The following is a 56964-nucleotide window of genomic DNA, read 5'->3' as shown; positions in this document are numbered from 1 at the left end:
AAGTTACTTTAAATAGTTCACATTGCAATCACGGTCCATGCATATATCAAAATAGGGTGTTAGAAATTTATTTGTTAGTCAGAGAAGGAGTGAAATTAAAAAACATCATTCATACTTTATCAACGTAACGTAGTCGGGACCGAATCCGGTGGTTCAATGACGTACGCGCAAGGTGAGGACGTACACGTAACGATAATAATCTAACCAATCACAACTGTCCAGTTACTTTCAATATTTCACACACATTGAAATCACGGTCCATGCATATATCAAAATAGATTGCATGTTAACAATTAATGAAATTTATGTCGTTAGTCAGAGAAAGAAAAAACAAACAAAAAATAAACATCATTAATACTTTAATAACGTAAGATAGATGGGACTGACGTACGCATAAATGCCAATGATCTAACCAATTAGTAGCAGTTACGGTTCATGCACATATCAAAAAAGATTGTTAGAAATTAATGAATTTCATTTTCTAATCCATAAATAATTTAATCAGATGTGAATACATACTTTTAATATTTCAATTATTAGTAACATTGTGTTTGAATTTTTCTTAAATTATATATAGATTGCTAATTAGCTGCAAAGAAATATTTACTCAGACATGGTTGTAACGTTCTATTTGTTCAATATGTTGGTTAATAATCTTGAAGACCTAGAGAAAAATTTCAATTTATATCGTACGTCCCTCCACCACCCACCCCTTCTGTAATAAACGACTGCAAAAAAAACCCCCAAAAAACAAAACCAACTTTGTCTTAGTGTTTAAAAACCTCATCATATTTGTTTTTATTATTTTTAGACATCATAGACATCAGTACTGCAACGTTAATAAACTTTAAAAGCACTCCAACCCCATGGGGGCGGTCTAGATTTGGGTTAAGACCGAGTATCGCAAATCGTCCCTGACCATAATCTGATTTTTAGTCAAATAAGAAGTCATACTGACAACAACACGGCGCACAAACATCCAATGAAAACGTAGTGACGTCACATATATTATCCTCAAGGGGCTGATAAATAATATTAATCGTATCGTAAGTTACACATTGTGCAAATCCAGCAGTTAGGGGTTGGATGGGAATGGCACATACGTGCAATGAAAATTACTTGGATATTAAACAATTATCGATCGACTGTTCTTCTTCTCCGCTAATTACACCACACACTGTCGTTAGTAGGGTAATGCGAGCTGACTTACAGATTTATTCTATATCACTTCAATGCGCACACTAACTGCGCATTCAGATAAATATGTATAATGATGCACAATAACAAGCTTTCCTAATCTAGGCTTAACATAGACAAAATGAATGTTTTTGCTTTTTCAAAAAATGGAGTAATATATATATATATATATATATATATATATATATATATATATATATATATATATATATATATATATATATATAAATCCAAAGGCAAATAACTGAAAAAATGACAATGATGTGGGTATCAGTGGCTGGATCACAATGGAGATACAAAAAAAAAAATAAGCGAAAAGCTAAAGCAAAACGATAAAGTAAACAGCCAGAAAAGTTAGCAGAGCTTTCGGGCAACACTAGCCCTTCATATTGACAAAAAGCCCCTATTATTGAAAATAGCACCCTCAACGGCCATATAAACACAAAAATCTCCTATTATGGACAAATGAAACACAAAAAGAAAAGATTTATTTTCATTTATTTATTTTCCAATTTATATTATTATGTAGATTTATATTGCTTCTATACTTTAGAACAACATTCCTTGGATTAGTAGCCAAGAAGATACATCATTTCGAGATTATTAAACGAAATTGAGATGATTGGCGATATACATATTCACTTCTTCTAATAGGAACCCACACTAATAGTAACCCCCCTTTTTAACAGTAACCCACCTTATAAGTCAATCTATAATAATGACCCACTACTCTAATAGTAACACATGGGGGTTACTATTAGAGTTACAAAAACTATTGACAAAATGACATTATGAAGACTGATCGTTTATGATGCAGCCATTTTGAAAATAAGGAGATAATGCAGAGATAATGCATGTTGATCTCAGGGGAGTGGGGGAGGATTGAGTGTTTTTGAGTTTATAAAATTAAATAAAGTTAGAGTTCAACCAAATTTATTTATTCGTACTGTTTTATTATTTTGCTATAGTTGTTTACAGGAAAAGTTGGAGTGGGTTACTATTTCTAGGTGCCTAATTTAAGATTAGTAATAGTAACCCACTACTCTAATAGTAACCCCTCTTCTAATAGTAACCCACCTTAAAAAAACAATCCAAGAATAATAACCCAGGGTTAGGCCTACAATTAGAAGACGTGTAGTAGAACGCCAACAATACCCTACTTTACCATTTACAAAATGTGTGCTAAGTTAATCTGTTATCGTCCTCATCTTCTGGGAAAACATTACGCTAATAGTAATAACATGCTGCATGCTATATCTAATTTCTCTACTTGAATTGAATGCCGGCCACGTGTTGCTGTTATCGTTTTAATTGTTATGAAATAACATTGGATAACGACGAGTAAAGGCCAAACGCAACAATTCTATTATAAAGTACAATATCTGGGTAGAGTTACGTCTTTTTGATGTGAACATAAATTAATAACTAGATCGAATAATTCGAATTTACCATGGAAATGGATTTATGTCTTATGATTTAACAAATTGTGTGTTTTGGCAGTGAATAAAACGGCTTTAAATGCTTTTTTAAAAGAAAAACACAAAAATGTACACACTGGTTTACTTTCCATAATTGGAAATAACCCAGATAAGATTGTTGAGAAAAGAAAAATTCCATGATATTGATAGTATGATTAAAATGACGCTCCACGCGCTGGGGGTTTTAGATATACTATAATATTTCATAGATGTTAATTTTATGTTTCCTTAACCTATATTAACAATGTATGTATATCACAAGTCTTTAAGATAAGATAAGATAAGATAAGATAACTTTTATTGATCCTCAAAAAGGAAATTCATTGCTCGTCATAATAACAAAGAAAACACTATAAAAACAAATATAGCATAAAACCATTCATATAAAAACATCTAAAAAATTACAATATAAAATTATCTTCTTGACTTCCTGTTGTACTGGATGATACCGGAGGGAATAAAGGATTTAGCAAATCGATTTGTTTTCACACTGAGGAGCCTCAATCTACCACTTGGATTAAGTTGGTCTATGATCACTTTGTGGAGAGGATGAGAGGCATCCGACTCAATGCGTTCGAAATCTTTCTGGAGGTGTTCTAGGTGCACATCGGTAAAGGAAGGCAGTTCCAGACCAATCATTTTACCAGCCCGACGGATGAAAGTTTCAAGGCGTCCTTTATTCCCTCCGGTAACATTACCAGCCCAACAGGAGAGGCAATACGTCCAAACACTACATATAACGGATCTATAGAACGAAAGTAACATCAAATCACAGGAGTTAAATTTATATAAAGTTCTCATACAATACATTCTGGGACTTAATTTTTTGCTGATGAAGTCTATATGGTCTCCCCAACTCAGTTTATCATTGAAAACAATTCCTAGATACTTGTACTGGTCAACAATTTCAATTTCTTTACCTTTGATAGTGATTGGTTGAAAATTAAATTTATGTTTAGTCCTAAAATCAATGATCATCTCCTTTGTTTTTGATGCATTTATTTGGAGATAATTATCGTCACAAAATTTTACAAATCTTTGTATTTCGCTACGATAATTTTCATCATTGTTTGAAACTATGAGACCAATAGTACTAGTGTCATCAGCGAATTTGATTAAAAAAAAAATTATGTTGTCGTCGATCTTGTACCGTAACGTATTACTTATTTATTTTGTAAAAGCGGGTTACTGCTACATAAAATGCCCGTTAATTGGGTGTAAAGGTCCTTGCTGATTTAGGCTAATAAATTGTGAATTGAATTGAATTCATTCATCATTCATTTATTTTGTTCAAAATCAATTTCAATATTAAAATACACGGACAAGACATAGGCCTACAAGATTTGAAGTAATAGTCCACAATAACAATTGGAATTAAAATAACATTTTAAAACACAGCAACAATAGTAAATATTCATGTATTACAAATACTAAGCTTTTTCTAATAAGTGCCTAGATGAAATATATAGTACACTCCGGGTTGCTACATATCACCAACGTCTGCTTTATTATGGCCTTTTGTGATTTCCTAATGAAGGTGAATAATGTGCTTGGTGCCAATTTGAAAATTACATCTTCAGTGACGCAGTGAGATGTTATAGATTTGGTGAATGAATGAAAAGGAAGGCAAATCAAATACGGTTCCGTGCTTCTAAACAGAATACTACTTTAAGTATATCCATAGATAATGAAAAATTAAATTATTTATCCACAATATCTGGCACTTAATATAAAGTTCAATTGTAGTTTCATTAATCAAAAAGTGCACACAACCCGAGCGAAATACTATAAAGGTTCCATTCCTTGTTGGATGTCATAGAAGATATCATAATATAACCAAAAGTGATGCTCAATAAAATGGATAAGGGAGACAATTAAAAATAATTAAGATAGTTCAGTATGTTTGATTACTACGTAGGCGCCACCGCAAGTGAGTTAACCAATCACGGATGACTCATCGCGCAACCTAACAACGTAGGCGCCAACGCAAGTGAGTTGACCAATCACGGATGACTCATCGCGCAACCTAACAACGTAGGCGCCACCGCAAGTGAGTTGACAAATCACGGATGACTCATCGCGCAACCTAACAACGTAGGCGCCACCGCAAGTGAGTTGACCAATCACGGATGACTCATCGCGCAACCTAACAACGTAGGCGCCACCGCAAGTGAGTTGACCAATCACGGATGACTCATCGCGCAACCTAACAACGTAGGCGCCAAAGCAAGTGAGTTGACAAATCACGGATGACTCATCGCGCAACCTAACAACGTAGGCGCCACCGCAAGTGAGTTGACCAATCACGGATGACTCATCGCGCAACCTAACAACGTAGGCGCCAAAGCAAGTGAGTTGACCAATCGGATGACTCATCGCGCAACCTAACAACGTGGGCTCCAACGCAAGTGAGTTGACCAATCACAAGCGACAGTTCGGATGACCTATCTCGTCGAGATTGGTGGATTTACGTCCCTACGTTGCATCCAAGTGATAACCAAGCATAGGAAGAGTAACGTTAATTAAGTCTACAAATATCTGATAAACTCTTACTTGCTTTAAATACAACAATATTCGTTGCCAATGTTTATTTTTTGGTATATAATTGCAAATATTGAAACAACATGAAGTGTTGCATAACAATGTGAGTTAGAAGTAGCCAAACGAATTAAATTTGGCAAGTGGAGCAACGCGGAATATTAAGAGAGTACCTATTTATTTTTACTTTAACTAAAATTTCAAATTTATTTCAATATTTCGTTATCTATTTTTTTGTTGGACAATCTTGTAGATAAACTTCAATAAGAAAAATATTAGATCGTATATCAACAATATTGTATTGTTAATCCTTCAAATACTGTTTTCATGAAATACAATTCCCTATTAATTGAATGGACGAATCTTAGGTTTTCTTGCAAGACATTGGTAGACGTGTAAGTACGTAATAACGAAGTAACTAATGTTGTTAAGCTGCCTGTTATTCACCCCATTTTTCCCGCGTAAACTTGTGTGGTTGTTGGTCATTTTATTAATATAAGCTCTTTCTATTGCAGAAACACTAATTTGTTACATTTACTGTGGTTCTACAATATGGAACTAAAATCCTGGTACAAATGGATCGCATCGCTTCTTACTATAATCTACTCAGAAGGTAGGTATTTGCATCTTTTTGTTTTCTTCTTGAAAACATGTTGATTCCTTATATGGACCGGCATTAGAGACACATAATAAATGGTTTGTTTCATTTTAAATGACTGTGACTTGACTAATATAAAAATGTAATGTTTAGACGTCTTCGGAAAAGCAAGTCAACAAACGCAAAATGATTTACTTGTACTTAGGCCTATACATTGTTTATATTGCATTCAATGTTTAGTAGGGCATATTGAAGATTTGTTCAACCAAGTTGGTTCCTCATATGGACCGACATTAAAGACACATACTAAATGGTTTGTTTCATTTAAACTAAAAAGAATTATGTCACTTCTATTTTTGAGGTATTTTGAACTTTAAAGAAACATCATTTTTGGCTTAGCACAAACAAAATTAAAAAAAACACTTTGATTGTACTTTATAAATACTGAAAATATGTATATTTTGTAAAGATTATTAAAATTGAATTTAAAACAAAGCCTCATACATCCAAATTGACAGCACCTGAAAAGATAATAATAGTATTTTAAGAAACACTTTCAAACATTTACCCTTGAGGAAAAATATAGATTTTAAATAATGTTCAGCGTGTGTGTATATATAGAAAGAAAATATAAAAAAATAAAATGTTAGCACCGTATCACATTAAAGTAGGAGTACGGTAAATTATCGTTAATTCATTTTGACAAGCTACAACCACCTGGACATAAAAAAGATCAATGATTCAAGAGTGAGAAATCGTGGTGTTACTTTTGTCAATGAATGACGATTTCATAGGTCAAGTCGTTGAATTTAATAGCATCACGTCCGTAAGACATATTGAAGGTATTTTAATAAATGCAGCGAAGGCGTTAAACGCGGTTCTTCAACCATTACACACTCAGGCATTCACACATTTCTAATGATTTATAATAATATCTAATAATTTGACCAGGCCATAATAGCATAAAAAATACAACCTCTTTTTCAACAACATCTTAAATCCATAGCACGCAATTGAGAGTGGACTTCACGATGCACATCATTTAAATTGGCGATAAATGAGTACGCGCGCGTGAAGCGTGTTATCCTTTTATCATACCGTTACTGTTTAGCATAGTTAATATAGAAAACATTAATAACATACCTCATCATAAACAGTTGTTGGTAATAATTAGTACACTGAGAGTGTTTAAAATCATTTAGAACAACACAAAAGTGACGCGCGAGTACAAAAGCCGTTGTCTACCATTTTTAACGTAATTTGAACGCATCTGTTTATTGTATTTTTGATGACGAAACGCAGCACATCCATACGATATCGTTTCAAATTAGCATCTTGTGCACAATAATGATGCCTTCAACAAAAATATCGTTGAAAATACAGTTCCCATTAGGGAGGGGCAATGCAAGGACGTAGACGCAACGCAATCGAGTTGACCAATGACAAGCATCAGTTCGAATAATTCATCGCTTGTTACTTACGTTACGATTACGTTCTTGCGTTGTGTTCTGTAGGAACCAAATATGAGTAAAAAGTATACGTACGCGCCCAATGTTGTTAGCCAAATACAGCGAATAAACGCCTTATAATAATTATTACATACAGGTTACTCTTTGGCATTTTCTTATGCCAAATGATTTATGAACGAATTTCTATAATTTCTAAGATATAATCATGCTTGCTCATAAAAGAGATATACAATGTCTTTTTCTCATGACAATACCTCGTTATACAATAATCAAAGTGTCAAAAGGTAATCATTTCTATGAAACTTTATATCACGTTTGACCAAATGAATTAAAATTAAAGCGATAATAGTAGTTAATAGAAGACGTGCTTAAATATAAAATAACATCGGAGATAAACACTATGCATTGGTGATTGATAGTTTTATAATAAAGTTCGATGTTTTTTAACTGTAGATGTTCGTGTTTATCCTACTGAGAATATATACAAGTGTAAGCATGACAGAATGTAATCTACGCATGAATGAATGCACACGCGTGAACTTGAAATAACAACTAGATCAGGTTGTCGTAACTTTTACTCACAAGTTTTATTTTCTCAAAAATTAGGATTTAGTGAATTTAATAGTTTATAGGAATAAACGATTTAAAAAATAAGAAGAGAATCGTTGAAAATGTGCAAAAAAATGGCCTGAGCAAAATATGTAGAATGTTTACAAAATATGCAGAAATTGATTAAAATCATTATAAAAAAATCAGCAAAATGAATAGGAAAATAGGCAAAATAATTAGAAAGTTTTCAACGTATGTAGAAAATGATTAAAATTAATTATAAAATGATAAAAATATTTAGAAAAAGAGCCAAAATATGTAGAAAATAAGTCAAAATATGTAGAAAATGAGCCAAAATATGTAGAAAATGAGCAAAATAAATTCAATTCAATTCAATTCAATTCAACTTTATTTCAGACAAACTGTCCATATGAAACATATAAATACAATAAAAAATAATACAAAGCATTATGTAACAACCGTCATGGAGAGTTTGTTGACAGATAGTGCCTCTTAAAATACATGTGGATTATGTTTTGGGATTTATTAGAAAGTTTACAAAATATTTAGAAAAAATATATAGAAAGTAAGCAAAATAAATACTAGTTGCAAAAAATGTATGTATAAATTGATCAAAATAAATTATAAAATGATCAAAATGTTTAGAAAATAGCACAAATATGTAGAAAATGTGCAAAATAAATAGAAAATGAGCAAAATAAATAGAAAGTTTACGATTGCAAAATATTTAGAAAATAATCAAAATAAGTGGAAAGTTTGCAAAATGTGTAGACACAGGTTTGCGTAACTACAAGTTTGTTTTCGAGTAGAAACTGTGCACAGATGTATTTTCCCCCAACAACATGACAAATGGAGATTAATAAATAATTATTTCACTTATAAAAAGAAAAACAAAACAGTTAATTTTAACAACAAAAAAAAACAACAAAAAAGACAATTAAGTGTGTTTTACAATAAAATTATATTTATTTTTAGGTAAATGTTTTTTATTCGATCCAGTTTTTGGTCAAAGTGAATAACTATTATGTGACATTAAAATAGCATATTAAAAAAAAACTTGAAAAAAAAACAATGTTTACGGGGCTGGGGACAATATATCTTTAAGTTTGAGTTGTACAATTAACGAAATTTAACTTGTGTGCACCAGACAGACTAAATATACTTATAACAAGCTGAATTGATTTTATTTACATACATATAAGATTGGCATAGATAAGATTATCGGTGGCTAGCGATAACGTATTCAGCTCTAGCTGCATGAAATCATCAAAATGTGACGATACTTTTAATAACGCATGTATTTAAAAAAAAACATTTTAGTGTTTATCTTAGTACACCAGCCCATATTGAACATTTATTATTTGGCCCATTTGATTACTGTAACAAGTGATGCACAGGAAATGGGAGTTAACATTTTATATAAATTCAATAAATTGAAAATCATGAAATGAAAGATTATAAAATCTTGTTATGCAAAAATAATATAGTAGGCCTATAGTTTTAAAAACAGATTGGTAATGTATTAAAATATATTGAAAGTGGAATAAAAAAAATACACAAAATAGGAGAAATTCAAAAAATTCTGAGGTGATAGAAAAAGTCAATATAGGTTTAATAGCTTAGAGTTTGACCAAAAATCCCCACAAAACTTCCACTTTCTTTCCATTGGGGTGTATCGGGTTTGCTGACAACCGAAAACTGACATTGTCTTTGTTTTTTACGAAGACAAATACAGTTTCTTGTATCTTGTAGGCCTATATCATATATGCGTGTTAACTTAGTATTCTAAACAAACCACAGTGGCTTTCAGCTGACTTAGGCCGTCGCCTTAGTGTAGAATAAAATTAATTATTTCTTGACAATCAATAAACACTGTATAATTACAGTCAATCACCTTTGCAGTAGAAACGTGTATCTATTCAAGGAGTTCGAAGTCATCGACGTATGTGTTTGTATAGTTAGATTAACGCACCACATTGTTGCTGTAAATTGAATTCTATTCTAGTCGCTGAGATAGCTTTCAGAAATCTTCAAGTTCATTTAACAGAACATAATTTAACACTCAAAGTCGAATAAACCTGTCATTATGTAGGTCTAAGTTACGGACAAAATATGACTAGAATTGCAGTGCAATTTTCGCCATGATTGTTCTACTTTTCGAGGGGAATTCAAGTGACAAATTCTCAAACAAACATTCACTGAGTGATATTTTATATATAAAAGTGCTCGTTCTCGCGTGGCACACGCAAGTTAATGTATAAGTATAGAATTTTAAAATACAAATTTCTTTTATTATTATAGATTTATTTAATTAGTCAAGTCAAGTCAAGTATCATTTATTGTCATTTGTTTTAGGGAAAAAAACATTGAAATTCTCTTTGCTCTGTGGGGGGAGCACAATATCCAACGGACACAACACGAACTAAAAAACAAAAACATTACAAAAAGTGTCTACATGATGTTTAAGGCTCTAATAGCTCCTGGAAAGAAACTACTTTCTGCTGCGCATTAAGTGGAACATACTAGAGGCCAGATAAAATTGATCATCTTTGATAGCCACTGCCTTTTTTAGAAGACAATCTGAAAAAATGTTCTCCAAAGGAAATTGTGCAGATCCAATTATACGCGATGCGGTCTTAACTAACTATTTAGGTCACGCTTTTCATTTTCGGTAGCGCTACCGAACCATATCGTTAAAAAATACGTTATGACACTCTCTATAACTGACCTATAGAAGGACATTATTTCAGAGTTTATACCAAATGCCCTAAGTCTACGCAGGAAGTAGATTCTTCTTTGGGTCTTTCTAATAATGTTACGTGTGTTAATATGCCACTTCAGATCATTTGAAATATAAATACCTAAGAATTTAAATTCTTCTCCAAACTCAACTGATATACCATTAATAAACAATGGATATTTGACATTAAGTGATTTACGGAAGTCTACAACCATTTTTTTGGTCTTAGATACATTCAAGAATTAGTCTGTATAGTTATTGTAATTGTCTTTCTTATGTTATTCCAACAGCCGGACGTTTTGATTTTTGTCTAAAAACTACGAAAATGTGAGCTCATGTATTATACGTATGAAACGCCATGTGTCAAAATATTTATCTTTTCACTAATTTCGATCTAGAATTCGATCTACTGTATTTGATTTACAGCGATTCGTGAATATGTCGTAAACAATACATAACAAAGAAACACTTTATGTTGCCCTAATGAATATGTAATATATAAACTAATAAAAATCATTAAATCATATAATTTGAATTATATCTACTGACAATGCAAAAAGAAACATAATATACCCTCAATCTTGAAAATAATTTGGTAATAGACATGTTATTTTAAAACTACCGTACATCAAATATCATTAGATCATGCTCAACGTTTGTTGTAAGCGAATGTACATTCAGCATAATACGATAGGTGTATGGAAACGTTGGGCCTAAAAAGCTGGTATGATGGGCCAAATGTGTCATAAAAAATGTTAAATTGTTTGATGTATGATAAAAACCAGATAACGGCTTTTGCGTGTGAACTTTGTATTTGTTTCGTGTCACTGACAGTATAGGCTTATCATTATATAGTATTATTATTCTTATATTATAATAATAATTAATAAGATGATATTCATAGCAAGCCAAATAAAAACATTGTTAGTTTAATCTCCATGATTTCACAACCACTCCGGGTTATTTTTTACAATATTTGGAATTGAAATAATTTTGTTTGCCGTTATCCAATGACTCAAAATCACATCGTTAAATAGCATAACGTTATCCTATTGTTTGTCATGTACGTGTTATCTGCAGCATGGAGACGTAAAATCGTATCATATATTTTTAATTTAATTCATCACAATATAATAATAATAATAACTAACGTAAACATAGAGAGACGAATGTTATGAACAAATAACCATAATCAACTGTCAATCTTAGTTGTACAGTGGGACTTATTAAGAAATTATAATCTATTAATACGGAGCGAGTCTGTGGGAGAAGGTTTTAGAAAACTTCAATCGATATATGTTTGTAATGTTCGATTTTTTTGTCACATTTCTAAATTTGTAAAAGGTAGTCGATTGCGCATGACAAGCGGTTCATTCTCAACAATACAGTATCGTTGAAAAAAAATATGTTGCCAATACTCGCGTGTTCGAATCAAAATGTTACAATAGCATTCGTTATAGGTACCAGTGTGCTTTTTCCGTATGTAAAATTAGCACGAATTTGGTATGTAGCTTGTACACCGTCATACTATTAAGTACGACTGACACTAACTAATCAATTTTAAATTAAAATTATTTAAATAACATTTATTTTCCTTTTATGAATAGACACGAGTAAATCATGCAATCAATTCACTTTTGTCCTTTATATGCTTTATTATATTGTATTGTCTGTGTGTAAGTAGCAATAAATCTTGATATAAAAGTATTATTATGCATCATACACTGACCTTTTTATTTGCATATTTTTCATAGACAGTTTAAATTAGTCTAAATTAGGATAATGTAAACCTCATATTGAATTTATAATATTCCTTATTAAACCGTTTAAGTGTATTCTATACTATTCTTATATATAATTACACAATCGATATGTTTCTTTCTTCATAATAGCTAACATTTTACTGAACGTCACCACTGGGGCGCCATCTATTACTCAAGACAATGCCGACAACACGGAACGTCTCGCATTTGAATGGACGACAATCCCTGAAGAGTATAGCGACATTAGCGTTAACAGTACCGGTACTTTTGAAGAATTTGTACCTTTCAATCAATCAACAATCTCGGAAAAGTTTCAACAGCATTCCACTCTAGTAAATGACATAAATGCTACTACAATACCGTCCGCTACAGAAAATCAGTTACTGTCTAAAACATGGAGCGAACCAGCATCACTTACAGCAGAAGTTGGTTCTATACCTTTGAGTGTAGTTATAAAAAACATTTCAGAAGAAATAATGAATGTTACAGAAGTTTTTAAGAAAGAGAAATTAATAAATATTACAGGGATTTTTCGTCAAAGTAACAAGTTAGGGAACGCCACCTTTTTTACTCCAACAACTATGCCTACAAGCACACTGTCCAAAAGCCGGACGTTCTTTTCAGATAATAAATCGATGGTTACAAACATTGATAATTCTACAAACAGTTACAATGGAATAGATCGTATCCATGGAAATACTACAGAAAATGTACAACAACCTACACTCACGAATGAAACTTATATGTCAACAGCTACAAACAATTACACTGGAATAGATCGTATCCATGGAAATAATACAAAAAATGTACAACAACCTACACTCACGAATGAGACTTATATGTCAACAGCTACAAACAATTACGCTGGAATAGATCGTATCCATGGAAATAATACAGAAAATGTACAACAACCTACACTCACGAATGAAACTTATATGTCAACAGCTATACAAAATTACACTGGAATAGATCATATCTATGAAAAGACTACAGAAAATATACAACAATCTACACTCACGAATGAAACTTTTCTGTCAACAGCTACAAAAAATGTACAATTATTCACAAATGAAACTTATCTGTCAACCATTACGCCATCTATCGTTGAGCAGACTATAACTGAAAATTGGACAGAATCACGTGATACCGAGTCAACAAGTGTTCGACCAAAATCTTTGAGTACATTAGATACCGCAAAAACAGCTATTTCAGAACATTTTCAAGAGTTGACCAACAAAAGTGTTTCTACAATGCCCGACTATGCAGACAAAGCAATGGTTTCCCAAAATGGCGATTCTGTTGGTACGAAAAATATGAGTTTAGTTACGGAAAGGACATTACAAGTTATAAATACAATGGAAACACTTTTAACTGACAGAGCAACAACACAACCTGAAAGTACGATACAGCAACACATATATGACACCAAAAGCAAAACTGCTGGAATTAATAATGATAAAACTAGAATTAGTGGTAATGTTATTACAGCTTATTATAAATCATAGTATTAAATATTGTTAAATGTAATGTAGGTTTTAACTAATTTAGAGAAAAAAAATATATTTTTTAATTTTTTGATAACCCATTGAGGACACAAAATGTATGTTGGTATTCAAGGGCTCTCTTAAATTCTATTATATAAAATAAAGAAGGAAATAAAACTAGGCCTAGCAAAAAAAACACCCCAAAATAGTAATTCATTTCATTAAAACAAATCTTCTTTTGATGCAAGTAACACTATTTCATCAATAATATAACAATTATATCGCAATGAAGAAATATCTAAATAAATTCATTTATCTTTTTTCATTAGATAATACATACCATATTATATTCTATCTTAGAGATATCTTTTTGATATGTTTACAATTTTCAATTTATGTTATATCCAAAGCACTGGCTCTTTGGGAAAACCATCTTGGTAGCGAAAAGGTTAACCAGAAAAAGTACCCATTTCTGTTTCCTTTTTACAGGCTAAAGATTATAATAGAACTCAGCCATACTCGACTTAGAGTGAATACAAAGAGATACCTATGATATTTAATATAAATAAAAACTAATGCCCAATGTGTATACAAGCTGTATATAGTCGAATTTGTTTGTTTGAATCCACCAAATAATCTCAAATCTTCTTTTTACTAGAAAATAGAAATGAACAGACAATGAGGAATACAAACGTACTAATATCGAGGAACAAAACTATCAGCTACGTAGCCGTGTGGATAACAGTATCATTCGTGGTCGTTCTTTTAGTCTATATTATTGGGTTGGTGATTTGCAACAGACAAAGGTAACTGTCTATTACTACTTTATTTTTTGTATGTACTATTTCACTCGTTTATGTGTTTAATGGCTGTATAAATATATCTATTTTTGTTTTATGTTATCTAATCTATTCTTTGTTTTAGAACTGAATGGCGATTACAAATGCGACGTTATGTTCGATTTGAGAATGGTAGTGAACCAGATTTTGAAGCTGATAGAGACTGCTATAACCAGGTAAAGTGTTTGATCAGGGAAGAGTAGTGACTTTTCCCAGGTTTGATGCAGATTTAGTTACAGTAGGCCTAATATTGAAATTTACAGTGATACATTTTTATTTATACCAGCGTTAAATGTCATACAGACTACAGTATATTGATTTAACACGTTTTAGCCGATTTCCAAATTGCATTTAAAATCTGTACAGTATCATGCCAATTTATGTGATACAATGTCTCATATATATCATATGTTACGCCTGTATCAAAATCCCTAGTCCAGAAGCCTAACTTAGCCATAACGTTCACATTATACAGGCGTCGCACGTGATGTATGATCATGTGACACTACATTACACTAATGTGTTTATCATACTTGACATATAATGTTAGAGATACAGTACAGATAACAAGGTGCTGTTTTGACTGTCTGCTGTCTCTAATTTAAATAACGAGTTTATTAATATAGCTTACTTACAACTAATCTTTAAACATATTGGATTTATTAGAATGTATATATAACTACATTTAGCTACAACAAACGTAAACATTGCATTTATGTATCATTAAAGTAATCCATAGACTAGAGTTCACTCCACTTTACATGGACAATACTAATCACTATACGTCCTAGTTACTACTTTGTGTCAACGTAATGTGTTTATGTTGACACAGCGTATTGTACCGAAGTCTCAATGTGCTTTGAAAAGATAAAAATAGTACGATTTCTCCACATGAAAAACAGAGACAGAACACATTTTTGTTTAGAGAATTCTTATAGAGTTTATACATTTTCCACCAAACAAATAATGACTACACACCACGGCAAAAGTCACTGAACATCTATCTCCAGACTACAAGTAATGGAAAGAAATTATTAAATGAAATTCAAGAAAATCAAGTGTGACCTTTTCTAATCTACCCAGTAGGCCTGCATGTGAAAAGGCTATACCTAAACAATGTGTTTATTATGGATTTACGTTACGTCAGTCAGATTCAAGATGTTTGGTCTTTAACCAAACTATCCTACCACGGTAATAACAGGTTACTGTATTTCTTTCAGAATGACTGTGGTACAAACATTTTCAACGACAAAGTTACAGATGATTGTGGGTAGTATAAAGGATTGTGGGAAGAATTTAAATTTTGTATAACGTGGTTATAAAGTATAGTTCAATACAAAACAATTGAAGAATAAACAAAAATGAAGAGAAAAGTCATAAAATACATTAAATGCACGGGCAACCAAACAGGAGACCTAATACACGTTTCCCAAAATCAAAAGTACCCGTATAAAGGGTTAAAGGTTGTAAAATATCATGATCGAAGAAATCTGGGATAATTATAATGGTTGTTGTTATAGTACAACTTATGACGTCAACTGAAGAAATGCCAAAATGATATGGTCTATACAATTCAATTTGAATATTGTATACCGTTAACATGAAGCAAACGAAGAAGTCAAGTTTTCGCCGAAATATGCTTTTTTTGTATAATTGTAACTAGATCGAAATTACTAAAATAGTACCCAAATAAAAGAGGTTTGAACTGTTAACAAACAACCATTTTACAATACTATAACCACGGTACAGGTGCTTAATGGATTATTTTTATTATATTTAATTATTATGAATATTAGCAGGAAATAGAGTAGGTAGAGATGAGAGAAAAACAAAATCACCAAAGAGATCAGTGTACATTAGTAGGTAACTGTTTTATAAACAGTTATTAGTATGACCAAATTATGTCATAACATAAATGATTTAAATGTTAAAAATGTAAATACTCAATGAAAATCGATTGACCTCCTAAGGTTTGTCAACAAGATTATTTCAAACATTATTACACATTATAAGAAATATTAAACTTAATTTGTGTTGTTGTACGATATTAATCCTAGGGCTATTCTCATGGAACACAATTAACTTTAAACTCTATTACCAAAATGAAATAAACAAAGTTAGCTTTTTAATGGGGTGTGACATTAAGTTAAAAATGTATTAACCTAATTTTGGTATGCATTGGGTAGTTACGTTTACCATGACAGTAGCTAAACTAATGTAATGTGAAATGTGTTTATAAACATCACATTTTACATTGCATTATATAAAGTAACTTATCTACTTTATTGTATTCACTTTTACAAATGTGTACAGCGCCCTCTGTAACTCACCGAAAGTTGCGCTAGACTTGATTCAACAGACGTTCGATACAAGGTTCAATAGCATTATTACATTATAACCAAAATATATGTATAAATTATGCTTTTATGAATATTTGGAATATTTTAGTACATGTTTGTATGTAAGCTTTCGCATTATAATAAACGTACCTGGTATTGTATTGAGAAGAGTCTCTCATGATTATCAATAAGAAAATAATTGAAAATATTGAAAATTGAAATGTACACTATTTGCCAGATTACGCCTACGTGTCTACGCGTCGATATGAGACCAGTGCTCCTTAGGTTGATACAGAGTATGCATTAGAAAGCTGCACCATTACTCCTAACATGTAATTCGTATAATGGGGAGGGGTGATCTATTTATATGACACCCACATACACAAAATCAATTTAACCAAACAAAAAACATGTAATACATTTACAAATTGGACGTCTAGAATTACGTCTACAATCACGTCTACAATCAATTGCCATCTTGGTGTGACGAATACCCCTTTCATATCGCCTAGCAGAATTTACACACACCAGGTCACCAACACCGGCGATTTGTTTATGTTAATAACGGAGTTTTGCTAGGCCATGTTAGAGGGACGCAAGCTTACATAAGGATTGTGGTTTCAACAATCAGCATTTAAAGTACACACATTGATTATGAAAGTCTGCATCTAATAAATATCTCAACAAAAATATGATACTGTTTTGTCTTTGGGAAAAGTGTGTTAATTGTGGCAGCGTATCAATGTAAACACTTCAAACCTGTGCGTATATATCCCTATGGTAACAATCATGTGTACATTGTCTGGTATCCAGAGTAAAGTACAGATGTTATCTTGTTAGATTGTACAGAAAGAACGAATCTCTATAATCTACACGAGTTACATGAATACAAACTCTACGATAGATTTAGATTTATTGAAATCATTCACACCACTCAACTTGGTCGACAGTGTAAGCCAGTAACCTGTCTGTCATCGAAACGTCTCTCTCACTAATATCTAACAAATATCAAACACTATTCAAAGGTAAGTACTACTTAAAGTTAAATAATGTATTAGTCATTGTATTACAAAGAGTTCTTATAGCTTTTCCCTTACTATACTCCAGGAATCAAGATATATAACATAGCGAGCTGTCGATATTTTAAATGATTTACGATCTACGAATATGGATACACCATTTGCATATATTCCAATATAAATTGTAGCTTTATGGAAGGTTGTATTTTTTATCATACTTTATCACAAAGCTACGTTCGTAACTAGATGTGATTTCAGCTCAAACACATGTATGGCACGCCGTGTTGGCCACATTGGCATTGTTTTAATGAATATTCAACCAAAAAAAATGTGTTACGCAACCGTCTTGAGTAGACACTGTGTACGTTAATCGTCGTATATATTGGCTCTCTTTTGGCGGTTCGATTATCTAAAAAGGTAAAGAAATTAGAACATGTACAAATAACAAAATATCGTTCCTATACATGCACATTAAAAAAAATATATATACAGTATACTGTTAAGGTAATTTATTAATTATTGTTCACAGATCATTTTCAAGATGGCTAGCGGCGGCGGTGATTTGGCCAAATTTCTGGAAGATGTTGATGAGAAGGTTCTAGAGTGCCAAATATGCTTTAATCGACTCACCGAACCCAGAACCTTAACATGTCTTCACAGCTTCTGTCTGAGTTGTCTTGACAACTGGTTGAAGAAAACTAACAAAGTAAGCTGTCCAATTTGCTCCAAATCTTATCAGATTCCAGAGGGAGGTCTAAAGAAATTACCACCCAATACGTTTCTGAATAATTTGTTAGAAACAATTGAACATTTTTCAAATACAGATCAGATAAATTGTATTTGTGGAAAGGAAGGTCAAGGTAAAACCTACTGTCAGGATTGCAGACAATATTTGTGCAAAGAATGTAGTGACCATCATAAGAACATTCGAGCTTGCAAAAATCACAAGTTGCATTCAGTGGAAGATGTTCGATCTATGAGTGTAAATGAAATCAATGCCATGCATCCGCCTCTGTGTTCTGTCCACAATGAACCTTTAACTGTGTTTTGTAAAATATGTAAACTTGCCATTTGTATACACTGTTCAATCATGGATCACAAGGAATGGGAGGGAAAAGACAAACACGTGACCATCAGCATAAAAGATGCGTTTAAAACGTTTAAACAAACATCAACAGGATTAGAGAGAGAGGCAAAAATATGTACAACTAAATTAAATGATGATCTTAAAGTAATGACTGATCGTGTTAAGAAACTAGATGAAAACAGAGAAAATAGTTTGAGAGGAATTGAAAATCACGTCAAGGATTTGGTCAGAAGAATAAAAGAAAGTGAAGACAAGTTAAAAAGTGAGGTGGAGACTATGTACAAAATCAAGAGAAAGGCGACTGATGCCGATATAGAGGATGTTACAACGACGATATCGTATATAAATACAAACACCAATTTGCTTCAACACCTAGGGAAGGGCAATGAAGCAACGGCAATATTATCCGGTAATGACGTCATCACAGCACTGGACGATAGGATCAAGGCAATACCTAAAACAAAACCTGATGTTAATGCTGAGATTAACTTTGTGAAAAACAATCAACAAATCGCTTCATTGAAGAAGGATATTGGAATGGTTAAAACACAGAGGGCAGCAGACTATTTAGAATTAAGAGGAGCTGAGAGTATGACATTGCCAACAATTGATGTTAAAATAATAAAAACTGATGAACGTAAAATACATGCAAATGACTTAAAAGCTACATTGACACAACCAACAGGAAAAACTATTATCCCTGAAGTAAAAGAAGATGACAATGGTGACTTTACTCTGATAGGTAGATGTAGGCTTACAGATGCAGGGATTTGCAAGGTTGATGTTAGAGTTGACGGTGAACACATTAAGAAGTCACCAATGACTATTAAAGTAGAGAAAGAAGGATTATTAAACACTATGAAAATAGATAAATATGTTTATGATGTAGTTAAATATGGAGACGATTGCTTGCTTGTTTCATGTTTCGACAACGGCATTTACAAATACAAAGAATCAGGTAAATACATTGGTAAGGTTACACTATCAGAAGGTGTGCGTGTCTACAGCATGTTCCTAATGAACAATGGTAATATAGCATTCAATGATCGTGGTAACAAATGCATCACAGTATGCACTTTGAATGGTGAGGTGGTTAAATCATTTGGTAAGGGAGAGTTGACAAATGCACGTGGTATTCATGTAGATGAAGCATCACGTGGCATGTATGTAGCTAATCACGATAATGTAGCCATGTTTAATATTGAAAGTGAAAAACTGATTAAGAAAATAGCACTATGTAATAGGCCTCCCGAGTTTTCAATTGCTATCATCAGTGATGTCACCCTTACAAGACAAGGAAACATTTTTGTACTTTACTTTAACCAAAGCTGCTTAAAACTATTTGACAATGAAGGAACGTTTATTAAAGTTCTTGTGAATAAGGGTCGTGGAGATGGTAAGGTGAAGTACCCAGAAGGAGTAGTAGTTGATGATAATGACAACATCATAATATCAAGTAGGCATAAACTACAGCTATTTAGTAATAGTGGAAAGTTCATTAAAAGGATTGATAAAGCAGACGATGGAATCAACTATCCTCAAGGATTATGCATCATATCTCACAATCCACGTAGAGTAGCAGTGGCAAATAATGGAGACGAAACAGTGAAAATATTCAATTATTAAATAATCATTAATAAGCTTAGCTTCATTAAGCTTACGACATACACTTTTATGGTTAAATAAAACACTAAAATCATATTCAAACCATAGTGAACATTATTAATTATTAATTAAAAATAACAACTTGTGAAAACAAATATAATTATAATAAAAAAGTCGTAATCGCTATTTAATAATGCAACATTTTATTTGAATGCTGTGAAACTGTTGTTTTTTTTCAATTATCAGGTTTATGTAGTGATGGCGAATAATGCTGTATAATATTAACTGCATTAGTATCTATTTTGTATAAATAAGCAGGCCTATGCATTCTGCAATAAATGTGTAATTCATAATTACTGTGTAATTCTTAATTTCCCTATGTAACTTTCAGTCTTTTATCATCATTGCATTGTAGTTTTACTTTATTTTTATTAGAAATAGGGGGTCTATAATTAATTATAAAAATAAGTAATGTAAATGAACTTAATTTTTAAGGTTAATTTGTGGTACAATAAAATAATTTTGGTTGTGATTTAATTTTAAGTAAAACTTATTATTTGTTCTAAATTGCTTCAGTTTTAGATATTGTGTGTTTGTGTTGGAAGGTAGTCCGATAAAATTTGTACACGAATAAAAATATCTCTCACAAATGTTCGTCTTTTTTGTTTTAACATTCATAATTTATATTTTACGCTTATTTGAATCACATGTGTAGAGCCAACATAACACATTTAATATCGAAAAGTGATAATATAGAGTAAAAATTGTATCGAAATGATTTGTAAACAGTATACAGTATTATTTTGTCAATCAATGAATTCTACTAAAATAGAAATGTATATAATATGCATGTGTGTTTATTCTAGGAAATAAATAAAGGCCCGAGTAGTTTATTCAAAATGCTGTTTAATGGAGAGTTTATTCGAGGAAGGCGTTTATTTAACGCGGGCCGTTTACTGGAATAAACAAGGTATATTTTATTTATGAAAAAATAGCTAAAAATAATATTATGTTGGCTCCAACAATATTATATAAAAGAAGTGGACGTAAAACTAACTTTTCTAATTTCCAGTTACAGTAATTTGTTTACACCAAAGTCGATATATATTGAATGTTTGAACCAATTGATATAAATAAATACAAAAATGTTGATGAATAATTGAGGAATGAGATTTAAAACTCCTCGACATGAATAGAACAACCACTACCTCTGTTATCGGATTTCTTCCGTACAATAAGAGACCACCGGTACCAATGCTAAATATGGAGATTAGGTTCTTGTAAACGCGCAGGAAAAAAATAAAACAATTCTCTTTGGCATTCTGAATATTTGACCGAATATTGAGATAATTGATGTGTTCGTTATTGTTAAATGACTCAGTAAGGTCTCTCCCAAGTGTTCTCCCGAAGCAGGTTTTAATTGTTATTTAAAAAAATTAATGTCCGCGACTATTCTTGATCCTACGGCCACGTACGCGAACCTCAAGGCCTCGTACATGAACCCCGTGACTGCTTTGTCACCCGATACTATCAACAATTCATTTCCAACTTGAATATTTTTCTAATTATTAAACTCTGTACTTAAAATGCTGCAATATTGTAAGCAAAACAAACCATTGTTTAAAATCATATGAATTGTGGACTGACGTTGACTGAAGACAGAAAAATAGCATTCAAACAGTACTAACCAGTTTTGAGTCTTGACCCGTGTTTAACTTACACATTTAAAAGAAAATCATAATGGTTGCAAAAAAAAACCAGAAATGGGATAATGTGAAAGAAAAATTATTATTAAATTATATTTCTTAAAAGCTATAAGTTTTAAAGTCATTTTTTACAAATTTAGTGTAAGAACTGTTAGGTACCGTATTGTATATAGTAAGGTTTTATGTTTTAAAAATGTGTAATTATATATGCTACTAAATGTTTCGAACGAAATAAAAGTTCTACGAAACATTGAAAAAAAACCCAATTACTCTAAACATGCAACTACTACAAGTGTACACATTATGGTGAGCCGATTCAATTTAGAGGTGAAAATGAAACATTTACCTTAATGAAAGCATCGTGTTTGTCTAAGTTCTAAATATGTTAAAAAGATAAATAGTTTGGCATGTATGGCGTTTCATACGTATATTATTTGATTTCGAAAATACAGTAGTTTCCAGACAACCAATCGAAACGCTGACTGGTGGACTATCATAAAAAAGAAAATATCTACAGACTTTATAGGGAAAGTCTAGCATCATGTTTAAATTAGCAAACACGGGATCAATGTACAGTACGTCTAAAGTGATTGCTAAACGATGTATTAAAAAGAAAAAAAAAGACTGGTTAACGATTAAACAGTGATGATAAGTTGGGAACATATACCCTCACGAGAGAAAAGGGGGTTAGGGTTAGGTGGCATGGGGTCATTGTACATCTAAAATTATTGCTAATAATTAAACCGCTAACTATATCGATATATTCAAATCACGAAGAGGCAAATTCAAACTTCAAAAAGTACTTGCAGTATACAAAGCATACATATAAGTATCAAATTGTCTGCTCTAGACCTACTTGAAGTCATAATTCTACAATGCAGCAAACAACTTCAAACATGTTTGTATAGAGATCTCTACGGTTACAATAATATGTACATTGTCTATCCAGTGTAAAGTCCAAACATTATTAAATTATTTATTATAGGCCCATTGCAAACATAAAGAGCAAATGAGGTTAGTCTATACAATTAACATGAATGAAAACTCTAATCGATTGTGAATTAAAATACGTATTAACAACCATCATCACTCAACTTATCCACACCACCACCGTAAGATCTCAGGCCTCAAGAATACTGACACTTTCATCTTTTCTAAGTAAGTATCATTTTGAGCAAATCATTGTATTACATAGTTATAGGCAATAGTCTTAAACTTATTTTGATTTGGTGTTTGTACACCAGATATTCAAGTGCTACAGTACGATTGTCGATTGACACACTTTACTAGTTAAACCAGATAGTTAAACTGATTTCATTGTAGGCCTATGTAAAACTTCAAACGAAGTATATGAGCCCCTTGTGAAAGATATATTATACAGAGTAGTTTTGTTTTGCTTTGTTTTTAATATTTAGGTAAATTGCAAAGCATAACCGCCATAATCGAATCCATTCACTATCCTTAAAGATGTATTGCCCCCCTGAAAAATACATTTTTACATTTTTTGTTGTTGAATATTCCATTTTAAAGTCACATAATAGTTATTGACTTTGACCAAAAATTGGATCGAAAAAAAAATGTAAAGCAAAAAATGGTCAAATTTGCTGCCATCCAATGGATTTTTGGTTGAATCTAACCATTTATCATGTTATTTTATAAGTGAAAACATATTTTTTCCGGTTTTTTTTCAACGGAAGTGATTCACTTTATTAAAACTACAAAATAACATAAAGTCTGATTTAATCAATCTTCATTTTTCATGTTTTTTGGGACAATACATCTTTAAAGGGTGGCAATCCTGTCCACAAGACAAACATATACACAAGATGCACTACATAAACACAATCTTATTACACTGCTTTTGGAGTTAGTTTTTATGAACTTTTGCGATCTTCGATAAGTGTATTATAATGAAATAACAGAATCATTTCTCCTATTTATTTATTGAATTCGCTGCGAACTTCTGCCTTAAAAATAATAAGGTAGTTTCTGCGGCAATGCCTTCGGTTTACCAGAGTTAGTAATTCTATGTTGTAAACTAATGAAATAACTTCTAATAATAATAATAATAATAATTATTATTATTATTATTCTTTTCAGAATAGCAGATTGCAAAACTATCACATTATGGGGTGTGGGTCTTCTAAAAATAGGACTACGCCGAGTGTAGTGAAATCAATATCGCCTCATATTCCGGATAGGCCTATTATAGAAAACAAGATAACGGGTAAAATAGAAAAGGATGTAATTGAATCTAGGCTTACTTCTGATAGTGGTTCTAAAATTGAAGATGTTGATGACACAGATGACGGAAGAAATAATATACGACCCATATCGAAGAGTGTAGTGAAGTCATCGCTTCATATTCGAGATAAGCATAACATTGGTAACGACGAAGATGAAGAAAACTCGAGAAATAGTGGTCAGCTAACACTTTATAGTGAAGCCTGCCAAGCCTTTCCAAGACCTAACCCTTCAAATGTGACCTGCAAGTATGATCTACATCATTTCTTTACACCCGAACATAAAGCCATCTATCCTGGCTTTGATACCACGAATCGTCTTGATCAACATGTGGAAAAGGTAGGTAGTTCACATTCATAGAAGTCCTATAGGCCTACGTGTTGATATCAAAACACTAATCGCTAAATTCGTGAAGTATTAACTTTTGATCCTTTTTTTCTAATTTAACTTGACTTGACTTGACTTGATTTAGTTCCCTTTTGTGCCTTTGCTGCTTTTTCTTTTTTCCTTTTTTATTTACTGTTTTTGCAAAAACAAGAATAAAAATCACACCCTCTTGATTATCGGTGATGTTTTTATTAAGTCATCTCCTCATGCTCAGCCTGATCTAGCAGTAACTTATGTGATTCAACTTGTATTTTACTCGATAGTTTAATAAATCAGTCTCTAAACATTAAACTTAAGGATTTTTTTATATTTTAGGTCTACTGTAATTTTCCAAACATTAACATACAAATTAGTTCGTTAGGGTATACAATTGTTTAAATAAGATCAAAATCCATTCTTTACCCCGTTTACAATGACTTTACTGCTTTAGGGTGATGATTTTGTCGCCTATATGCCTACAATTCTTTAACTAAAATTCTTCTTCGTTTATAATGAATTCGTTTGGCTTCTTTATGTGCACTGAATGTGATGTTACGTGCTTTTTTCAGGCTCCAAACTCAATGAAACGTAACATTAAAGGTTTAGTGGACTATTTGATGAAGCCAACATCAGGCGACTATGATAAGGCGCGCGTTATAATACGATGGGTAGCTACCAATATAAAGTATGACGTTAACTTCCTGGCAACCGGTCAACGCGGCTCATCGGATCCCCAGGACGTGCTAAACGAAGGCACTGGTGTCTGCGCGGGATTTTCAAATCTAGTCTTCGAAATGTGTCGGTAAGAAAAACATTCAGAAAAAACTATTTGAACATTTCTTTTGGTTGTGTTAAAAACATGAAAAACAAAAAATAAAGAAATTGGTATCCTTCAAAATAATCTAAAAATATAAACAATAGTATCTTTAATACTAATTTTCTATAAACCTACATAAGCAGTACATAGTAAGCCTACATATATAAACCAAGAACTATTTAGTTCATTTCATTTCTTGAAAAAAGAATAAAAACAGTGGCTCAAAAAAATCATCATCATCACGTCTAATATCGGATTGAGAAAATGTAATATTCTTGATCCGTTTTAAACAACATAAATCTATTTCTAATTTTAGATTGTGTGATCTACCTTGTGAGAAAATTTCAGGCATAGCAAAAGGAGGTTCATACAGAATTGGCGATGACTTCGTGAATGGAGAAAAACATAGACATGCGTGGAATCGCGTCAAGATATCAAATAAGTGGTTTTTGTGCGATGCCACTTGGGCATCTGGTTCTCCAGGTATTTACACTCAACTGCCTTTATCAAATCTTTCTTTATAAAAAAGTAACAGTGTATATCTTTTTTTTCGATCAACGGTAGATCAACTAAAGTAAACTAAAACATAAATTGACTTCGTCATAGCACTGTTAATGTTACTATACCTTGAAGTTTCACATGATGAAGGCAAGCTAGACTAGAGGTTTAAGACAAAACTTTTAACATACTGTAGACTTCTCGCCCACTAAACTAGATTGCTCAAACTTAAAGCGAAATGTAATGTACATACACAACTATCATTGCTAATATATTTTCTTTTATAACAGAGAAAGTTAATGGCATATATACATATGTTTTCCGTTGGAACGAAGGCTACTTCTTGACACCGCCAGAAACGTTACGCTATTCTCACAAACCAGACGACAGTGCACTGGCAATGGTTGCCGATCCGATAAGCGATGGCAATAAATGGACAAATCAGGCGCGGGTATACCCATCAGGATGTTTTTATAAGGTACATTTTTGCAAGAAAAGTTCCTTTAGATACGTTAGACTGTCCACGTGTCCTCCCATATACTGTACTAGTATATATAAATACGGCTTTACCACGTTGAAACACCGGTTCTCGTCCGATCACCGATGTTAGGCAACGCTTGGGCCTGGTTGGATGGGAGACCATCTGGGAATATCGGGTGCTGTATATGGAGCGGGGGCCCCATTAGGAATTTGAAATCAGCATTGCTGCCTCAGACGTATTGGCCCATGCGCGTACTACATTTACATCTATGAGAGGCTAGTGTTGAAAATACGATCCATGACGCCTAAACATCACTATTGTATTAAAAATTGAACCGTTAACTCTTGACAATATTGCCAATATGTGTTTGTTAAAAAGTATACATCAAACAGGTATAAGTCTTGACTCTGTGATTACCTGACTCAAAGGTATGAATGGTAATATATTACTTACTTTTTTAATAATGAAAAACCGATAAATTACGATCGAAACAAACCACGCTTTCTCTACAAACATTAATGCTACAGCTATGTTTTAAACTGTGAAGTGTTTAAAAGTCATCTAATGAATATTCAAATTTTGATCGTCAGTTTTATTTTTTTAAATTTTTCCTATTGGCTGTTTTTCAAAGACTTCAATTTCTGTTTTCTTCCACGGTTCAGTTAATCGCGGTTTGTTAAATTTAGATCGCGTTTGTTTACGCCACACGCTAGCGTAAAGACTTGGTGGCGCCCTAGTTATTTTATATCTTTGAAACTGCTGTGTTTCTCTGGTCAAGTTGGGCACTGGACGAGAGAAGCCCTTGATTAATGTTAGGACCAATCAAGGAGCTTTAAACAGTCCTGGCTTTGTTTGTATCAAACCTCCTGTTAGTGGCGGTAATCATCGCTGTTGGTTTCGATTGAATTGAATAAAATAGAGTAAGAGAAAAATTATTATATTTTTTAGGTGTCAAGTGTAAAACCATCGTTATCTGAAGGCTATATAAAAACCGATTCCAATAGAATAGAGCTGATATTTCGCAGCAAATACAAGATGACATACAGACATACATTAACAGACGAAGCAACACAACAGATAGTTAAAAATTCCATAGCAATGATAGAAAAAGAAAACACCGCAACGTTATTGCTACGTTTGCCACATGCTGGAGTTTATAAGGTCATATTATTCGGTGAGCCTGTTTGTTTGTCGGACCGTGCAAAAAAAGATAGTCGGGATAATAGGCTAATGGGGTTTATAGTGCATGCGACGTGTGTTACTGGTTCCCAACTATTTCCAGACTTTACACGTTTTCTAGGATCAGTTCCCGCTTTTATAGAAGGAGGATTTAAATCATCTGTAACACATCCTATTATTGAAACAGTAAATGGATACACTAGATTTACAATCGAAAGACCAGGATGTGAGCCAATCAGATTCAAGTTTAGAGACGACAACGGTAATGATCTTACAGAATACGTATTTGCTGATTCTTATCCAGGAATGGTTTTATTCAATGTAAGATGTCCTACAATTGGAGAATATTCGTTGATACTGCACGCCAGATTAAACAAAGAAGACGTGCCTACGAATCGATATGAGACCGGCGCTACTTATTTGATACTGAATAAGAAAATGAAAACTACAACATTACTCCCATACTTGCCATTCCAAAATTGGGGACCAAATGAAAAGTTTGGCACACACAAGATATTATTAGACACCACAACAGGTTCTGAAATCGTATGCACCAACAAAGAAAGTAAGTTTGAAATACAGTATAATGAAAAAAACACACAGATACTGTATTCCTTGAAAACTAAGGACAATGAAGAAGTACACAATTTGGTTTATGCTGAAACACATCGACAAGGATCAACAGTTAACATACAATTTCGATTTCGTATTGACGCCATTGGCTTTTATGAATTCAAACTATATGCAGGAAAACCTGACACAACAACTAAAGACTCTATAGGCCGATGGCTGGTTAATGTTATTAAACCATATGAAGGCAACGTGTTTGCATTTAGCAAAGACGGAGCATGGGGGCCTTGTACATCTGAAATGATTGCTCATAATCTACAAGTTAAATCGCCAACCTCTTCTACGATTTATCAAAAAGACGACGAGCCCGGTTTAGTGATAGCTTCAACGATTAAACGACGAACAGGAATTACTTTCAAGTTTAAGAATGGCTCCGGTACTGATTTTAATGATTGTGTTGTGGCTGATTCTGTACAACAAAATGATGACACAATATTATATACATTTCAGTTTTATCCACCCGAATATGGGTTTTATTGTCTTGACGTGTTTAGTGGTAAATATATTGGTAGTTGGTTAGTTGATGCTAAGAAAAAACAGTCACTACAACTTCCCTCAAACGACAGACAGCCATGGGGCCCTATACAGATATTTTTTGACTACGGGTTTTCTGTTATTCAGCCAAAATCAGCCGTTATTTCATCTCCTCTAGGCAAGGACACAACACTGACTCTAACATCTGGTACCCATGGAAAGATTCTTGGAAGATTGAATTTTCACAAGCAAACGGAAGATCTCAAAAACGAGTTTGATGTTGCTTATTCCACAGAAGATACACATCGTAATAAAATAGTTCTAACGTTTAAATTAGCGCGCACAGGTTATTATAAATTCAGATTATTTATCAGAAACAAAGAAGAAGGTGAATTTAATTATGGTGGAGCCTGGCTTGTACACTGCATATGAGATACAAGTACAAGAAGAAAATGTCAACGTCCATTAGCAATGATATGGTCAATTTTAATCTAGTATGGACAATTTTATAATAAATAGCCTGATTTACATTAGCTAATGGTAGGCTGACATGTGCTACTTTCCTTATTGTATCAGATTTTGTTGTGATTAAGTTTGATCTATCTATTATGCTGCCGTCCAGAATGCTCACGTACAAGTACAAAGTAATGACACCAATGAAATACATTCGTACTTTATTTACTACAACGATAGCCTGTTATGCTATACGTAGTTTAGGCTACGTCGTTTTTACATGTATGTACATTACATTATCATTCTTATAAAGTAATCATGCATGACGAAGATTAACTAGCGCCATCACATAACTATATGTATTTCAAATAACTGTTCTTCAGGAACAATGTATATTTTAAAGGCAAAGAGGGAAACTCGAATCATACCACGTTGATGGAGAAATAGAAAACTGTACTTGAACATACATATGCCACATGTCAATCTAGGACTGTGTATTTACTCTCACAAACTGTCATGCAATGTTTTCTAAGTGAATTTAAGGCCCATAATAATCAAAGAGTATTGAAATGTTTACTTTGTTTATAGGGTAAAGGCATATTTACACTAGGCCCATAATGATCTACAATAAATATATAAACATGCATTTTTCATATATAAGAATTACTTAGAATATTGTTAATTATCTATGGTGCTACTGGATATGATGATTGCTAGTAGCAAATCCATCTTAAGTTTAAAAAAAAGAAAAAAAAGAAAGTTGAGAATATCTCGACGTTTCGGTGTTATGCTTCTACTCCAAAATGTCGAGATACTCTCAACTGTACATTATTTCCTTTTTGGAACACAGGGTGTACCACAAACCTGACTATACTGTTTATCCGCCATATACAACACAATGTGTACCACAAACCCAACCATACTGTTTTATCCGCCATATAAAACACAAGGTGTAGGCCTACCACAAACCCGACTATACTGTTTATCCGTCATATACAACACAAGGTGTACCACAAACCCGACTATACTGTTTATCCGCCATATACAACACAATGTGTACCACAAACCCAACTATACTGTTTTATCCGCCATATAAAACACAAGGTGTAGGCCTACCACAAACCCGACTATACTGTTTATCCGTCATATACAACACAAGGTGTACCACAAACCCGACTATACTGTTTATCCGCCATATACAACACAATGTGTACCACAAACCCAACTATACTGTTTTATCCGCCATATAAAACACAAGGTGTAGGCCTACCACAAACCCGACTATACTGTTTATCCGCCATATACAACACAAGGTGTACCACAAACCCGACTAATACTCTTTATCCGCCATATACAAATTTAAACAATATCTAATAATGTTGCCGTTACTTTATTTACACCAAGATCAATGTACCCGATTCTCATGTATGTAGGAAAATTCTGTAATACAGCATCTCATGTGCATAACATAGTTTTATCTGTATCAAGTAAGATAGGTTAAGTGTTAGATAGTGTCTTGATACGAGGCGATACATGTGAATCACGATACTGTATTACAACATTTTCCTATCTAGATAAATCTAAATAGAATACCGAGAATCGGGTGGAATAGTGGAGAATGAGATTAAACAATATGTGACATACATATAGCAGCCATTACTTCTGTCATTGGCGACTATGGAATTCGGAATAGTTCCTCCATGGTTTAAGAAAGGCGCAAGAATTTATTTTAATCATTAATATGGCTGATTCTGTTCAATAAAACGATAATTATAATATTATAATCTGTTTTAACGTGTTTGTTTTATTACATTTTTTTACAATGTATTACAGTTAGTTGATGTTAATAAAAAAAATTAATTGCTATTGCTGTTAAACATTCAACGCTGGTTGTTATTTTCCTTTAATCCCTGTTCGAGAGTGGGATAAAAATAACAAACTCTTTTCTATAATCATTGTGCCTTAGTAAGTATATATCCAATCGTTTCGGCGTAAAGCACAATATTGTGATATTTTATCAATAGACAGTGCATAAAAGACTCAATCATGCTAGTCTAATAAATTTACACCAACGGTACAAGAACCACTTCAATATAACCATTCAATCATATCGGATCCATTTTACTTAGATCTGAAAGCAATTCGGCTCGCCTGTCTACAACTATCAACCACTAATATATTGAAAACACAAACAGGTAAGTCAGTTAGTAAGTTCTTCGGTCTATTCTGTAGTAGACCTATTTGTGGTTAAGATTAGCACCGATTTTTAGAGTATCGTATTCAATTTTCTATAAAATAGATCATTTTCATTCCGACCACGAATATTTATTTATACTTTCATGAGTATCATTCATCTCTTCAGTTTTATATTGAGTGAACGTGCACACGACGGTCACGTCCACATGGGTTGTAGTCGACTGTTCTCGTCGACAGATATAAGAACGTTTAGATTTAGTGGACATTTACGGTGACGTGCCAGTGAACGTATGACGTAATGACCCTGGGATCTGAACTTGTAATCTGAATGGTATCACTCGTCCGTATTGCTATTTCACCGCGCTGGATCGGTGGAAGTACACGGGCTTGGGTCAGGCTAAATGTGTAGCTTAGGCTTGGCCTAAATCCTTAATTTTCTGAACAAGGGCTGGTGTCCTAATGATAAAACCCAGGCCATGACCTGTATTTTTAAAAGCTGTATTTAAAATAACCAATACAAGTCAATAATTCAAAGTTTGGAAAAAAAAATTTAGAGAAATTCACTTTACTATTCAGAAAATCATCGCGAGATTCCCGGCCATGATGTTTGGTAAACTTTTTGCAGTGTTATGACGTCATATGTTAACATGGTACTCATGTCAGAGAGCAATCAAAATGCCACTGAACAAGCGCTCAAATTTACCAGTCGAGGTACCAGTGGCCTAGCGCATGCGCATGCGCACATGATAAAAATGACGTAATATGGTAGCAGTCGACAAATAAGGGTGAGATTGAAGCTAACTTGTAGTTAATGTCATCGAAATAATATCATGATTGAATATATCACATGACTGAGCGATTTACAAACTAATTCCATGGCTTACCTATTCCCGAGCTCTTCAGGATCAGTCATTAAAATCTGGGTAGTCTCTTGTCTTCTTTACTCAATCGTTTATCAATTTGACAAGTATAGTGATGAGAAGTTATCACAGCAGAACAAACTTCCTTCAAACGCACGGTCTCAGAACACTGCCTGTGATTTATACACGTCTCTATCTATACTATCGGTCCATTCGGTAGCCTACGGTACATTTAATTATGTGATCATATCAATAAACACACAGAAGAGCCCAATCTTTTTGGCACAATAAATCACTATTCCGTGGCTAAATTTCATAATGGCACCATTTTTAAATATATATATATATATATATATATATATATATTTTTAATATCAGAGCAATTGGATCTGTCTCTATAATAATAGGTAGTTTTTCGCCATAACACATTGTTAACCATAATGATTGTTTATTTACAAGAAAAGAAACGTTTTAATTTGAAAAAATCATGAACTGTATTGTTTTTCTTTCAAATTAAGGTTTTTTTTTAATTTAAGCAATGAACAATAAACGATTATAATCTTAGTATAATCATTACTATAATAACACAATTACATTATTAAAAGAAAATATATAATATAAATGTATATACTATCGAATATAAATAATTACTTGTTCACAGATTAATCTAAGATGGCTACAAGTGAATTGGCTACATTTCTCGAAGATATTGATGAGAAGGTTCTAGAGTGCCAAATATGCTTTAATCGACTCAACGAACCCATAACCTTAACATGTCTTCACAGCTTCTGTCTGAGTTGTCTTCACAATTGGTTGAAGAAACCTAACAAAGTAAACTGCCCAACTTGCTCCAAATCTTATCAGATTCCAGAGGGTGGTCTAAAGAAATTACCACCCAACACGTTTCTTAATAATTTGTTAGAAACAATTGAACAGTTTTCAAATACAGATGAGATAAAATGTATTTGTGGAAAGGAATGTCAAGTTAAAACCTACTGTCAGGATTGTAGACAATATTTGTGCCAAGAGTGTAGTGATTATCATAAGATCATTCGAGCTTGCAAAAATCACAGGTTTCATTCAGTGGAAAATGTTAGATCTATGAGTGTAAGTGAAATCAATGCCATGCATCCGCCCCTGTGTTCTGTCCACAATGAACCTTTAACTGTGTTTTGTACAATATGCAATGTTGCCATTTGTATACACTGTTCAATCATGGATCATAAGGAATGGGAGGGAAGAGACAAACACGTGACCATCAGCATAAAAGATGCATTTAAAACGTTTAAACAAACATCAGCAGGATTGGAAAAAGAAGCAAATAAATGTATAGCTAAATTAAACGATGACCTTAAAGTAATGACTGATGGTGTTCTGTTCGAGAGTGGGATAAAAATAACAAACTCTTTTCTATAATCATTGTGCCTTAGTAAGTATATATCCAATCGTTTCGGCGTAAAGCACAATATTGTGATATTTTATCAATAGACAGTGCATAAAAGACTCAATCATGCTAGTCTAATAAATTTACACCAATGCTATAAGAACCACTTCAATATAACCATTCAATCATATCGGATCCATTTTACTTAGATCTGAAAGCAATTCGGCTCGCCTGTCTACAACTATCAACCACTAATATATTGAAAACACAAACAGGTAAGTCAGTTAGTAAGTTCTTCGGTCTATTCTGTAGTAGACCTATTTGTGGTTAAGATTAGCACCGATTTTTAGAGTATCGTATTCAATTTTCTATAAAATAGATCATTTTCATTCCGACCACGAATATTTATTTATACTTTCATGAGTATCATTCATCTCTTCAGTTTTATATTGAGTGAACGTGCACACGACGGTCACGTCCACATGGGTTGTAGTCGACTGTTCTCGTCGACAGATATAAGAACGTTTAGATTTAGTGGACATTTACGGTGACGTGCCAGTGAACGTATGACGTAATGACCCTGGGATCTGAACTTGTAATCTGAATGGTATCACTCGTCCGTATTGCTATTTCACCGCGCTGGATCGGTGGAAGTACACGGGCTTGGGTCAGGCTAAATGTGTAGCTTAGGCTTGGCCTAAATCCTTAATTTTCTGAACAAGGGCTGGTGTCCTAATGATAAAACCCAGGCCATGACCTGTATTTTTAAAAGCTGTATTTAAAATAACCAATACAAGTCAATAATTCAAAGTTTGGAAAAAAAAATTTAGAGAAATTCACTTTACTATTCAGAAAATCATCGCGAGATTCCCGGCCATGATGTTTGGTAAACTTTTTGCAGTGTTATGACGTCATATGTTAACATGGTACTCATGTCAGAGAGCAATCAAAATGCCACTGAACAAGCGCTCAAATTTACCAGTCGAGGTACCAGTGGCCTAGCGCATGCGCATGCGCACATGATAAAAATGACGTAATATGGTAGCAGTCGACAAATAAGGGTGAGATTGAAGCTAACTTGTAGTTAATGTCATCGAAATAATATCATGATTGAATATATCACATGACTGAGCGATTTACAAACTAATTCCATGGCTTACCTATTCCCGAGCTCTTCAGGATCAGTCATTAAAATCTGGGTAGTCTCTTGTCTTCTTTACTCAATCGTTTATCAATTTGACAAGTATAGTGATGAGAAGTTATCACAGCAGAACAAACTTCCTTCAAACGCACGGTCTCAGAACACTGCCTGTGATTTATACACGTCTCTATCTATACTATCGGTCCATTCGGTAGCCTACGGTACATTTAATTATGTGATCATATCAATAAACACACAGAAGAGCCCAATCTTTTTGGCACAATAAATCACTATTCCGTGGCTAAATTTCATAATGGCACCATTTTTAAATATATATATATATATATATATATATATATATATATATATTTTTAATATCAGAGCAATTGGATCTGTCTCTATAATAATAGGTAGTTTTTCGCCATAACACATTGTTAACCATAATGATTGTTTATTTACAAGAAAAGAAACGTTTTAATTTGAAAAAATCATGAACTGTATTGTTTTTCTTTCAAATTAAGGTTTTTTTTTTATTTAAGCAATGAACAATAAACGATTATAATCTTAGTATAATCATTACTATAATAACACAATTACATTATTAAAAGAAAATATATAATATAAATGTATATACTATCGAATATAAATAATTACTTGTTCACAGATTAATCTAAGATGGCTACAAGTGAATTGGCTACATTTCTCGAAGATATTGATGAGAAGGTTCTAGAGTGCCAAATATGCTTTAATCGACTCAACGAACCCATAACCTTAACATGTCTTCACAGCTTCTGTCTGAGTTGTCTTCACAATTGGTTGAAGAAACCTAACAAAGTAAACTGCCCAACTTGCTCCAAATCTTATCAGATTCCAGAGGGTGGTCTAAAGAAATTACCACCCAACACGTTTCTTAATAATTTGTTAGAAACAATTGAACAGTTTTCAAATACAGATGAGATAAAATGTATTTGTGGAAAGGAATGTCAAGTTAAAACCTACTGTCAGGATTGTAGACAATATTTGTGCCAAGAGTGTAGTGATTATCATAAGATCATTCGAGCTTGCAAAAATCACAGGTTTCATTCAGTGGAAAATGTTAGATCTATGAGTGTAAGTGAAATCAATGCCATGCATCCGCCCCTGTGTTCTGTCCACAATGAACCTTTAACTGTGTTTTGTACAATATGCAATGTTGCCATTTGTATACACTGTTCAATCATGGATCATAAGGAATGGGAGGGAAGAGACAAACACGTGACCATCAGCATAAAAGATGCATTTAAAACGTTTAAACAAACATCAGCAGGATTGGAAAAAGAAGCAAATAAATGTATAGCTAAATTAAACGATGACCTTAAAGTAATGACTGATGGTGTTAAAAAACTAAATGAAAATAGGGAAAATAGTTTAAGAGGAATTGAAAATCACGTCAGGGAATTGGTAAAAAGAATACAAGAAAGTGGAGACAAATTAAAAAGTGAGGTTGAGTCAATTTACAAAATCAAGAGGACGGCAACTGATGCCGATATAGAGGATGCGACAACGATGATATCGTATATAAATGCAAACATCAATTTACTTCATGACCTAGGGAAGTGCAATGAAGCAACGGCAATGTTATCCGGTAATGACGCCATTATAGTGCTGGATGCTAGGATCAATTCTGTGTCTGAAAAAACACCTAATATGAAATGCGAGATTAACTTTTTGAAAAACAATCAATTTGCCTCATTACAGAGAAATATTGGAGTGATTACACAGACAAGAAGGGCAGGTTATTTAGAATTAAAAGGAATTGATAGTATGACATTTCCAACAATTGATGTTAAAATAATAACAACTGATGAATGTGAAATACATACAAATGACATAAAAGCTACATTGACACAACCAACAGGAGAAACTATCATCACTGAAGTAGAAGAAGATGACAATGGTGACTATACTGTAAAAGGTAAATGTACAAGTGCAGGGATTTGTAAAGTTGAAGTTAGAGTTGATGGTGAACACATTAAGAAGTCACCAATGACTATTAAAGTAGAGAATGGTGGTTTATTAAAAACTATAAAAACAGACTCGGAGTGTTTTTATAATGTTTCAGATGTAGTTAAATATGGAGATGATTGCTTGCTTGTTTCATGTTGTGACAATGCAATTTACAAATACCACCACTCAGGTAAATACATCGGTGAGGTTACACTATCAGAAGATGTCGAAGTCAGCAGAATGTTCCTAATGAACAATGGTAATATAGCATTCAGTGATCTATGTAATAACTGTATCAGATTATGCACTATGAATGGTGAGGTGGTTAAATCAGTTGGTGAGGGAGAGTTGACAAGTCCACAGGGTATTCATGTGGATGAAGCATCACGTGTCATATATGTAGCTAATGATAGCAATGTAGCCATGTTTAACATTGAAAGTGGCCAGCTTATTAGGACAACAGCACCATGTAATACAACGAGGTTCAAGGTAAATACCTATGATGTCACCTTTACAAGACAAGGATACATTCTTGTACTTTACCATTGGGAAAGCTGCCTAAAACTATTCGATAATGAGGGAAAGTTTATTCAAGTACTTGTCGATGACGGTGACGAAGATGGTAATGTGAAAAACCCAATATGTTTAGTAGTTGATGATAATGACAATATCATAATATCAAGTGAGGACAAACTACAGCTATTTAGTAATAGTGGAAAGTTCATTAAAAGGATTGATAAAGCACACGATGGAATCAACAATCCTCAAGGATTATCTATCATATCTCACAATCCACGTAGACTAGCAGTGGCAAATTGTGGAGGCAAAACAGTAAATATATTCAAATTTTAAATTAATTAAATAAGCTTGCACTTTTACGACAGTAATATTATTTATGGTTAAATAAAATACTGAAAAGCTTAGAATTGTAATGTTTGTTCATATTGAAAATTTAATGTTAATGAAAATAATAACTTAATTATGATTGAAACAGGTATTATGCTTGGTTTATTTGTGGTATAAATATCAAATATGGCCCTAGTTTAGGTTGTGAATATTATTCATTTTAAATAAAACTCATCATAGATCCGTTATATGTAGTGTTTGGACGTATTGCCTCTCCTGTTGGGCTGGTAATGTTACCGGAGGGAATAAAGGACGCCTTGAAACTTTCATCCGTCGGGCTGGTAAAATGATTGGGCTGGAACTGCCTTTCTTTACCGATGTGCACCTAGAACACCTCCAGAAAGATTTCGAACGCATTGAGTCGGATGCCTCTCATCCTCTCCACAAAGTGATCATAGACCAACTTAATCCAAGTGGTAGATTGAGGCTCCTCAGTGTGAAAACAAATCGATTTGCTAAATCCTTTATTCCCTCCGGTATCATCCAGTACAACAGGAAGTCAAGAAGATAATTTTATTTTTTTATTTTTTTTATTTTTTATTTTTTATTTTTTTTTTTATTTCAACTTTATTTATAGAGGGTAACCCTTCCAGCTGAACCCGCAGGCCAGCTGATATTCAGGGGCCCTCTTGAAAATGACAAAATATATAAAACTATACTTAACTAATACGAATCTACTATATACATTTAAATTTAAAACTATTATATAAAAAAATAATTATCCAAAAAAAATTCAATTAAACAATTACGATAAAATGTGTTTTTTAAAATTAAATTTAAACGAGTTAATATTGGTACATTCTTTCAAAACAGAAGGTAATACATTATATAAAATACAAGCAGAATAAATAAAAGAGCGCCGGAAACATTCCAATTTAACTTTGGGTACCAGCAAGTCTCCCCTGGAAGCAGCCCTAGTCCTCATATAGTGTATCGGAACAGTGGAAAATCGTTGGGTGATGTATCGAGGGGCAATATTGTTCATGGCTTTAATTTTTTAGATGTTTTTATGTGAATGGTTTTATGCTATATTTGTTTTCATAGTGTTTTCTTTGTTATTATGACGAGCAATGAATTTCCTTTTTGAGGATCAATAAAAGTTATCTTATCTTATCTTATTCAACCAAATATATTGTTGTGGGTTCTTTAGCCTATATAACCAACTTACCCGGGTAAATTACAAACTGTTACATTCATCATCCGGATGACAATGTTTTCTAAATAGAGAAATATAGACATCAACAATGTAAGAATTATCTTGATATTTCAGTATATTTATGATAATTAAAATTTGTAGGTTATAATCATCCCATGTGTTTACATACTTCCACAGCAAAACATCAACCGCTAATTAACCGAGGAAACACGACCTTAAGCTAAATAAAAATTAATAAATAGTACTTTCTCGACAGAAATTGTTTAATGAGTGTCATTACCAGTCTGACGTACCATTAGAATGATAGTTTAAAATGTTTATTACAAAATAATGAGAAAAACTGTTATAATAAATACACATTTTTTTTTCATTTCATTGTCTAAATATGACCATTTGTAACAAAAATAGCTAACAATAATAATATATTATATCAAAAGCCGTGAAGCTAAAAAAATAATGAGTTTTAATTTGGCCTTAAGTAGAGGTATTTTTTTGCATCAAAGTCAAATTTAAACTGAAATTCGTTGAAGCTATCAAAGATATTGAATAAGGAAGTAACAAGATTAAACACTTTTGACATGAATAGGACAGCCACAATTTCCGTTATCGGATATTCCCCGTACAACAAAACCATTTGTACGTAACGAGATTAGACTCGTGTAAAGTTGGACATTCTGAATATTAGAGCAATAAACACACAAAAGAACCCGATCTTTTGGCACAATAAATCACAAATCCATGGCAAAATTTCAAAACGGCACAATTTTTAAATAAATATATATATATTTATATTTCTTAAATATCATAGCAATTGGATATGTCTCTATAATATAGGTAGTTTATCGCCATAACAAATTTTAACTATAATGATTGTTTATTTACAAGAATAGAAACGTTTTAATTTGAAAAATCTTTACTGTATTATTTTTCTTTCAAATTAACTTTTTTTTTTTATTTAAGCCGAGAAAAATAAACGGTTATAATCTTGGTATAACCATTCTCATAATAACACAATTACATTATTAAAAAAATATATATAATATAAATGTATATAGGCCTACTATGGAAAGTAAATTATTAATTGTTCACAGATTGAACAATTGAACAGTTTTCAAATACAGATCAGATAAAATGTATTTGTGGAAAGGAAGGTCAAGTTAAAACCTACTGTCAGGATTGCAGACAATATTTGTGCCACAATTGTAGTGATGCTCATAAGAACATACCAGCTTGCGAAAAAACACAGGTTGCATTCAGTGGAAGATGTTCGATCTATGACTGTAAGTGAAATCAATGCCATGCACCCGCCTCTGTGTTCTATTCACAATGAACCTTTAACTGTGTTTTGTAAAAAATGCAATGTTGCCATCTGTTCTCATACTCACTGTTCGATCATGGATCACAAGGAATGGGAAGTAACAGACAAATACGTGACCATCAGCATAACAGATGCGTTTAAAACGTTTAAACAAACATCAGCAGGATTAGAGAGAGAAGCAACAAGATGTACAGATAAATTAAATGATGATCTTAGGGTAATGACTGATTGTGTTAAGAAACTAGATGAAAACAGAAAAAAGAGTTTGAAAGGAATTGATAATCACGTCAAGGAATTGATAACAAGAATAAAAGAAAATGAAAACAAATTAAACAATGAGGTGGAGGCTATGTACAAAATCAAGAGGAAGACAATTGATGCCGATATAGAGGATGTGACAACGACGATATCGTATATAAATACAAACATCAATTTGCTCCAACTCTTACAGAAGGGCGATGAATCAGCGGCTATGATATCCGGTAATGACATCATTACAGCGCTGGATGATAGAATCAAGACAGTGCCCAAAACAAAACATGATTTTAATGCTGAGGTTAACTTTGTGAGAAACCATCAACAAACGGCTTCATTTCAGAATGATATTGGAATGATTACAACGCTGAGGGCAGCAGACTGTTTGGAAATAATAGGAGCTGAGAGTATGACAACTGGTCAAACAATTGATGTTAAAATTATAAAAACTGACAAATGTGAAATACATGCAAATGACTTAAAAGCTACATTGACACAACCAACAGGAGAAACTATCATCCCGGAAGTAGAAGAAGATGGCAATGGTAACTATACTGTGATAGGTAGGCTAGATGTACAAGTGTAGGAATTTGCAAGGTTGATGTTAGAGTTGATAGTGAACACATTAAGAAGTCACCAATAACTATTGAAGTACAGAAAGAAGGATTATTAAACACTATAACAATAGATAAAGATGTTTATGATGTAGTTAAATATGAAGACGATTGCATGCTTGTTTCACGTTTGGACAATGGTGTTTACAAATACCAGCAATCAGGTAAATACATCGGTAAGGTTACACTATCAAAAGGTGTGAGTGTCTACAGAATGTTCTTGATGAACAATTGTAATATAGCATTCAGTGATCATGGTAATAAATGCATCACATTATGCACTATGAATGGTGAGGTGGTTAAATCATTTGGTAAGGGAGAGAAGTCAAATCCATGTGGTATTCATGTGGATGAAGCATCACGTGTAATGTATGTAGCTTATGATGATAATGTAGCCATGTTTAACATTGAAAGCGGCAACCTAGTTAAGAAAATAGCACTATGTGATACTACAGGCTGGTTTTATGTAAATATAATTGATGTTGCCCTTACAAGACAAGGATATATTCTTGTACTTTACTGTAAACCAAGCTGCTTAAAACTATTTGATAATGAAGGCAAGTTTATTAAAGTGCCTTATACAAGCTTTGCTTTTTAGGAATGTTGCCCCTCTTATTTTAATAATTTTTACTGTTAATTTTTATTTTCTATGAAAGACAAGAGAAATAAATGTTACTTTGATTGATTGATAAGGGTGATAAAGATGGTAAGGTAAAGTACTCAACAGGAGTAGTAGTTGATGATAATGACAATATCATAATATCAAGTGACCCCAAACTACAGCTATTTAGTAATAGTGGAAAATTCATTAAAAGGATTGATAAAGCAAACGATGGAATCAACTATCCTCGAGGATTATGCATCATATCTCACAATCCACGTAGAGTAGCAGTGGCAAATGGAGACAAAACAGTGAAAATATTCAATTAATAAATAATGATTAATAAGCTTAGCTTCATTAAGCTTACGAATTACACTTGTATGGTTAAATAAAATACTAAAATAATATTCAACCCATAGTGAACATTATTAATTATTAATTAAAATAATAACTTGTGAACAAAATAATTATAATAAAAAAAGGCTAAATCGCTATTTAATAATACAACATTTTATTTGAATGCTGTGAAGTTGTTTATTTTCAATTATCAGGTTTATGTAGTGATGGCGAATAATGTTGTATAATATTAACTGCATTAGTATCTATTTTGTATAAATAAGCAGGTCTATGCATTCTGCAAAAATATACTATTAATTTACATCAACGTTTATAGAAATGTGTAATTCATAATTGATGTGTAATTCTTAATTTCTCTAGGTAACTTTCAGTCTTTTATCATCATTGCATTGTAGTTTTACTTTTAATTTATTTTTAGTTAGAAATAGAGGGTCTATCATTAATGATAATAAATAGTTTAAATGAACTTACTATTTAAGGTTAATTTGTGGTACAATAAAATAGTTTTTGTTGTTATTTAATGTTAAACAAAACTCATCATTTGTTCTACAATGCTTCAGTTTTAGATATTTTGTGTTTGTGTTGGAAGGTATCCCAACAAAATTCGTCCAGAAATAAAGACCTCTGTAACAAATTGTCGTCTGCTTTTTACATTCATGCGTTCACAGGCATTAATTGTTTTATGTGTAGGTTTTAATGTGTCCTTGTGTGTAAACTGGAATACTATTCTTAGAGTCTTCACGGTAATATTACTATAATATTATGTCCGATGGATATTCGTGTGTATTAACAAAAGTTGATCATCTCATACGCTGTTGTGTTAAAGTCAATCATCATCAATATATAAGCGTCGAAGTCAACAAGTTGTAAATACTGTTTAGATTTCTTGAAAGCTGGAGAATGCGATGAAATGTAATTTAGCTAAATATGCCCGTCAGTATCATTGTAATGAACGGGTGTACGTATAAAGTACTGGTTTATCAATAGATAACATAATATCAAGGAAAGGCACACACTTGTCAATTGAAATTTCATGAGTAAACTCATAGCTGGATAAAAACACGTCTACAAAGTGGTTTCACGTTGGTGTGGTAATTGCATAAGAACACTCTTGTGCATTTACAGTAATCAAAGTTAATTTTATTAAGTATAAATTATAACAAATACGATATTGTTATTACTTTGGAGTAGTGTTTATTGTGGTAATTTATCAATGTAAATACTTTAATCATGTTAAATTTACAGACAAACAAAGCCATAGTATAAGCCCTCTTTGAGAGTAGGGTAAAAATAACCGACTAACCTTTTATTATAATCATTGTGGTGTCTTTTGCCGGCCTATATTTCCGCTGGCACAGCACATTCTGTCAATAGACTACAGTACATAGACGAATCAATATGCTAGTCTACAAAAAAAAACGTCACAGGAAGGAAGCATGACTACATTATCAATGCATAAAGGAACCATTGTATTTAAACTTAGAGCACTTGAGAGCAATCAAACAATAATTTATTGAGAAACAATAAAACGTAAGCTAGTAAAACGTTTCTTCGGACATTCTGTACAGAGGTGTATAGTAATTTGTTTCATTCTGTATGCACATCCAACAGCAAGTAGTCCACGGAAGGATATAAGCTTTACTGTAATTATTTGAGGCTTAGGAAGTGAAGAAGAAAACAGTCGTGAGTTAACCCTTGGAAGGCAAGAAGGTTACAAACAAGGTAATTTTACAAGCTACTGATTTGCTCTTGTCAATACTTTTCCTCTAAAAAGAGTGGGTTAAAATACACTTTACATTATTTATTATATACATAATAATTGTCCATGGGTCGAATGCGTCATTGTCCTATTCAATTGGATGATCGCGCGCGCGAATGTTCTCACGATTCAACGAATGCATCCATTAGTTAAGACGCCTAGTACAGTGCTGTTCCTAAGTTAACTTTAACTTAAATAATCATCTGCTTCCATCTAGACTCGAATGTTAGCGAAGGCTAGGCCATGCACGTAATTGTCCCTTTGATTTTGGCCGCGGGAGCAGAGCTGCAAATACTAATCAAGGTGTGACACAAACTAGAACGACACTCCGAGAGTGCATGCCTCCGCCTACTATAAATTAATCCTACACAAGATTTCACCGGAAAAAACAAGCTTAATGCTGAATGCGATTTAGGCTAATTTCACTACAAGCATATGTATGCGAGTTTGGTGTGATGGTTATGTAACCCGCCTTTCAACTAACAATAGTTTCAATTGACTAGAACAGCAACGTCAAAAACAAACGGGTGAATTTGAAAAGAAATAGGTTTTTTTTAAAACTACTCATATCAAAACACTTATAAATCTAATTATGTTTTAAAATTACAAATCACAAACTATTTGCCTCTGGTACAAAAATGAAGTTTTTTGGACAAGTAGTTATTGAGAAAATGCAACTTCAGTTTACTTGTTCCTTTAGTGCCCGCAGGTCAAAAAAAAAAAAAAAATTCTGTCCTATCTTTTAACACTAGCAGGTTTGAAAATTATACTAAAAAGTGTTACGGGATTGGGATTGTGTTCCGGATTGCCTCCAAAATGTCCTTTCTGTATTTCCATTTTGGTAAAGATTTTGTAAATACTTAGTAATCCTGCTAACAGACAAACAAACATACGCGATCGATCGATTACATATACCTCCTTGACAGAATTGGGACCGTGGTCCGGAATGCCTTCAAAATAATAATGGAGTTGTTCTTGACAACATATCTATCTGTATTTCCATTTGAGGAAAGATCGAGTAAATTTACTTTTTCAGTAATCCTGCTAACAGACAACAACAAACACACGCGATCGATTACATTGTACCTCCTTGACGGAATTAGGACCGTGGTCCAGATTGCCTCCAAAAATGGAGTTTTTTCTTGGCCACATATCTATCTGTATTTCCATTTTGGTAAAGATCTTGTAATTCTTTTTTTTAATAATCCTGCAAACAAACAAACAGACAAACACACGTGATCGATTACAAATACCTCCTTGACGGAATTAGGACCGTGGTCCGGATTGCCTCCAACATTTAATAAGTTGTCCTTGACCACATGTCTACCTTTCCATTTTGGTAAAGATATTGCAATTACTTTTTCAGTAATCCTGCTAACAGACAAAAACAAACACACGCGATCGATTACATATATCTCCTTGGCGGAGGTGAATAATACTCGTTTGTAGATAGTAGTGTGATATCATGGTTTATTCGTTTTTAATGCTACATATTATTTTACCAAACAAGGCAATCATGATGGCATAATAGAAATACTATACACTACGTAACACGAACCATTGGGTCTTTCTCAAAATGTCACAAAACATCGGAGCTTTTTCGAAAATAGTGAACATTTATCAATATAATATTAATGAATATTTCAGTGCTAAATACCAATTAGAAATGTTCATTTCATTTCATTTCGTTTCATATTATTCCTTATCAAAATCGCAGCCAAAGGCTAATATAAAAACATTTAAAACAGGCATGAAACAGTTTATAAAGTGCACGAACAAATAAAAGGGCAGTCAAACAAATTGCACTGAAAACATATATGAAAATACAAATTTAGCTACAATTTATCTACAAATTTAAAAATTTAAAAATTCAATAAAATAAGTAAGGGAAATAAGGAAACTGAAAATTTATTTACAAGATTATAAAATTTAATATAATTAGGAAAAGTGAAAATTATGGAGTGAGTGACAGTAAGATTATATTTATTTGTACATTATTCACATATTATGTTTAATTTATTTATACATATTCACAACATTTTTTTAGTTTTACTGAATTAAAATCTATTTCTCATTAAGGAGGCGTGTAAGATAGAGCATAGGGCTATTATAGTGTCGGTTTGTTTTACATAGGGGCTCAACAAATTCTGCTCTAACAGAAAGCTCAGGGTTTCTAATAAACCAATCCTTGAATTTATTAGATGTAGAATCTAATCAGAAGCAAATGTACGACATATAGTTTCGGAGCGTTCATCTAGTCGTTTAATATTCAAAATGTTAAGGGAAGTGTTGTAGTCTTGGTAATCTTTACCCAACATTATCTTACATGCACGTTTTTGCGTGGACTCTATGACATTTGTCTGCGTAACAGTAAGACTAGAGTGCCATACTGGTATTGCATACTCAAAAATTGGTCTAACATAATGTGGTGTAAAGTTGGGCAAGATCTTCAAAAGGAATCCCAAACTGTTTTAAAAGGCTAAGCATGTGTAGACGTTTTCCATTATTACTAAGGATAATTATGGTCAACCTGGACATCAAATTTCAAATCAACCTGAATGAAAACACCAAGTATTTTTTCATAGTTAACTGTTTCTAATTCACGGCCATTTATGTTGATGTGTCATATAGGGTGGCGACTTCATAAAACAGAATTCGAGTTGTTTGCATTTTGCTGGGTTCAATTGGAATTTGTTCATGGTTGCCCATTCGACTAAATTATCAACATTGTGTTGTAGAGTAGACGTGGCATTATAGTTAACTACCTCACCAAGTGAAAAATCATCAACGAACTTCCACTTTTCACAGATTGCTTTTTTTCACAGCATCGTTGATGGGGGCACGGAACACAATTTCTCCAAGTTTAGTACCTTGTAGCACACCACAGGATAAGGTTTTCTAGTCTGACAAAGTCGATTGGTACTTGAATCTTTGGCGCCTTCCAGAGAAAAGTTACATATCCAATCAACAATCTAGGATTTGGCACCAAGTACAATGAGATTACTTGCTGCAACTGTATGGTGGTCGAAATGCTTTAGCGAAATCTGTTATAACCAAGCGTTCTATTTTGCGCGGCTTGCCAGTTCCTTTATAAAGAAAGTTGAGCATGTCAATCAGATAATGGGATGTAAAGCATCCGTTCATACACCCATACTGACTAGTGTCCATATTCGGTCCAATATCTTTTAAGGTTGTATACAATTCCTTCTGCTACTTTAGCAAATTGTGAAGTCAAAGAAACTGGTATTTATCATGTTTAATCGGGTACTCTTTTGGAATAGGACACACTATGGCGTCTTTCCACTGCCGAGGTACACAAGATTACCTAAAAGAAGCATTTACAATGTTTGTTAATGGGAAACTCAATTTGCATGCAAACATTTTGATAATCTTGTTGGGCACATTATCAAGTCCAGCAGATTTTGAAACTTTTTTTAAGTGTAGATGACAAATTTCGTTTTTGTAAAAGCACAAGTTAACGGAGTACTTACTCGAACGTTTCGATCTCTATCAGAGATCCTTCTCAACTGACTGCGGAGTGTTAATGCAGCTTGGTCATTCTTGACGTCATCTGTTGATGACGTCGTACGCCTCCGGTTGTAGGTTGGAGGTTGTGCGGGGCTCGGCCAGGTGATGTGTCTATCAAATCATTGTACAAATGCGAGAGTTTGTGGGCTCCAGTGTCCCGGTTCATGGTCTTCTCCTTATTTCTCCTTATATGTAATGATTCTCTAATCTGTCTGTCTTTGCGTTTAGGCTCTTTGGTTAAGATGGTAGCCTCCCAGTTTGGTACATGATTGTGTTTTATGACATGTTCTGTAATGGCAGATTTGTGTATGATCGAAGATGTGGATGTTCTGGAGGCTGTTTCCCACGGCTGAAATTGTACCTAGGTTGTATTGTCTTCCGAAGATACATAAACCAAATTGGCCATTAAGACCTATAGTAGATAACATCAACACCGTTTTTTACACCGTTGCACAATTCCTCACCAAAATCCTGGGTCCACTTGTCGGAAACACAGAACATCATGTAACTTACTCAGGAGAGTTGGCGAGTGAACTAAAAGAAATAATAGTCAAACCAAGTGAAACATTTGTCTCGTTTGACGTAGTATCTCTGTTTACAAAAACACCAGTAGAAGAGGCCCTCAAAGTTTTCGAAAATCGCCTAACAACAGATCCGACACTTCTGGATAGAACTAAACTACATGTGACAGACATAATGGAGCTCCTCGGTTTAATTGTGAACAAAACCTATTTCTCGTTCAATGGTAACATTTATAGGCAAATACAAGGCATTGCTATGGGAAGCCCAATAAGTCCTATATTGGCGAACTTGTATCTAGAAGGGCTCGAACATCAAGCCATAAACACGGCACCCACTAACATCAAGCCCGTGTATTGGAAACGATACGTTGATGATGTATTAGCTATCATCCCCATAGGTACAGTACATACATTTAACACACATCTTAATAACATCGATATAACTGACAATATCAAGTTCACCACAGAATCGATGACAAACAACACAATACCTTTCCTGGACATGCTCATCACACTCAATGACAATGTAACAGTTACCACCTCAGTTTATCGGAAGTCCACTCACACAGACCAATATTTACATTTCAACTCACATCATCCACTCGAACCCAAACTGGGGCTTATAAACACGCTTGTGGACAGAGCTGAGAAGGTAGTGGGAGATATGGATTTGAGGAAAGTTGAGATGGATAACATCAAGAAAGCGTTACACAACTGCCAGTATCCAGAGTGGTCCTTCCAGAGAGTTATGGAAAACCGAAAAAGAAAAAAGAACAAAGGACACGAACCACAGAAGGAAATAATCAAGATGCGAGGTAGCATAGGAATCCCCTACGTAAAAGGAATGGCAGAAAGAATACGACGCACTCTCTCCTATCACAATGTCGGAACCTATTTCCTACCCCAAAATAAAATCAAGAATAGCCTCGTCCACCCAAAAGATAAAATCGAGAAGATGGATACATGTGGAGTAATCTACGAAGTCACCTGCCGCAACTGTCCACAAGTTTACATTGGGGAAACAGGGAGGGCATTACAAACACGAATTAATGATCACAAAAAATATGTTACAACAAACACGGGGGGAGTAATGACTAGGGCCTCCAGAACATCCACATCTTCGATCATACACAAATCTGCCATTACAGAACATGTCATAAAACACAATCATGTACCAAACTGGGAGGCTACCATCTTAACCAAAGAGCCTAAACGCAAAGACAGACAGATTAAAGAATCATTACATATAAGGAGAAATAAGGAGAAGACCATGAACCGGGACACTGGAGCCCACGAACTCTCGCATTTGTACAATGATTTGATAGACACATCACCTGGCCGAGCCCCGCACAACCTCCAACCTACAACCGGAGGCGTACGACGTCATCAACAGATGACGTCAAGAATGACCAAGCTGCATTAACACTCCGCAGTCAGTTGAGAAGGATCTCTGATAGAGATCGAAACGTTCGAGTAAGTACTCCGTTAACTTGTGCTTTTACAAAAACGAAATTTGTCATCTATACAAAATCGAAGCTAAATGAAATTCTTTCAAGATTTTTTTAAGTGGTAGAACATTTCCCATTCCTCCAGTTGGGGTGGATTTTCAGCTGGTAAGAAACTTGGAAGACTATCACGCACCAAAGGTTTCTTACTTTGCGAGACCTTGGAGAAAGAAAAATTGATATATTGAGCTATAGCAAGATCATTGTTAGGGGCAATGTTGGGTATTTGAATAATAGGTGGGTTTTTTAGTTTATTAGCCATAAGCTGGATACCGTGATGCCATTTCACTGGGTTTGTTGATTTGAGGCTTTTAAATCTTTCATTATAGGCCTAGAAGCTAGACTTTGCACGATTAATTTCAAGTTGGACACGGTTTCGATAGAGTTTCCATTGATTAGACTTTCCCTCATTAGCAAAACATTTTTATCGTTTTAAGATATTTAAGGTCTTTCACCACCCTATTCATCCAGGGCTTTAGTCCATGGGATTTAGCTAAAAAATGACCCTTTTCTCACACAAATTGCAAGAAAAGGTTTTTTTGATGAAATGTGTTCTTTAGACCCTACTGAACATATTTATCAACGTTAGGACATTTTTCGAAAACGGGAAGTAGCCTAATTTGCATAATTAAAAATGGCCGCCATTTTTGATAACGTACTCTGTATCTTGAAAACCGCTAGTCACAGATACTTAATTATGGTGTCAAAATTGTTAGAATATATGTTTTTATATTCACTTTATTGAAAAAGTTTGTCCAAAAATGAATGGAAGTGCTATTTCTAACATTATTGACCTTTGACCTTGAATTCTCATATCTCAGCAACCACTAATCGGAGATATACAAATTAGGGCTTAAATTGTTCAGAAACTACACATTTATATCCAGTCTAATGGCATGTTTTTGCAAAAAAATGGCGGATTCTAACATTATTGACCTTTGACCTTGATTTATCATATCTTAGCAACCACTAATCTGAGAGACACACAATATGGCTCAAACTGTTCAAAAACTACATATTTATATTTAGTCTAATGGCATGTTTTTGCAAAAAATGGCCGATTCTAACATTATTGACCTTTGAACTTTGCACTACATAAAATCGCATAACTTTGAAAATATTGTACATATGAAATTATTTTTAGTGTCAAATTATTCAGAACATACATGTTTCTATAGAGTCCAATGACACATTATGTCCAATAATGGCCTATTGTATGGTTATTAACATTTGAACTATATTTGAAAAGCCTTTAAACCCGGAATCTTCTTCATGTGGACATCCATTAGAACATGTGATTTGGCACTCTAAAATGTAAGAGTTGCAATGTTGACTTATTATGTTTAGTTTAAAGTAGGCCATGGTACACTAAATTTATAAGCATAAACTATTGCATTCATCCATAAACTGCCTACAAGTTTACACGTTTGTTTATTTTATTTCTTATCGTTTTCGCAGCTGAAGCTGAATTACAATATATTTATATTAAAAGCATTAAAATTGATGGTTAAAAAATGGTAAAAATTAAACCACATAGAAACATGGTACATACACAATACATTCACGTAAAAAAAGTACAAAAACAAGTAATAAAAGGTTAAAAACTATACACGACTAGTAGTCGTACTGTATATGGTTATTGAAATAAATAAATAAATTCCATAAGAAACTGAGGTTTTTACTGTATACGGCGAAAATATTGCAAGTGGTGGTCAGCCTAATTATGAGTCTCGATAGCCAATTAATTAAACTAAACTAAATATGTTGCATTAATATCGATCTTTTAAAATTCCAGTTGTCAACAATGCGTCTATTAGTAGAAAATGCCTTCTTAATAAGACTATGTTTCAACCTAAAAGAATGCCCTCAAGAGTGATGCTATCCTTAGCAAAATATAAACTAAATAATCTTTAGAAATTTGTTTTTTGAATATGCCATTTAATGGCAATTTAATTTGATCAAAATATAAATTACTAACTTGAAAAAAACGTTAATAAACCTGCAAAATGGCATGGCCTATTTAAAGTATGTACAATGTAACAATATATCATAAAAAAAACTACATTTTTGTTGGCTCTGTTAATAGTGTCAACACCAACTTTCTCCTGAGTAAGATGTAAGACCTAATTAAAAATTTATTAATAATCCAAACCTATAATGTATGTATACATAGTCTAATATTTTTTTTTTTAAGTGAATATTTCAGTTTTTAAATTTAATTTAAATCAACTGGTTACATGCACTTTAAATTACCACCATATTCTAAACAAGTAGAGCCAAATCACATGTTCTAATGAATGCCTACATGAAGAAGATTCCGGGTTTAAAAATCCTTTTCAAATATAGTTCAAATGTTAATAACCATACAATAGGTCATTATTGGACATAATGTGTCATTGGACTCTATAGAAACATGTATGTTCTGAATAATTTGACACTAAAAATAATTTCATATGTAAAATATTTTCAAAGTTATGCGATTTTATGTAGTGCAAAGTTCAAAGGTCAATAATGTTAGAATCGGCAATTTTTTGCAAAAACATGCCATTAGACTAAATATAAATATGTAGTTTCTAAACAGTTTGAGCCATATTGTGTGTCTCTCAGATTAGTGGTTGCTAAGATATGATAAATCAAGGTCAAAGGTCAATAATGTTAGAATCCGCCATTTTTTGCAAAAACATGCCATTAGACTGGATATAAATGTGTAGTTTCTGAACAATTTAAGCCCTAATTTGTATATCTCCGATTAGTGGTTGCTGAGATATGAGAATTCAAGGTCAAAGGTCAATAATGTTAGAAATAGCACTTCCATTCATTTTTGGACAAACTTTTTCAATAAAGTGAATATAAAAACATATATTCTAACAATTTTGACACCATAATTAAGTATCTGTGACTTGCGGTTTCCAAGATACAGAGTACGTTATTAAAAATGGCGGCCATTTTTAATTATGCAAATTAGGCTACTTCCTGTTGTCGAAAAATGTCCTAACGTTGATAAATGTGTTCAGTATGGTCTAAAGAACACATTTCATCAAAAAAACCTTTTCTTGCAATTTGTGTGAGTTAAAAGTCTAAATCCCATGGACTACTTGTCGCTTGAGTGAAGTTTAAATGATTTCAATGGAAACACATTTTTACATCTAAGATAGGCTACTATAAAAAGCATTTTCTTTCTCTTGAAGACTAGACATGTTAACAACTTCGGTCCATGGGTACTGGGTAATCCATTCACCAAATTGCTGGATTGCATGGGCGGCGGGCATCAAACGATTGGTCTTTTTCAAGTTTCTATGTGTTGTAAACAACCAATCAACAACATTTTGGTCGCTCAGACCAATTGGTGATTGTATCACAGGATGGTTGTAGTATTTACTTAGGTTGGTTATTATTAAGTCCAAAATGGCTCATTACCGTATATTCTTAAAAATCCACATTCTTACTGAATTTATAGATTTTAATAATTTAAAACGTATTCAAGCTCTCAGAAAGAAACGCATTTTTAATGTACTTTTTAATTATATTAATTAAAATAAAATAAAATAATATTAAAATATAAAATGTCTATCCCACTGTATTATTAAAGTAATAATGGGGAATATAATTTTTAAAAAATGAAAATGAAAAGAAAAGAAACAATATCAGTTTTTTTTACACATTGAAGTTAAATTACTAATTGCTTACAGATCAATCCAAGATGGCTACCAGTGAGCTGGCTAAATTTCTAGAAGATATTGATGAGAAGGTTCTAGAGTGCCAAATATGCTTTAATCGACTCAATGAACCCAGAACCTTAACATGTCTTCACAGCTTCTGTCTGAGTTGTCTTGACAACTGGTTTAAGAAAACTAACAAAGTAAGCTGTCCAACGTGCTCCAAATCTTACCAGATTCCAGAGGGCGGTCTAAAGAAATTACCACCCAACACGTTTCTGAATAATTTGTTAGAAACTATTGAACAGTTTTCAAATACAGATGAGACAAAATGTATTTGTGGTAAGGAAGGTCGATCTAAAACCTACTGTCAAGAGTGCAGACGGTATTTGTGCCACATTTGTAGTGATGCACATAAGAACATTCCAGCTTGTAAAAACCACAAGTTGCATTCAGTGGAAGATGTTCGATCTATGAGTGTAAGTGAAATCAATGCCATGCACCCGCCTCTGTGTTCTGTCCACAATGAACCTTTAACTGTGTTTTGTAAAATATGCAGAGTTGCCATTTGTATACACTGTTCAATCATGGATCACAAGGAATGGGAGGGAAAAGACAAACACGTGACTATCAGCATAAAAGATGCGTTTAAAACGTTTAAACAAACATCAACAGGATTAGAGAGAGAGGCAAAAATATCTACCGCTAAATTAAAGGATGATCTTAAATTAATGACTTATCGCGTTAAGAAACTTGATGAAAACAGAGAAAATAGTTTGAGAGGAATTGATTATCATGTCAAGGAATTGGTAACAAGAATTAAAGAAAGTGGGGAAAAATTAAAAAGTGATGTGGAGACTATGTACAAAATCAAGAGGAAGGCGACTGATGCCGATATAGAGGATATTACAACGACGATATCGTATATAACTACAAACATCAGTTTGCTCCACCACCTAGAGAAGGGTAATGAAGCAACGGCAATGTTATCCGGTAATGACGTCATAACGGCCCTAGGCGTTCGGATCAAGGCAGTACCAAAAACAAAACTTGATCTTAATGCTGAGATTAAATTCGTTAAAAACAATCAACAAATTGATTCATTACAGAAGGATATCGGAATTGTAACACAAGCAAGGGCAGGCTATTTAGAATTAAGAGGAGCTGAGAGCATGACATTGCCAACAATTAATGTTAAAATAATAAAAACTGATGAATGTGAAATACATGCAAATGACTTAAAAGCTGCACTGACACAACCAACAGGAGAAACTACCATCACTGAAGTTGAAGAAGATGACAATGGTGACTATACTGTGATAGGTAGATGTACAAGTGCAGGGATTTGCACGGTTGATGTTAGAGTTGATGGTGAACACATTAAGAAGTCACCAATGACTATTAAAGTAGAGAAAGAAGGAATATCAAACACAATCAAAATAAATAAATGTATTTGGGACGTAGTAAATTATAGAGACGATTGTTTGCTTGCTTCATGTTGTGACAATTCCATTTACAAATACAAACAATCAGGTAAATACATTGGTAAGGTTACACTATCAGAAGATGTCGAAGTCAACAGAATGTTCTTAATGAACAATGGTAATATATCATTTTGTGATTGGGGTAATAAATGCATCACATTATGCACTATGAATGGTGAGGTGGTTAAATCATTTGGTAATTGAGAGTTGACAAATCCACGGGGTATTCATGTGGATGAAGCATCACGTGTCATGTATGTAGCTAATCACGATAATGTAGCCATGTTTAACATTGAAAGCGGCAAACTGATTAAGAAAATAGCACAATGTGACACAACAGGGTTAAAATATATAAATATATTTGATGTCACCCTTACAAGAGAGGGATATATTATTGTACTGTTCTGTGAACAAAGCTGCTTAAAACTATTCAATCATGAGGCAAAGTTGATGAAAGTTCTTGTCGATGAGGGCGATAAAGATGGCAAAGTCAAGAACCCAGGAGGAGTACTAGTTGATGATAATGACAACATCATAATATCAAGTCACCACAAAGTACAGCTATTTAGTAATAGTGGAAAGTTTATTAAAAGAATTGATAAAAAAGAAGATGAAATCACCTTTCCTTATGGATTATTCATCATATCTTACCATCCACGTAGACTAGCAGTGGCAAATTATGGAAACAGAAATGTAAAAATATTAAATTATTAAACAATGCTAGCACATTATCATTAAAGGTACGACAGAATTATTTATGTTTTAATGAAATACTGCTGAAAGTTTTGGTCATATTGAAGCATAAATTAATTTGTAACAAAAAAAAACTGTTGTTATATTAAAAATGTGAGATTGCTATTTTTTTTAATATAGTACCAGTTCTACATATCATTTTACATGTGAAAATGCAATTTCAATTTACATTAATGTTTATACAGTAGCAATTGTCAAATATATATTTCTAATTACTCTAGGTAACATTACTTCTTCCATCATTGTATTGTATTTTTAATACTCTAAATATTAATCTTTTTAAATGTTAAACATAATTAATTACATACAAATAAATTGTTCAAATAAATTTAATATAAATGTTATGCAAATGTTAGGCATTAATCTTAGATGACAAATAATACGTACCTTATTATTAATTACATTAACATTTAATTTTTCATCGTATTTTGCTTGATTTGAAATGAATTGAAAACAAATATATATTTATTTCATTTGTTTTAATAGCTGCTGTGTTTAGATGGTCGGGTTAAAGATGAGTTGATATAAGTTGGTTTGAGGAAGCCTAAACATGTCATGTAAAAATACTTTACATTTTATTACAAATAGAGAAAACAAAAAGAAAAAATAAATAAAAAAAATAACAAAAAATTGCATGTGTATTCTAGTTTAACCGTATATGTTACAAATGAAAACAAAATATGAGGATCTTAATTACGATACCAATGCTACTAATTTACTGTTAATAATAAAGAAGCTACATCGTTATTCTTCTACCTGTCATTCGTTGATATTGTCTAGAAATCGGTATGAGACTGCTGCTACAAATTTTATACTGAATAAGAATGAGAAAGCTACACCGTTACTCCCCTACCTTCCACTCTAACTTTGAAGGACAAATAACAAATATTTAAATATCATTAGGCACCACAGCACATTTTGAAAGACATAATGAAACAATTAAAAAATAAGTGGATTTCTACTGAAACACATCGACATGGACCGACTGTCAGAACAAAATTTCGTTTCGTGTCAAGGTGTGTTGACGTCATAGTCTTTATGAAATCTATTTGCATACAAACTTGAAATGGTGGACTGTATAGGCCGATGGTTGTAATGTCGTAAATCATTGCGATATGCTTGAATTGCATTTAGCAAAAAACGGTGATACAAACTGCATTTCAGTTTTCCAAAAAATTAACAAGTTTCAACACTCATGCACACTATTTAATCATTTACGTCCGCATGCGAAAAATACAATAACCAAACTAGAACAGAGAATACATATAAAAAAAACATCACAAGTCTACAACGTGACTTCACGTTACACGAGGATGATTCTGTATTTAATCGTAGTTAATAAAGTACAAATTATGACAAGTACGATATTGTCATTTCTTTGGAGTATGTAATTATTGTGGTAGTTTATCA

General features: G+C 33.0%; 2 protein-coding genes across 2 annotated transcripts; both read left to right on the top strand.

Annotated features, from left to right (window-relative positions):
* The first annotated feature begins 5764 nt into the window (after positions 1–5764).
* Positions 5765–17741, top strand: LOC140043828 (uncharacterized). Its single transcript, XM_072088296.1, has 5 exons — positions 5765–5826; positions 12483–13826; positions 14496–14643; positions 14762–14852; positions 15897–17741. The coding sequence occupies exons 1-5, from the start codon at positions 5766–5768 to the stop codon at positions 15948–15950; spliced, it is 1698 nt and encodes a 565-aa protein (XP_071944397.1). The 5' UTR covers position 5765; the 3' UTR covers positions 15951–17741.
* An 834-nt stretch (positions 17742–18575) lies between these two features.
* LOC140044284 (tripartite motif-containing protein 2-like) lies at positions 18576–20747 on the top strand. The gene has a single exon (XM_072088762.1). It carries the CDS (start codon positions 18576–18578, stop codon positions 20745–20747), a length of 2172 nt encoding a protein of 723 aa, XP_071944863.1.
* Positions 20748–56964: the final 36217 nt, after the last annotated feature.

Source organism: Antedon mediterranea, chromosome 3 (assembly GCF_964355755.1).
Source record: "Antedon mediterranea chromosome 3, ecAntMedi1.1, whole genome shotgun sequence".
Classification (NCBI taxonomy): Eukaryota; Metazoa; Echinodermata; class Crinoidea; order Comatulida; family Antedonidae; genus Antedon; species Antedon mediterranea.
This window is presented reverse-complemented; position numbering and strand designations above follow the sequence as displayed.

Coding starts and splice junctions, on each gene's coding strand:
- LOC140043828 (XM_072088296.1), top strand. CDS start 5,766: ATGGAACTAAAATCCTGGTACAAATGGATCGCATCGCTTCTTACTATA. Junction 13,827..14,495: donor TGATAAAACTAGAATTAGTG/GTAATGTTATTA, acceptor TCTTTTTACTAG/AAAATAGAAATGAACAGACA. Junction 14,853..15,896: donor ATAGAGACTGCTATAACCAG/GTAAAGTGTTTG, acceptor TATTTCTTTCAG/AATGACTGTGGTACAAACAT.
- LOC140044284 (XM_072088762.1), top strand. CDS start 18,576: ATGGCTAGCGGCGGCGGTGATTTGGCCAAATTTCTGGAAGATGTTGAT.